The sequence below is a fragment of the Borostomias antarcticus genome (genome assembly GCF_949987555.1).
Source record: "Borostomias antarcticus genome assembly, chromosome: 4".
In the NCBI taxonomy this organism is placed as follows: domain Eukaryota; kingdom Metazoa; phylum Chordata; class Actinopteri; order Stomiiformes; family Stomiidae; genus Borostomias; species Borostomias antarcticus.
This window is the reverse complement of record NC_140237.1, coordinates 20134630-20206718: the sequence shown is the minus strand read 5'-3', so window position 1 is coordinate 20206718 and position 72089 is coordinate 20134630. Positions and strand designations below refer to the sequence as shown.

The following is a 72089-nucleotide window of genomic DNA, read 5'->3' as shown; positions in this document are numbered from 1 at the left end:
TTTCCGAGACCTCGCCAGACCGCGATACACAGACTCAGGTAAGGCATACGTGCTATAGCCTACCTATTTGTCTCCGTCTGTAGGTTATGTAGTTTCCGTGTGTAGGTTAATCGTTATGTGTGACTACATGTGTCGCCGCCTTCTTACAGCACGAGCACGTGAAGCTCAATTGAGCAAGTTAATAGGGGTCCAGCATAGCCTACTGTAACTTGTTGCATTGATACAACGGGGAATTAAAAAAAAATGTTTTGTGCCATTTAGTGACTTGAAGTAATGCTTTGATAAATGATGTCCGAATTTTAATAAAGTGTTGTAGGCCTATATGGGACATAGGCGTATAGCATACATTCAGGGTTTTAGTCTCTAAATATTATAATTGAAAAGCTATTGAGTAGGCTACAGCGTTTTTTGTATTTATCTTTGCAATCCTTAATCGGTGTGCTTCTGCCAAATCTCGATGATCAGTTTATGGGGCTTCTGTCTATCATTTTATATGATATTATTTATATTATGGTCTATCTGAGATACATGTAATGATCGCCTAAATCCTGCATGTCCAGAGAAGATTCGAGCTTGCTTTCACATAGGGACCCCCTCCCTTCTAGATCTCCCTCCAAAGTTACAGTATAACCAGATTCGTTTTTCCCATCATCACTGAAGAATCTAAGCGACTCATTTACCGAGACTGTGCGCACTTGCGTGCTAAACACGAGACAGAGCACGTTTTGGGACTAATTGGGAGACTACAAGTAGCTAGAGCTCGCATCTAGAGACAGCGGGGCGCCATGCATCATCACTGAAGCGCGCACGTTGTTGAGAATGTGATTTTGTGAGCCTATTTGTAACCTACCCTACTGACTAGAAATGTAGCTTTTTGGTAAATTTACCATTTACTAATTGCACGATCCTACTATTTACCACTTACTATTGACAAGAAAGGCATTGCTGTACACCATAAATGTCATTAATTCGGATTCACTGGACACATTAAGCCAACCAGTGGCTTGCCATTATGTAATCAGACTGGGAACATAGCCCCTGAGGTAATATCTCGTTTATCATTAATATAACGATCCATAGATGGCAGGCCTATATAATGCTCTCTCACTTACCTGGCAGTGGTGATGGTCATTGGATCATTCTACCACACATACCTCTGACACCTGGACTCCTTTACCCTCTCTCATGCCCTCTACCCTCCATCTTCTCTGCTGCTCCCCTCAATTCTCCACCTTTGACCCTCGGCACACACATCTCCCCAAACCCATGTGTCCCTCTCACCTCTGTCTCTACGTCGACAGCTAGGTGGAGCGTCTAAAGTGAGGATATTGAACCGAGGTCAGCCGCTGGTTTCCAGGGGGTCACAGGCCCTGGGTTTAATAACAGACAAGCTGGGCCTCTGGGCCTCTGGTGATTGGCATCTCAATAAAATGATAGGGATAAGAAGATGAAACCGGCGTGAAGATCAGGAAGTTCGTGGTGTGACTGCTAGATGTGAGGTACGCTACAAGAAGGGCAGGACACTGAGGAGGTCAAGGCCCTGTTTTCTGATGGTACATTTGATTGGTCAGTCAGTCAACATGACCATTTTTGGACCTTGACAAGGCATATCTTTTTGCAATTGTACAATGTCACATGACTCAGAAACAATCAGTTGAGGAGGGGACATATTACATTTTGAGTGAGCAGGGTCCATCGCTGGCCTGTACACCCTTAAATCCGGGCCTGGATCGAACAAGGGCAGTACATTTTAAGTTTAAAAGATCTACTGTAAGTTTAAATCATTGTTGTGTCTTTGATGGTTTAGCGAATAGCCCTTTAGACTCCACTGGGCTGCTTTATGTATTGAGCTTGTTGCTAGACACAGGCACAGAGTACATGTGTGTACTAGCCATAGAGCGTAACCTGTTTAATACAAAGCCTCGGGGGAAATTAAGACACTCCATGCCCGTGAGTCCAGAATCCACGCCCTGTGAGTGGCTGTTGAAAGATAATTCTTATCTTCACGATTGAGCCTCTATAGTGCTCCCATATCAAGGGAGTGGCTTTGTTCTCATGAAATTCAATCAAATTCAGTCTTATGTATTCGAGGCTCCTACATAGGCCTTTCTCCATAGGAACCTCAGGAGTGGTGTTTTGCCAAGGCCGCTGTTGTCCTTCAATGGAAAAGGTGGCTGCAGTTATCCCCCTACTTCGCAGTGCCATTTTCTACGCTGTGTACACCAATGCCTTTGGCCTGGCATAGATCATTTAACAACCGTACTTCACCACATCCAAACAGGAATTGCAGGGTAAGCTTTGCACAGCTTAACATACAGTAGGCAGACTGTACATGAGACGCTGCTGGAGAGACGTTCCCACAGACTTTACCTTGAGGGACGAGGCAGAGAAAACCACAGGTGGGCCTGGAGCTGCACCCTATTGCTGTATCAGCAGTGGCTTGATGATGGGTTTGCACTCTCTCTTATCTCTCTCTCTCTCTCTCTCTCTCTCTCTCTCTCTCTCTCTCTCTCTCTCTCTCTCTCTCTCTCTCTCTGTATTGAATATTTGTGGACAGATATGTTCAGGGCTTTCTGAGTCCCTCTATGTGTCAATATGATTTCTGCCCTGGAGGCAGCGCCAGGGCAAGCTGCCAGGCGAACTGAGGGCCTGAGGATCAATGGCCTCAGATCTCAGCAATGCTCGCCGGCCTCCCTGCACTAATCTCCATCATCACTAGGATAGAAAACACTCCCGTATCACAGGTAAAAAAAACAACAACAAAAAAAGTTGAGCTAGGCAGACTCTGGTATTGGTTCAATCATTTAAGCATTTATTTCTAACAATGTAAGCCTTTCATCTTTGTGGTATTGGAGGCGGCAGCTATCGATCAATCCTAGTGTTTTTCACCTCTACCTTCAACCTTCACAGGGCATATGTAATGCTCCTAAACTACCACTGTGCCTTTGATGCCAATTAAAAGTAGCTGGCGTGGCCTCTAGCCCTGTGTGTGAGCTGGGCCATATGGCTCAGTTCCTAGACTGGCCTGCTATCCTCACAGACCCCTATCCAGACCACCTAATGACCGGATCCTCCTCACTGGACCTGAACACTCGTTAAATCCATTAAAGCCATTAGAAAAGAGGAAGACGTGCAACCTTAGTTATTTTTTATTGCCCTTCGACGCATTCGCCAATGTACCCGCTGATTGCAGAGTTGCTTTCCTTTGCCCGTTGCCCCTAAAGGTCTATGATGAGATTTAATTAAGATGTGCTCAATGAAAGCCAGTGAGGCAGGATATCGCACATGGTCAGACCTTGTTTTGGTAGCAGATAGGATCCTAAGTGCGGAGGAGATCCCCGTGGTTAGTCACTTTGCATCCATCCTGATCGTCCTGCTCATCTATGAAGCTACAGTATCTCCCTGTGGATTAATTAGAGAAACCCTCATTTCATCACTTTATCTGCCTAAGTGCAGACCCTGGGGCTCCTGTCTATCGTTTTAATGAGGGTGGAACACCATGTTATGGAACAAGATGGTGAAAGACAGTTCCACACTTATTTGTTTTGTTTCTTTGTTTTGTTATTGTATTAACATTTGATACTGTATTAAACCCCCAAGTGGAAATTGGTCTTCTGCTCTTCTGTTTTCTACAATTGGTCAGCCGGTCAGCAAGGGCCAGCAGCCTTCAGACATGGGTTAAGTTCCCCTCTTGTCAAGTGGCCCGGCCTGACTTTGAACCGGCAACATTTTGATAACTGGTCTGACCACAGGGCTACCTACTGTCATATTGTACCCAACCCTCTCTCAGTGCTCCAAGCCAAGTATTAAGGAGTTATTTTCACTTCATTTCCATCATGGAAATCTACTCCAATCATGGTACTGTACATTGTGGTGCAGACAAAACCCCAGATTGTCGTGTCCAGTCGTGTGGATTGATTAGGCCGGTCAAGTCTCCCAGTAGACGAGGTTGTGTTTCTGGCACAATGCTCGACTTCTGAGCTGACAAGGCTGACAAGCTCCTTAGACGTTCCAAGGGTGAGAGCTGGAACCATCCAGGATAATGAATTCCTGAAACGCGGAACTCTCTAATTTCCTGTGACTGCTGTGGAGGCCCTGAGATGATTCATTCATTGTTTGTGACTCAACCGACTCCCTCGACTGGGAGATCCTGTGCGAGTGTGAATGAGCACGCTGTATTATTTATCAGAGCACATTTTAATTTTTAACTTTTATTTGGAAGATCTGGCATGATAGGCTCAGAACACACCTCATGGGAACACAGCTGCCCCTGAGCGGTCTCTGCAGACCTCCTCCTAATTAGTCGTCTCTTCAGCAAGGGACCCAAAGTCTCTTGTGATTTGTAAGCTCATATTTATATTCACGTTTCAGTTTCACACCACCTCGTTAGATGGCGTTGCCGTTGACGAAGCTGTAAGTATCTCAAAGACAACGCTCCTCATTCCTCAGAACATAACGCCATATAGGCCTAATGGCTTTTTTTATAGGGATGTTTATAGGTTTGGAGTAACATTTTACAAGGCATCTCTTCGCACACACCAGCACTACCACAGCGAAGCATCCATCCGTCATGCTGTCATTAACTTCACTAAGGAAACGTTGCAGGTCATAAGCGGCCATTGTGGGAGGCAGGTGGTCTTGTTGTGAAGCAGCCTGGGGCTCTGTGGGTCTGCAGTTTGGCAGCGTTTCTCTTCAGCGCATTGTCTCGGCGCCGGGCTCTTATCAGCCGAGGACAGCGGTTTACAGCAGCAAGTGCAATCGGGACCTGGGGGACCACGACGACACTCCGGTGGAGATAATTAAACAAATTTGGTTAATCCTAATGAAGCTCGTCATGGACTCTTTTTAAGAAACAGCGAAGGGGAGAGCACACTTGTAATTAAAAGCCCCCAGGTTTTTTTCAATTAGCGCACTGTGATTTGATCGGTGGACCATCCCTCTGACAGGTCTTAAAAAAAAACACTGCCCCGCTGCTAAAAGAAGTTACTTAGAATGTGCAGAATGACTTAACATGTGCAGATTTTTTACAAGTATTCATATTAAAATGTCAAATGTGACGGTGATAAAGAGCCACAGAGAGTGAGCGAGAAAAGCCTGGCAGGGCAATGTGTGATACTGTACTGTGCTGTACCTCACCATGTGACTCTACCCTCCCCCTCCCTGTCCTCTTCTCTTCCACCCTCTCCGACCTGTAGAGGTGTCGGTGAGCCTGCTGTCTCTGGTGGTGACGGCCTGCGGCCTGGCCCTGTTCGGCGTCTCGCTCTTCGTCTCGTGGAAGCTGTGCTGGATCCCATGGAGGGAGCGAGGCCTCTCGCCCGGCGCCAAGGAGGTGCACGGCCACCTCAGCTCCCCCATGCGTCCCCTGGTCCCCATGCCCTTCCAGCCCCAGCGGGAGCCGTTGTACACGGCCGTGGACCCACCGCCGCACAACCGCCGTGAGTCGGCGCGCTGCTCCGTCGTCCGGGAGCCCACCCCCGTGGCGTCGGCGGCGTCGGTGGAGGCGCCGCTGTCGCCCGCGTCTCCGCCTCCCACGGTCTTGGCCACCCCCGAGGCTGCCATGAAGATCAGCCACACATCTCCGGACATCCCCCTGGACGCCCAGAGCAAAGGCCGGGAGAACGGGCTGCACACTAACCCTCGCATACAGAGGCAGACTACCGAGCCCCCGCCATCTGTCCGCATGTCTGAGATCGGGTGAGTAGGACACTTACTCACTGAAATATCATATTAGAAACTACAGGGATAGCTAACACATATTGGCCTACCATATAGGCAACTTCTCTGTAACTATTTGTGCACTCTCCTGTTAGTCATGTCTTTCTTGCCCATGTTTATTGCTCTGTATATGTTCTTAGCCAATAGACAAACATTTTCCAGGAGCTTTCTCGATCGTCTTGTTGAGAGAGGTCTGGGAAGAATTTTTACAATTCACTTTTCTGGTCCCCGGGTGAAACTATTTTGTTTTACTTCCTTCTGAAATATGTAGGGGTATGCCCCACCCCCATTGCTCTCTGTAAAGCACATTGGGTTGCATCTGTGTATGAAATGTGCTATACAAATAAAGTTTGTTTTGATTTGATTTGACAGGCCCTGTTAATGTTACATTGCTACATACTATGGTATGGTTGTTAACCCTACTTGGTCATCTCAGTAGCATGACACTCTTAGCTCAATAAAATCTTCAATCCAACAGCCTGTGGTTCAGTCATGTCACCTTGAAATCTCATCACACTGTCACTGGCATCAATGCACCAGGCGCTAGTCTCAACGGCAGACCCATGAGAGTTCTTTCGCTGACACAATACGTAAGCTACACTAACTACTTTACTGCATGCTGCAGATCTCTCTATGGGTCTGGGACACTTGCGACACATGCAAAAATCCGGTGTTCAAATCCTGGCAATTCATTGGTAGCGCTTGAATCCCGGCAACGGCAATGAGTAATGACTTTAGCGTTCAGGCATTCCCACCCGTAGATATGCCCCACCCATCTAAGCTGGGCTAGCATCTCTCATTTGCTGCTACGACCTGTCACTCTTTCAATTTTGACCCGTCGATACGCCCACTGAACACCAGCTTGGGCGGTGAAGTGGCACAGACTCTATTATGTAGTATGCGGAGCTCAGCGATTCAATGTAATATTTGAGTCCGGTGAGAGACTAACCAGATGCAGAGAATCAGCTGTCAGAACTCTGTTGACACATTGAGCCGTTGCTGAGGTGTGGACACCCAGCAGCGGTGATTCATCTATCCCCCAAAGGGTCCCACAGGGTTATGACTTTGTGTCTCAGTTTGAATCCAGCTGGAAGTTGGTTCTTCTTGAAAGAAAATCAATACACTGCTTTTGACATGCTGTAGGAGCTGCCAAATACAGTGTTTTAGCAAACTAGCTGTGCTAAGCTGCAGGGTTACTTTCTATCTCAGTAATCCAGTGCTGTTTTTTTTAAACGCGAGTTGGTGTCCGTTTCATCCTGACAGTCAAAGCTCCATCCGGAGGCAGATGAACCTGTCCAACCCAGACTTCAACGTGGCCCAGTTCCAGAGGCAGGACTCTTTGACGGGGATGGGCCTGGGTCTGGGCCGCCTCAAACCGGAGCTCTACAAGCAACGCTCGCTGGAGGGTGACGATGGCGGCCGGAGGGGCGGGGGCTGCGGCCGCCTCCACTTCATCCTCAAGTTCGACTGCGACCTGGAGCAGCTGATCGTCAAGATCCACAAGGCCCAGGACCTGCCGGCCAAGGACTTCTCCGGAACCTCCGACCCCTATGTCAAGATCTACCTGCTGCCCGACAGGAAGACCAAGCACCAGACCAAGGTGCACCGCAAGACGCTCAACCCCGTGTTCGACGAGGTCTTCCTGTTCCCCGTGGCGTACAGCGAGTTGCCCACGCGCAAGCTCCACTTCAGCGTCTACGACTTTGATCGCTTCTCGCGTCACGACATCATCGGGCAGGTGGTGGTGGACAACTTCTTGGATCTGGTCGACTTCCCCCGCGAGACCAAGCTGTGTCGGGACATCCAGTACGTATCCTCGGTGAGTCAACTCCTACCTCCTCGCTTTCGTGGTCACCTTAAGACATTTTGTTAAGTCTGATCTCACCATGGAGAATAAATGTATCGGCCATCTGTTCATAGAACACAGTGTGGTTGGAAGCTATGACTAACACATATGGTTATATATAAAGTACACTGTACAGATATAGATACTATGAAAATGACAATGAATAAGTAATAATGGAGCAATTAAATATTCTCTGTATAGCCCACGGTAAGATTCCTTCTCACTTACAATGGAGAAATGTGTTTCATTTTCTGTCATGAGCCTACGGGAGATAGCCGACAGACCCTGCCCAATTAAAAAGAGTCTTTACAGGGAGAGAAAAGGGAGCGTGGTGAGCTGACAGCTCTGGATAATGGGAGAGCCATATGCGGGTGTGCGAGGCGAACAGGTCTGAACGTTGAGAAAAGAGGATTCTCTCCTGTGATGACTCTGTTCTATTTGTAGCGAGGTGCTGGGGAGACTTGGGGGGGGGGGGGGGGGTATCAGATCGATGTCATGACATTCACGCTGCCGAGAGATCCTGCTGCATTACAGTAACACAATACCGTGTCTCCCCTTAAGGTTACGCCGTTTTGAAGATGTCAGGTGCATTTCAGAGAAGCGCTATTAGGAACACAGGGTTCAGTAAACACGGAACAATCCGTGCGTGGCGCCGACGAATGATGGGTTAAGCGGGGTTGCGTCATTCCAGCCGGGCGCGGTTATTTCTAACGGAGCGGCAGCAGGAGGCCGTCTCATGGCTAGGTGATGTTGAGGTAGTGAGCTGTGTGCTCGGTGTCTCATCGCTCTGTGGTTAGGTATTTTGGTGAGGTATTTTCAGCTGTGTGTGTGTGTGTTTGTGTGTGTGTGTGTGTCTGTGTGTGTGTGTGTGTGTGTGTGTGTGTGTTTGATGGACAGCTCGGAATATGTGTGACAGCGCTGACAAGAGCCTGTCTAATGAGGGGAAATTACTTCCCTCCAAGGCCATCGTCTTCAGCAAGGCTGTCATCAGGCCTCCCTCCATCTCTCTCTCTCTCTGTCTCTCTCTCCCTCTCTCTCTCTCTCCTCTCTCTCTCTCTCTCTCCCTCTCTCGCTCTCTCTTTCTCTCTCTCTCCTCTCCCTCTCTCTCTCCCTCTCTCTCCTCTCCCTCTCTCTCTCCCTCTCTCTCCCCTCTCTCTCTCTCTCCTCTCTCTCTCTCTCTCTCTCCTCTTTCTCTCTCTCTCCCTCTCTCCCTCCCCCCTCTCTCTCTCTCTCTGAGTGCATGCACCTTAAATGTTCTTTGTAGCTTGATAGCCCCCCCCCCCCCAACACTGTTCTGAATGATTTTTTGATAACTCATCCTTCTAAAGCAGACTGATACCCATCCGACAAATCTATCTTGTCAGGAACAATGGAAACAGATATTTATGAGGTAGCCTCCAGTGATTGCACTGATTGACTTTGTGTACTAGGGAGCTACAGGTCAATCAGTGTTCTCCTCGCTCTGTGTGAGCTACATTAATTGGAATGTGCCATTGGTCCTGCTATATTTTTCATGGCCAAAGTCACTGGCATTCATCAGGCGTCTCTCCTGTTATTGATTACAGCAGAGAATTAATTTTAATGCGGGGAGGTCAGGGATGCTAGATCAATGGAGGATGCTGGGTAGAGTGATCTCTCTCTGCCTCACAGCGTCTCTAACACACACACTCAAGGCACTCATGCACACCAATATGTGTATGTGTGTGTGTGTGTGTGTGTGTGTGTGTGTGTGTGTGTGTGTGCAGGCATGCGTGTGTGCGTGTGCATACGTGTGTGTGTGAAAAAAGTCTATGTAGAGAGATCAAATTAAAAATTACAGTAGTAAGTAGTAAGCATAATAAAGAGGAAGAGCAGGGACTGTATACATCCACATGTACAGCATGTGTACAGTATAGAATAGAAAAGAATAGAATAGAATGAAAATGTGTACATACAGATCCAATCTCTATAAATAGATATGTCTAGTAGTACACATATATATATATACATATATACATACATTACATACATCCAGGCTGTATAGATGTTTAGTTATACACATACATACAGCTGGCACAAAGGAACGTCTGAACCGCTCCGTATTACACCTGGGTGGGAGGAGCCTGTGGCTGAAGGTGCTCCTCATTTGCCTCAGCTCGTCATGGTGGGGGTGGGAGGGGTTGTTTAGAGTAGACTTCAGTTTGTCCCTCGTCCTCCTGTCCACCACAGCCTCCAGGCTGTCCAGTTGTTGCCCCAGGACAGAGCCGGCCCCCCTCACCAGCCTGTTCAGTTTGTTTGATTCCCAGACGTGATGCTGCCTCCCCAGCAGGCCACGGCAAAGAACAGTGTGCTGCTACCACAGACTGGTAGAACATCCTCAGCAGCCTGCTACACACATCGAAGGACCTGAGCCTCCTGAGGAAGAACAGTCTGCTCTGTCCTTTCCTATATATGGCCTCAGTGTTGACAGTCCAGTCCAGTTTGTTGTTCAGGTGCACTCCCAGGAAGTCATGTACGGTATGGTCTGGCTTCCCTTTGAATGCTTCTGCAGGGGCATAACCCCAGAGTGGCTGGGAATGGTTTGAGATTGTACCGCAAGTGAATTTATACTGTAATTCAATGGAAACAGAAGCTATGAATCAGTCATGAGGTCAGTGTTACTCCTCCCCTCTCAAGGCACTCCTCCGCCTCTGTTCTCCACTCGCTGGTGACGACAATTGATGGTGTTTATCTGGAAAGCGGCCATTAGTCTTGCATGAGTGTTGAACCCAAGTGACCCCCCCACTCTCTCACCCGCCCCAGTAATGTGACTCATTGTTCATCCTGGGATGTTTGTGTCGGAGATAGCCTTCTGCTCTGTTGTCAAGTAGCTGTGATGGGCCAATGACTCGTCTTCCCCCTCAGTCCCCCCCTCCACGATAAACCAATGAAGAGGTCACTCCATCCAACCACTCACGCCTCAATAAAAATGTCTTTGGGCGGCCCTGATGTGAGGAGAGCTTTAGAACAGTTCAGAAATTCCTGAGTGTATTCAGGGAATATTATCTCAGCTTAGTCTCCCTGCTGCCTTGTTAACATAGTTTCCCCTCTCCTCTCCTCTCCTCTCCTCTCCTCTCCTCTCCTCTCCTCTCCTCTCCTCTCCTCTCCTCTCCTCTCCTCTCCTCTCCTCTCCTCTCCTCTCCTCTCCTCTCCTCTCCTCTCCTCTCCTCTCCTCTCCTCTCCTCTCCTCTCCTCTCCTCTCCTCTCCTCTCCTCTCCTCTCCTCCTCTCCCTCTCCCTCCCCCTCTCCCTCTCCCATGCTGCCCTGCCTCCTCTCCACCACTTCCTGTAGGCTCACAGAGATAATTGGACGTCTCTTGAATATGTTGACCACACGTAGATTCAGCATTTTTTTGTCTTCTGTGTGTGCGTGTGTATGTGTGTGTGTGTGTGTGTGTGTGTGTGTGTGTGAGAGAGAGCGAGAGAGAGAGAGAGAGAGGTCAATGTTGCAGGGCTTAATTGGTTGCTCTTTGAGGAGCTCATCCTTCCTCCATCTCTCCACTCCCGTAGCAATATCCTCCTTCACCTCTTTCTCACCTGTCTAGCAATCAACCATCTCTCTCCTTCTCTCTCTCTCCCTCTCTCTCTCACTCTCTCTCTCTCTCTCTCCCTCATTCTCTCTCCCCCTCTCTCTCTTTCTCTCTCTCTCTACACTACGCCTACAATACAAACATAAATAAAACACAAACAAATCATGCTGGCAACAACAACAATATGTGGGAGGGAAAGTAAATAAGGACGTTCATACAACAAAAACTGTAAAACATGAACAAAAATGACGAGGTCATCTCTCTCTCTCTTTCTCTCTCTCTCTGTCTCTCTCCTCCCCTCTCTCTATCCATGTACTGAATACATAATATATCACAGTACATACTGGAGAGCCTATGCTCTGCACTGCATTTGAATTGCATTGATGTGTCCTTGTTTTGAGCTCGGCTGTGAAGAGCCCTATAGCGCAGCGCAGGCCCCCAAGGGGATGCCGTGTCTAAGACGTTCTGTCAAAACTACCCCCCCTCCACCCCCTGTCGCCCCCCCCCCCCCCCTCGCCCAGAGGAGTGCTCCCCGCGCCACGCATCCATCAAAACACGGCCGCACTCGCCAAATGGCAACCGGCTCCCTGGCAGACCTCCGCAGGTAGCTGTGAAGCGCGGACCGATGGCGGTCTTAAAGGTCACTGATGAAACTGACAATGGGGATCAGAGACAGCGGCGGTCCAGATCCAGGCCTCCGTAAAAATGAATAAATAAATGAAAATGCATTACCCATAATTCTGTGCTGCCTGCATGTGGCACCAAGCAGCACTTTACTACACAGTCCAAATCATTCAACTCCAAATCGTTCGGCAGAAGCTAAATGTATTTTTCACACACAGAAATTTGACAGCGGGATGGAGAATTTATTTAGAAAAAAACAAAATCAACCAATATAAACTTACCTGAGGTGCTCCCTATTACACGAGTCTCTATCACAGTTGTACAATCCCTTCTCTGAACTGTCACAGAGAAGAGAGAGGAAACATGATGGCAGGAGACAGCAGATGAAAAGGTACAGCAGTGTGGAGGAAGAGAACTTAGAAACAGACTTGCAAAGCTGTCAAGATCATTAATACAGTAACTTCTCTTCCCAGCATGAAAGGCATCTAATACGGTATCTTTTCACTTGCTGGTTGACGGAATCACAATTACACACGGACGCAATGTACATGTAGGTACGAACGCGCGCTCGCACACACACACACACACACACACACACACACACACACACAGTACATACACACAGTACATACACACACACACACACACACACACACACACACACACACACACACACATATGCACACACATATGCACACACAGTACATACACACACACACAGTGTAAACACACACACACACACGTCTCTACACAAACCCACTGGCTATGTTAGTTAGAGCACAGTAGAATTGGTGAGATACACACTCTACACATTAGAACGGACAGTTCTTTTGTCTGGGCATCACAGTTATTGAGAGCTCAAACAACGCCTCCTCCTCCCTCCTCTCTCAGCCCTCATTCTCAGACAAGGCCAAGAACACTGCGCAGTAGCTTCAGGACATCATATACGTGATCCATATTTCTGCTGTCCTGCTAGCTGGATGTGAAGCTGTGTATAGTGAGTGTAGGCAGCAAGCACCATCCCAGGCCTTGACATTCAGCAGAGCCAGTGTAACTAACGCAGTCGACAACTACAGCTCCCAAAATAGGAGAGGGCTGCGGTTATTAAGGTGACATCCCAGACAATCTCAGAGAAGCTGTCGGAGACAGACTGAACTTCAGCCTCTGTCTATTTTGGGTTTGTCAAAGCGCGATTCCTTACAAGCAGGCTGAGAGAAAAAAATATTTTAGGTATACAGTACAGTGGGACGACGGCTTTTGAGATTCATAGAGAAAACAGAATCATTTTTCTGAGAAAGTCATGGTTTACCGCTTGGCGTGACCTGATGCTGCTGTGGTCGTCCACCCTGGTGCGCATGCACACGCACATGCACGCACACGCACACACGCACATGCACGCACGCACACACATACACACGTACACATGCATGCACACACATACACACACACACACACGCACATGCACGCACACGCACACACGCACACACGCACACACACACACACACACACACACACACACACACACACACACACGCACACACGCACACACACCATTTAATTGAAACAGATTTCTGGACCCCAAAGTTGAGATGCATTGCTTTAGCTCAGAGAGATATGTTTGCTTACCCAACACATATTGCCCATTTGTCACAATCACTGCGTTGCAAGGGCTCGCACCGATAGGGCCTGTGAGAAATGAGCAGGGGAGTGCCAGTGGGATCCACTCTGTGCTTTCTCAGGTCTGTTTTCCTCGACGCTGGGAAGATACAGCATGGAGGAGGTAGTGCTGTAATGATGCGCAGCTATTTGGACAGTGGACGAAAAAGACACTAGTCCCCATACACCCTTTATCTCTATCCACTCTACAGGACCAGTCTCTAGTTGCAGAAATGTCCCCTTGCCTTGCATGCAGTGTAGCTTGGGTCTAGCACAGGACAGTGTGTCACGGGCTCTTAACCTTCAACAAGCGCTCAACCTTCAGCAAGCGACGCTGTGACTCATTGAATCCCCCGGCTGTAAGTCACGGACCATCCCTTGATCCAGGGGTTTTGGCGGCGCGCACTCTTAAGCCCCGTCCCCTGCCGCGCCTGTTAACCCGGGGGGGTTAGGAGCGTGAGGCGACATGATAATCTTCCGCTCTCCTAGGAGCTCGGTCGTGACCTGCTCCTGAGCGCACACCTTGCGCCCGTCGTGCTCCCACTCGCTTAAAATGCCACCGCCTGGTGGAGAGGGGCCTTGGGGGGGGGGAGGCCCGATCTAACCCCTCTCATCTGGCTGACACCTCCAAGCACCCCGGGAGGAAGTCAATTAGGGAGAGCTGGGTAAATGTCAGAGGAAGCAGACTGCGCTTAGTGATACCGCCGGGGTTTCTGGGAGGGATGTGGGGGGGGGGGGGGGGTTCGGGGGGTGAAGGCTATCTGTACCTCGCAGCTTGACGAACAGCAGAGCTCTTTAACAAGCAGAGAGGTAACTCTTTTGGGGTCCGCTAATCGTGCTTTGCAAAGAGAAAAATTGTTCTGTGACTTTCATTGGACATAGCAAAGTTAGATAATTGCCAAGACAAAACTTCTCATAAGGAACTCATTTGAAGGAAATAATTTTTGCATGGGGATTTTTCGAAGGAGCTCTCTAGTGGAAATCTTCTAGAGTACGTCTGTGATAAGAAGGTCTCACCTCCTCTATGAAGTTATTTTTGGAGAATGTGATAATTGAGGTGTTGCTTTTTACAGCAGAACTGAAGTCTTCTCCGGCGAGAATCGTTAGCCTCTATTCATGGAAAATTGTGACGGAGTTTTCTAGACCGTCGTGGGTCTGATAAAAGCTAGTACTCGTACCAGACTTTTTGACTGACCACTGGCATGGCTGAAGGAGGTTCTGAAGGTTTTGATCATTTTGTAGTCATCGTTGTTTTCGCATTAAATGTATGTTTTATTCATATGATGTGAAAGATGCTAAGGCGAACATAAACTATTTCACACTGGTTGGTTAAATAGTGCTTGTGTGTGTGTGTGTGTGTGTGTGTGTGTGTGTGTGTGTGTGTGTGTGTGTGTGTGTGTGTGTGTGTGCGTGTGTGCGTCTGTGTTTCCTCCCAGGATAACGTGGACCTAGGTGACCTGATGTTCTCCCTCTGCTACTTGCCTACTGCTGGCAGACTGACCATAACCATGATCAAGGCTCGCAACCTCAAGGCCATGGACATCACTGGAGCATCTGGTAAAACCCATCTCAATCTCACACTATAGGCTACAACGCTACTACACAGGCTTTATACAATACACAATCAACACAATGCATTTATTGATGAGATTAATATTTGAAGACTCTGTGATGGAGGCCTGGTAGCGGCCCACACATGACACTGCTATTTCTTGGTTTATGCACAGTCAACATTAATTTTCCACTATACATTCCTGACCAATAAATAACAGACACATTGCTTTTGTTTCTTATAACACCCAAATACCTTTTTATTAAATAAACCTGAAATGTTTGTGCAGTCCTGTTGAGTGTGGCATATGGCAGACTGTGGAGACAAAGGACTGGGGCGGGGCAAAAGCCGGTGTACTCATGGTTTTGGTTCTACCATCCCTTGGGTGTGTAGGGAGGGGGGTTGTAGTCATATGGTTTATCCCCAGTTTACTTTCCCATCTTATTTGTATAATGTATTTTCCTTAATGTCCCTTGTCTTGTTGTATGCATTTGATTGTAGCTTTTATATTGCTAATGATATATATCACTTGTATGGTTTAATTAATGGGGATGATGGGGAGCTCCCCTATGGAGTTGTGTTGGAGCTGGCCACTCCTTATAAAAGACACTCTATGGCCCAGTCCCAATGTCCACCTTTGCAGACTCACAGACTTAAGGGCGCGCTCCCTCGAAGTCCGCGAGGGCTTAGGGGTGTCCCAATGTCAAATCGGCAAGTGCATGGGGGCTCTCTGGCAGACATTTTGAGCCCTTTATGCCCCCTTACCGTAAGTCTGCACTTCTGCAGACTTTGCCTAAGGGAATTACCCACAGTTCATATCGTTGTGACGTGAAACATGGGGTTACCTGAAGAAGAGCCAATAAACAAGCACGGACAGATCAACCAACCCTAACGTTCACGTTACAAAACAAAATATGTTTTCATGTTTTCAGCTGGACTTGCTTATCTGCACAAGTAGCCTTATAATTATTTTGGTTTCATTATTTTTAAGTAAGGGTTATTAACCCCATGGGTTTGTATAATGTGATTTGTTTAAAAATATGTAGGCTATGGTTATAAATTACATCGATTTCTGTTGCTCTAAATCATATGATTGCCCAGTTAAAAGCAGTATGACATTAATCACTCATTTCGGTGCAATGTTCTTTGAATTGAGATTTCCAACATGAATATGGAAAGAGTTGTGAGGTGCAGAAATGTGTCTTGTCATTCTTGAGTAAATACTTTTGGATTCATCACAAACAAGAATCACAGGCAGTAATGTAGTTCGCATATGACCACAAAATGAAATGATTTCAACAAGTTGAACAGACATGTTTTGAGGGTAACACAGAGAGTTCTGATAATGTAAAGGGGATTTTACTCAGTCCAAAATTAATTTACACGAAGGCCTACAAGAAAAACATGTAAAATTGAAAAATGTATAAAAAGCCCCACACCCACAATAGTAAGAAATATGTTTTCACATCAACGTAATGTGATGTCGCAAGTGCTGTCCCATTCCTTTTTATACCAATTCGAGCCCTTGCAGCCTCTCGCACTCAACCACTTTACCAGGTGACATATGTCTGTGAGGTCTCAGGGCTTGAGGGTTTAGGGGGGACATTGGGACTGGGCCTATGGCTCCATTGAGGGGCTGAATGCTTGTCTCCCATCTTGACCAGCAGACTGCCCAGAGCTAGACCTCTGCAACTGTTAGAGGTGTATGGGATTATATTTTTCCGGTATTTTTTAAGTAGTGGGTTTCACTCCTGGTTTATTTATTCTCTGTTGATGCCTTGCTTTAATTTCAGTTTGAGTTAAATAAACCCTTAATTTTTGCACCCTGCTCAGTTGTCTTATTGCCTCCTTGGTCATCCTTTACAGACTCCTACACATCTCTTTGTCTCACTCTCTCTTTTTCGCTCGCTCTCCCTCTCTCTCTCTCTCCCACTCTCTCTCTCTCTCCCTCCCTCTCTCAGACCCCTACGTCAAGGTGTCCCTCATGTGTGATGGCCGGAGGCTGAAGAAGAGGAAGACGTCCACCAAGAGGAACACTTTGAACCCCGTCTACAACGAAGCCATTGTCTTTGATGTTCCTCCAGAGAACATCGACCAGATCAGCCTGATCATCGCCGTCATGGACTACGACCGGTGAGAGTCCAGACGAGTCGAGTGTTTACTGTCACATTATCTTTGTATGATATGCAGATATGATGTGGGAATAAGGGGGTTTAAACTTTGACTGATCTCAGGGTGTGGGCAAGTGATATGGAGAACATCACAACTGAGCTTCCAATATCATGATGACACTCCAGCAGCTTACTATTATTATTCCCATCATCATCATCATCATCATCATCGTCATCATTAGCAACTTCCAAATAGATTCCTTGCTCCCATTTGGTTCATTGGAATGCGCCAGGGCTGACGCGCATAACAGTAATCAACTTACGAAGTTTACTCTTTTGTTCAGTTTATTTTTCTTTGTCATCTCACATCAAATTATTTTCCTTCAGCACAAAAGTAGGCTTAAGTTCTTACCGGAATCAGAAGGCATATCAGAGATCAGAGGCAGTAAAATAACACATAACTCAAATTATGCTGTCTACAGCGGTCAAAAAACTGTCGCTACCAAACCAAAGAACCACGCATCTCAACCGTGCCATTAAGTAACAAGTGATAGCAATTACTCCCTCGTCAACATAAATTGATAAATTACCATTCAATTAACTCCTCACTTCATGTTTCATGTTCACTCAGACAGTAAACAATAATCCATTACTCATTTCATTGTTTGGCTATGCATATTTCAAAGTAGATTCAAACAATGATATCAATATTTTCTTGTATTTTCATCAAAAATCTAAATCATAAATTTGGCTCTAACCATCATCATCATCATCATCATCATCATCGAGCCATTATCACCAAGTATCCCATTATCACACTGTTTTATTATTCATAGGCAGCTGTGCCTACTGTAAGTGACCACACAAGGGTACTATAGTTGCCTATGACCCTGAAGGTGGAGACAGTATACATGTGTACTGTATCGTCAGACGGAAGATTGACAGAGATCTCTGTGTCTTTCCCTCTCCACAGTGTAGGCCATAATGAGGTCATCGGAGTGTGTCGGGTCGGCACCGATGCAGAAAGCCTGGGACGAGACCACTGGAGCGAGATGCTAACGTACCCCAGAAAACCTGTCGCCCACTGGCACCCTATAATCGAGGTAATGTGTGTGTGTGTGTGTGTGTGTCTCACACAATAATCACAATAATCAATCGAGGACGCCAATAATTACTCTTTACTCTATTGTGAGGAACAGTTCCAGACTTTGTAGGCTGTAAGCCCAGATCTATTTGGGAATTGAGTTGATTAACTCATAATTGAATGTCTTAGATGAGTAAATCATTCATTCACCTTTTCCTTGATATGACAGCAGAGTAAACTGTCAGAATTTTTCATTCCGAGGTAAGACATGCTGAATGATGATTAAGTGATTTCAAAACTGCAACCGGTGTTATGAATGATTACTTAAAGATAGCGAGCGCAGTGCATTGTGGTAGTTGTAGGTTTCTTCCGTTTGAGGAAAAAAATACATTTTCTGTCTTTTCTCTTGCCATAAGGCACAAATTGCACAAACAACTGCACATTTCTACTACATAGGTGACCCAATTTCAATTGACCTTTAGATTCCCAGTGGTGAAGTACTCCTTTAATTTCAGTCATGGACAGATTGAGCCTTGAGTGGATGGAGAAAAGTAGCCTGGCTTTGCCAGACCCAATTCGCAAAAATGCGAAGGGTCTGGAAACTCACAGCTGCTTTCCGATTCCCAAGGGGCGTTACCAACGGGCGTAGATCAAAATGCCTCTGGACACAATTGGATAGACCTACAACCAATCAGCGAGAATGCCTCTACGGCGCTCCTCTGTTCCGTCATCTTATTAAACCTGCCCCATATTAGATTAACGGTTGTGATTGGCACAAACCAATGTCGGTTCGAATGGATTCAGTTAGAACGGTTGGATGTCTAGGCTGATCTGCGGAGGGAAATAGAATGTGAGCTGGCGAGATCAGGCTGGCGACGCCGGGCTAGGAGAAGAGTGGGGAGGTTGAGACCGTCTGCTTCACTGAAGGAAGGAGAGTAAAGAAGAGACTGTGAGACGGGGAGAGAAAGAGGAGTGAAGAGAAGTGCTGAGGAGATAGAGGAGTGTTGAGGAGATAGAAGAGTGTTGAGGAGATAAAGGAGTGCTGAGGAGATAGAGGAGTGTTGAGGAGATAGAGAAGTGCTGGGGAGATAGAGGAGTGTTGAGGAGATAAAGGAGTGCTGAGGAGATAGAGGAGTGCTGAGGAGATAGAGGAGTGCTGAGGAGATAGAGGAGTGTTGAGGAGATAGAGGAGTGTTGAGGAGATAGAGGAGTGTTGAGGAGATAGAAGAGTGTTGAGGAGATAAAGGAGTGCTGAGGAGATAGAGGAGTGTTGAGGAGATAGAGAAGTGCTGAGGAGATAGAGGAGTGTTGAGGAGATAAAGGAGTGCTGAGGAGATAGAGGAGTGCTGAGGAGATAAAGGAGTGCTGAGGAGATAGAGGAGTGTTGAGGAGATAGAGAAGTGCTGAGGAGATAGAGGAGTGTTGAGGAGATAGAAGAGTGTTGAGGAGATAAAGGAGTGCTGAGGAGATAGAGGAGTGTTGAGGAGATAGAGAAGTGCTGAGGAGATAGAGGAGTGTTGAGGAGATAGAGGAGTGTTGAGGAGATAGAGAAGTGTTGTGGAAATAGAGAAGTGTTGAGGAGATAGAGGAGTGTTGAGGAGATAGAGGAGTGTTGAGGAGATAGAGGAGTGCTGAGGAGATAGAGGAGTGTTGAGGAGATAGAGAAGTGCAGAGGAGATAGAGGAGTGTTGAGGAGATAGAGAAGTGCAGATGAGATAGAGGAGTGTTGAGGAGATAGAGAGTGCAGAGGAGATAGAGGAGTGTTGAGGAGACAGAGTGTTGAGGAGATAGAGGAGTGTTGAGGAGACAGAGTGTTGAGGAGATAGAGAGGTGCTAGAGGAGTGTTGAGGAGATAGAGGAGTATTGAGGAGTTGAAGTTGAAGGAGACTGCGTGTGTGTGTGCGTGTGACATGTGCACTCAGTCTAGAGTAATTGCTTTAATGGTGTTTACATCAAAGGACTGAGCTCTCCTGTGGTACAGAGAACAAGAACCAAGGCCCAGTCTACAAAGAAATTCAAGGGAAAAAAGAGGAGAGAGAGAAGAATAGAAAGAGAGAAGGATAGAACGACTGACAAAAGGAGAGAGGGGAGGGGGAAGAGAATAAGAGATTTTGGAAGACTCCTTTTGTTTGCTTCAGGGTTACTTACTTACTGTTCCAGCCACCAGGAAGACATCTATAATTTAGCAGCCATAGCAGTCATCTCTCCAGGGATTTGAGTCAAGGTTGCTCTGTCTTCACAAGTCCTTTTCTTTCTTCATGCAAAATGGCTGTTCAAACATGTTCCTCATGTTCAAAACATGCTTGATAGGCGAGGGGCTTCAAACGCAACTCTGTATTCTCCCTAACTCATCTTCTGTTCCCTGCAACGGCTTGCATCCTTTTTATGCTTTTAGCTGGCAACGAAAACAATTACTGTAGCAAGGAAAGGAAATAACTGACCCTGTGACTGGAAAATAGAACTGACCTTGCTAAGATGAAGAGGAAGGAAGCCATTTTTTCACCCGGCTTGTTTAACTAACCAGTTTCCAAACCGGCGGATGTATCTGCAGGCGACGCAGCGAGTCAGATCTGTTTGGAGCTTTCATGTTCGGGAGAGCTGGGAGTCGGAGACAATATTTGTATTCACTGTGGGTGTTTGGGGGAGGCCTATGTGCCAAAACTCTCTGGAGGATTCATAGGCAATCACAGAAATGTCCAAAACGGAAATGAATGCAGCCCATTTCAACACATTCATGCATATGTAATTTTAATCGAGACACTAATTACTTAAGTGCTGCTCTTAGGCTTATAGGGAACTGTCTGGGCAACTACCCGTTGAAATTATGTGAAAGGATAATCCCTCAGGCTAGTCGCAAACTCACCTCATCTCTATATCTCTATGTTCTAGTTCACACACTATTGACTTAACATTGAGTCTCTCTCTCTCTCTCTCTCTCTCTCTCTCTCTCTCTCTCACACACACACAGTACCAGGCGACCGGGGGTGGGAGCCAGGCGGGGTCCTGCAACTCCTTGAAGACGCCCCCCTCTCCATAACCCGGACCCCGCTGACCCACACCCATAGCACGGCCACACAGACAGGAACCAGGGGTTCTAGCCCAGCCGCAGAAGAACCGGAGGAGAACCGCTGAGGGGAGACAGACGGTCCTCGCGGTCAGCCCGCCAGACAGTTATGTAACGGCGACCGGAGACACACACACACACACACACACACACACACACACACACACACACGCACACACCAACATCAGCTCTGTGTCTCTGACCGAGGACCTTTGCATGGGGAGCTGGATGGTTTCAGTTGCATGTTGAGTGATCATATACAGTTCATGGTTGTTGTCTTTTCTATTCGGTACCTAAAGAAAGTCACTGACAAAACAACCCGGGACGTTTTAACAGTTTGCTCTAAGCCTGAGTTTGAAGTAACCGTTTTTTACATAACGTAGTCTTGCTACCTGTTTTTAATGGGGTGTGTCTTGTTGCACAATGTACTTACAACCAGTCGAACTGCCATGCATTTTTGGAAGGAAGTGGTGCATGAGGTCATGGTTTTTGGTGGGGTCTCTTCTCTCCTGTTTGTTTGTTTCTGTTTCTGTTCCTGGAATAGAATGTGAAGTTCTGTCAGTTGATCACATGACGTGCAGTGGCGATTCATTTCTAGACTTAGTACCCGTAGGTAAAAGTGTCAAATGTTATCATGAATATTTATTAATAAAAATTATTTAAAAAAACACATCTGCTTTATGGTTGACATTATCTGCTCCGTGCTCATGAAACCCACCGAATGCAGTATATCTCACCACGAGAAAAAGGCAACTGCAAAATCAAATTATGAACGCTGTCGTGAATATATGCCTGATCTTGATTGGTTGAATTAAGGTATTATTGCGTGTAATTAGGCAGAGATGATTGCTATTTTATTCAGCAATGAGGTTAAAAATCTACAAAAGCAGATAAAATAATTGTGATAAAATAGAACAAAAACAATGGGATGCTATCATTTGTCTGCAACTTGTTGATCTGCCTGTTGTTAAACATTTGCATATTACAAATCCAATCAATGAAAATCCACCCAAGTGGATCACCCTGACTAGCCGGGGAGTGTGTGAATATTACTAATGACTGTAATGACTGTAGACAATAGACACAGCCCTCACACATGTCCTCCTCAAAATTAACACCTGCTCTGCAGTTACAAACCAGGCACCAATGTGCCTTACACTGATTAGTCTGGAGATGTTCAGTTGTTAGCCACTATTTATATCTATGAGATACACTATCTATCTGATTTCACTCGATAGTGTGCCTGCCAGCTGTGCTATGTTAATCACACACAAAGATGTGCACTTGAGGTTCGGACAGATATTGACTTTGTCTGTGTTTCCCTCTGCTTGTGTGCAGGCTTGTCTGTTTTGAAGCAGGCTGATTGGTTATTGAACCAAAGTGTCGTCTCATTTGGTTTGCTGCATTTTCAGAGGCTAAATTGGTCCGCAGATGCTGTCCATCGATTGGCTGACTGCCAGGGCTGTTCAGTGGTGATTTGTTGTTGTCAGAGTGATTGTTTACACACACACCTGTCAAGTGCCTATGGCTGCCACTCTGCTCCATATTCCCTAACTACTCCCTGTTTTGAACCAACCAATCAGATGTGAATCAGGAGCCAAAATACTCCATGGCTGGATTTTAAATAGTCATTATCTCAACTATCCCAAGCTTTTTCTTTTGCTGAGGAGTCAGCAATAATGCTGGAGCTACAGTACAAACTGTACAATGGCAGACAGAAGAATGTAAGGAAGCGCTTTATAGTAACCATCCGTAATAAGCGTTAATTAATAGGTAATAAGGATCTTAGAAGTTCTTATAAGATCTTATAATACATTATTATGTGTTAATAAGACTATATTAATGTTTAATAATAGCATAATAAACACGCTTATTGATAGATTATAAGCTTTAATTAATAGGTAATAAGGACCTTATAAATCATTATAACATGCTTATAAGACATTTCAGTCGAGATCACTTTTGTCAAATTTGAACATTTATTATACATGCGGCATAAAACATAGCATATGAATTTCGGCGGTGTGCTCTGTCCGGGGGGCCCCCGTCCTTCCACCGACGTGGATAGTGCGTTAGCAGGGGGAGGCAATCTAGGTGTTCCCCCCCTCTGGGCCGCTTGGCCCAGAGAGCCAGAAAAGGGGGAACGGCATCTAGCCCCCTGCCTCAATGACGATCAGAGTGGGCCGCGATCGGGAAGACGCTCGGAGGTAACTCAGCCCACTAAGACCGTCAAAGAGCGCCACAAGGGGACTGCTGTACATTATAGTCCCTGGCCCCCACGGGCCGACGCTTCGTGGGTTCCGAGGGAGATACAGCCTAGTGTCTCTGCCTCCATGGCAACCGGAGGGACCGCTGGATGGCCATTCGGAGACGTAGCGGCCCACGTTCGCCACGGAGAGCCACAGAGACCAGCTAGCGGCTACTCTGGCATCCACTAGCCGACGCTAGTGGAATACATGACAAACTTACCCCGGACAGAGAGCAACGATGACAAGAGATGACATCGACATACGCAGGAGGAGCAGGGGAGGAGGTGGGGCGAGCATGCAATGCACAACCAGCAGTAATGGCAAGCGCGAACAATGACATGTTTTGACAGCTTAAATACATGCGCTCTAGTGAGCTGACCAATGCTATGACAGCTACAGTCAGCTGGTGCTGGCGTCATGCGTGACTGATTAACCTCTGCTGACTACCCCGGCCGTGACGTACGTGCCTCGCCTGAATTTACGTTGGAGACTTCATTATTATGCGTAAATAAGACTATGTGTTTAATAATAGCATAATGAACACATTTATTGTTAGATTATAAGACATTTATAAGCAATTATAAGAAGCTTGTTAACTGTTTATAGACTGCTATTATGCACTTATTATGCATTTATTAGCAGTTAATTATGCACTTATTATGTAATTTTGCAGTAGTGGATCTAAAGCGAAACAATGCATTATTAAGTTTAATAAATCCTTTATTATGCACTTATTAACAGTTAACTATGCAATTTTTCAGTAGTGGATCTAAAGCGAGACAATGCATTATTAAGGTTAATAAATCCTTTATTATGCACTTATTGTGAAACTGTTATAAAAAAAACTGAGGTAAGGTTTTTAAAATATCAATTAAACATTGAGGAAAACATTAACATGCAATCCAAACATGCAAGTGATGCAACATTGGTTAGGCTATACTCAGACTTCACTTAGGCCTACTCAACTCTAATGTGCCCCTTCCTAAGAGGCAACAGTTTCCCTGATTTCTTAAGGGCCTGAACTGCATCGGCAATATCTGTACTGTCATCAATGGCATCTAGACATTTTCTAGCAAAATCGCCAAGCTTGTCCTTTCTTGTATACTGATCTTTGAACTCAGCATACTTTTCAGGAGCAGCAAAGGCGAGTTCTGCAATTGGTGGATTCATGGCTATGGTGTTGCGATCCACTCTTAATTATATTTTATATAACATTTTCAGAAAGTCTTACAGGAGTACAAAATGAAATAAATATCAAAAGAGCTGTCTTTGTGTATTTTTGTGTTTCACCATTAAAATATTGCTTTAGTATGTAATGTTTTATTCACATTGTATCAACCTTGACCACATGTAGTGCTCATTCCAGATGGGGGAGCTGCGTGAAACATACTGTTAATAAGTGCATAATAAAGTATTTATTAACCTCAATAATGCATTGTCTCGCTTTAGATCCACTACTGCAAAATTACATAAGTGCATAATTAACTGCTAATAAATGCATAATAAGTGCATAATAGCAGTCTATAAACAGTCAACAAGCTTCTTAAGTGCTTATAAATGTCTTATAATCTATCAATAAGCGTGTTTATTATGCTATTATTAAACATTAATATATTATAATGTCTTATAAGCATCTTATAAGGACTTATAAGGTCCTTATTACCTATTAATTAACGCTTATTACGGATGGTATGTTGGTTACGGATGGATGCTGTTTTTGACATTACAGTTCATCACAGTGACACTAATAATGGTTTAATGTTTGTTGCAACTCTATATTTCAAATTCACACATTTCCCCCTAAATTAGTGTAACAACTGTTAAACCCCTCAGGCGAAATATATTACAGTGTCGCTTTATAGGCCAGCATTTACACAATACAATATCATTGAGAAGACAAGTTCATTGTGAGTGTGACGGGAGAGGTGATATTAATGTAGGCACGGCGCCATTCTTTGTTCTCGCTACTTCCTGTCATGAGCCTCTACGTTCCCTCTCAGTAGGAAGCGACCTTTAAAGAAGATAGAGTCATGTGACAGTTCTGATGATGATGGTGATGGTGATGGTGATGATGATGATGATGATGATGATGATGATGATGCAACGGTGGCCATTTGCCTGGCAAACAGTGTGTGTGTGTGTGTGTGTGTGTGTGTGTGTGTGTGTGTGTGTGTGTGTGTGACAACCAGACGACAGAGACGCTTAAATTGATTTTTTTTCTCTCCCCCTTTCTACGGAGAACACTTCCCTCCCGCAATCTGTTGATGCATCAGACAGCCGTAGCGGCAGCGGTGCTTCGTTTCACAGTGTGACAGCCCCATCTCTCTCACAGATTACAGAAAGACATCCAAATGTATGGAGCTGTCGGCCTATCAATACACTGTACCTGTGGCCATTCCATCACTCGCTCTCCGCCCCGCCCTCTCCGTATCTCTGCCATCGCCTCAGTTACCTCATCATCTTAAAAACACTTGAAAAAAAAGATTGTCTTCAAACACGGCTGTCGAGCAGAGCTGCACTGCTTATTTAGGCTACAGTGAGTCTATGAAAATGGTTTCAGATCCAATATCCAAGAAAGGCCATGTGTAATGTCCCTCTGCTGCAGGTTGCCCATGAGTCGTGCACATGAGGAGCTGAAGCCAATGCTGGTCTATTTCAGAAAAGGCCTTTTCTTCATTTTCTATTAAACCCTATGAGCCGGCAGCCGCCTTTTCACCGGGATTGAAGTGCCTCTGCCTCTCTCTGTCTGCTCTTCAGAATCTTTCAGGCTATCGGCTCTATGGAGTCCCTATGTGCCTTACTCTAGATAAGGCCTCTCTCTCATCCTTGGCTTCTGTTAAGTGGGCAGTTAGCTGTGGATGGCTAGGCGTGTGGCTGGGCTACACATGAATAATTCAGCTGTCATTAGTATGCGCGGTGTCACAGCTCTCCCCCTGGCGCCTTTATGACAGCTGGCCTGCGGTCGCTAATGTTTGGTTAACAACTGTGACCCAGTCAACCTGCACCACCCCTTACTCTCTGCAAGGGTGTGTGTGTGTGTATGTGTGTATTTGTGCTTAAGCGCATGTGTGCTTGCATGTAAATGTGTCACCGTACAGCTTCGTGAGACGGGGGCGTGTGTAGGAGGGTGAGGAGCTCGTTATTGTCTTGTTAGCGGGCTGAGGTGCCTGCATAGGTATTTGCTCACCGGGGTGTGAGGGGTCCTATCGGTTATCTCGTCGGATTATCATTTGGCTGACACACACCATCCTGCAACAGACGATGAGTCAACATGGTCGGCTATCTTGTGGAATAAGGCAGTGATCTGCTTTTAACAGCGCAGACAGGAGAGGCTCGAGCACTGTGTTGCTATGACTCTCGCCTCCTCACAAACGAAGAACGATTTTCCTTGTTTCATAAGACCTGTGCTTATTCACCAAGGACACTACTCAATCTGTAGTACAACAGAAAGTATATTTTGACCACCAACTGTAGCTAGCCAAACTGTGGCTAGATGAATTATTCATGCTAATGCAGCACTTCATAGTCACTGTGTAATCATACCTATTGTGTAGTGGTTGACCTGTATTGATCCAGTCTCTGGTCTTTCAGGTATGAAAATGGGCCAAAATTGGCCAATATATTTTGGGAAACCATGCCACGTAGATCATAGCCAGACAGACAGTGTATTATTCAGTCAGATGCTTCACAGGGATGCACAACACAGTTTCCACTATGAGGAAAAGCTGATCAGCTTGGTAGAGTTAGGAACCATTTAGAGCAGTTACCAGATGAGAGAATCATGCACAGCACTCCCACAGTGATTGCAATATGAAAGAGGGAGGGATATGAGTGCTGTGTGTGTGTGTGTGTGTGTGTGTGTGTGTGTGTGTGTGTGTGTGTGTGTGTGTGTGTGTGTGTGTGTGTGTGTGTGTGTGTGAGAGAGAGAGAGAGAGAGAGAGAGAAATAGATGGAATGTGAAAATCAATAAGCAATCATAAAATCAAGCAGCTATAGGGGAAAGTTAAGATCCATTCAGTCAGTGATGATCTACATAGGCCTGTCTGTCTGTCTTTCTGTCTGTCTGTCTGTCTGTCTGTCTGTCTGTCTGTCTGTCTGTCTGTCTGTCTGTCTGTCTGTCTGTCTGTCCATCAAATCTAACTATTGTATGTGTTTTGCCAGTACCATTGACGAGTGGTGCCAAAACTAAGGGTTATGAAAGGGTTATAATATGAAAATCGGGTCATGAGAGGATTTCCAAAAGATTTTTATTTTTTATTTTTTTAAACACACAAAATGATTGAAATCTAAAAGATAAAAATCAACCAATGACAGTATTCTTAACGGACCACCATCCTCGGCTAGTTTGTGGCTATCTGAAGTGAACATTATTGTATAATAATTGTTTTCATATGGTTGGGGGTCGCAATTTTTTTCAGATATCAAAATGGGGTCGTTCCCATTTTGCTAAAATAGTTAAACCCCTAGTTAAATAGTAAACCCTGCCATAATCAGACATCTGTATGAAAAGTATATCCGCACACTGGATTATAGCTCCCAACACTTTATTTGAAAGTTTCAACCACACAGGGTCTTCTTCGGGCAAATGTTACTCAAACAAACGTTGCTCAAATAAAGTGTTGGACGCTCTAATCCAGTGTGCAGATATGCTTCTCCACACACTGTATAGTTTTATGTTTTTTTTATCCTGCACCTGGCCTAAAGTACAGGCTGGATGTGCACAGAGCTACTTCCGTAACTCCACCATGTAGAATTTCAGCAAAACTGCATGTTTATTTATTCTCTCTCTCTCTCTCTCTCTCTCTCTCTCTCTCTCTCTCTCTCTCTCTCTCAACTCATGCATGCCATCACCAGAGGTGTAGACTCCCCATGGGCTGCACATTCCAGCGTGGTGCCCTATATGCATATATAATCACCCAGCCTAAGATCCTGCAGCGCTGAAGCCCATCACTCCGGGACGCTGCCAAGAACACTCGCACACCTCCGCACACCCCACAATAGATCGCACAACCCAGCAACACAGTGTGTGTCGGTGCCACGGGGACAACATACAGTAAGATGCTAAGCCCTAGCTGCGAGCCATTATACCAACAGTAAATGATGCGCTTAGTGTGTGTGTGTGTGTGTGTGTGTGTGTGTGTGTGTGCTTGTGTGTGTGTGTGTGTGCGTGCGTGCTTCAGATAGCCAGTCTGTGCGGCCTAGGTGATGCACCGATTCAAAACCCAGGCAGCCAGAGTCACTGGAAGGCATCATTAACAGCAGGCTAGAATGAGAAAATGGGAGCGAGGGAGGATGAATGGATGGAGAGAGAGAGAGAGAGAGAGAGGGGGGGGGGGGGGGGGAGTGGTGGGGAAATAAACCACCCTCTGTGGTAGTGGATGTGTGCTGTGCTCATGCATGAATTCAGTGAAATATTCAGATGACCCAATAAGAGGATGAAAGACATCTCTCATTTGTGGGCACACACATACACACACGCACACACTCACGCACACACACACACACTCACTCACAGATTCAAAAGACCACTATCTTGTGACAGGCACAGTATAGAAAGCAATATGTTTTTGCAGCATAAACCATAAACATTTTAGTGCTCCACTTTACTGCAGTATGTCTTCGTGGAAGGGAGAATAATTTTGGAATGGCTGCGAGACATATCATATATAACTAGTCAACTTATATGACTATACGTATATCAGTCACCTTAATGACAGTTCATGTTCACACTTTGGTGTCCATGCTAAGGGCTGTTCTATACTGGTACCATGGGCTTTAATTGAACCTGGGCTTGGTTGAGCTCTCCTCATTCAAATCCAGGGGCTAACACCTAAGCTAGCTAGTGTAATCATCTCTCCATCAACTGCTCATCTTTGCCCCATGGAATACTGACATTAGGTTCATGCTCTACTGCTGTCAGTTGCTCTCTTTTGCATCCTGGGTAATGCTCTGATGGGAGCTGACAGAAGACAACGATGACTGGCTGAACGTATTTAAAACCCTGAGTCTTTGACGGGTGATTGGTTCTGATTGTGTGTGTGTGTGTGTGTGTGTGTGTGTGTGTGCGCGCGCATGTCTGTGTGTGTGTGTGTGTGTGTGTGTGTGTGTGTGTGTGTGTGGTGTGTGGAGGGGTATATAAGACAGAGAGGCATGAGTTGAGCAGTACTGTAAATTGTCTCTCATTAGATGGTTACATGGTCTTGCTGGGGAAGGAGAAAGGAACAAGACAGTGATATATGAACGTTCCCTGAGCATATGAGATAGCCACACAGTGTAGGAGGATCCAGTTTAGTCCTTGTAAGTGGATATGGAGTAGTCCGGGAGTCAGAGGCTGTTATTTTGATGAACCTGGTTTTGTCAGTTTAAGTTTTTTTTTTCTCTACTGATTGTCGTAGCTTTGGGGTTCCTCTTCAAAATACAGGACAGTGCCCAGTGACATCCCCGGAGCATTTTCAGATACCCCTTTATGCCCAAAATCCCAGAAAAAAAGGGATTTAAGAGATTTCATGCAAAATGCAGTACTCAAATCAAATGCATCAAATGTGCGTTCTCCAATGTTTATTTATTCTGTAAAGGAAGTCATGTACAATGTATTTGATTCTAAATGAATGAATATTAACACAAACTTTTCAGAATTTGTTTTATTGCCATTGGCCGCATTTCCCGAAGAAGAACCAAAGGGTCCAATGAAGAGGTCAGCTAAGACGGAGCCTTAAAGGGGAAGGCTCTTTTTCAACAACCTGGACCTTATTAACGGCATATTAGCTATAAGACGTTTGACTCACCGAGATAACTTTGGTGTAATTCGGAGGTCTGTAGAAGAAATCAGCGGCGGACAGGGCACCGAGAATGCAGCTTCTAAAAAATCTATTTTCATCAATCTGTTTTTATGAATCGCTAGAGCGAGGGCTTGTTGTGGTTTTCACATCCGTGGTCTGTTGCCTCTGTAATATGATCTTTAGAAACGTCTTTCCCCACTTGCTCCAGCACGCATGCGCAGAGCACAGCGCGCAGACCGGCTATTTTCTCCGTGTGTACCCCGTGTGTGTCCGTGTGAAAGTGGGGAAAGACGTTTCTAAAGATCATATTACAGAGGCAACAGACTTCAGCTGCCTCAGGAAGTACATCCTCTGCTGTGCCTTCTTCGCGAAGGAGTTGCCATTTGAGTTCCCATTTGAGGTCGCTGGAGATGACGGTGCCCAGGAGGTGGAAGGAGTCCACAGTGGCGATAGGGGATCCATTCAGGGTGATGGGTGGCACCAGGACAACCTGGAGCTCAACGCTCTTAAGACAGTGGCTTTTGGGGAAAAAAGTGATAAAAGTGCATAACTGAAGAAGAGGGTCAGCTTGCTCCTACACCTGCTCTGTTGGAGTTAAGGGGGCAGAAGTACCAGGGTGAAGGTGTTGGGACCACAGGGACAGCACACTGGCCGAACAGGCTTCTGGAGGGAGCACCAGACAACAGAACACTCCAATCTCTGATCCAATCTCCCAGCTTTTACCATAAAGGTCTGACGAAAGGTCTGACTCACAGTCACTTAATTATGCACTCCACAATAAATCATTTCTTTAGCTGGGTACATTGAATGAATGAATAATTTATTTTGGTCGCACACATTTAAGGCTTAGCTCTTGTGTGAATGTTACAAACAAAAATGTAAACTACATCAATCCAAATCATACCATACATTCAACAAAATTGAGTGAAAAAGGAATGGGCTGAAGCCGAAGGCTTAGAATTGCCTTTCCTATACACTCCATAGATAACCCAAGGATATTAATATTACCTATCCAGTAATATAAGAAAAGACAACAACAATATATGTACGCCCACATGTACACATACCTACATACATGCATACATACGTACTGTACATACATACATACATACATACATACGTACTGTACATACATACATACATACATACATACATACATACATACATACATACATACATTAAGCCCAGTAGGCCCGTTTGTTGCTTCGCTACTTTACTCAGCTCCTCTGACATAAAGTTCAGATACTTTTAAATCTCTTCCATTTCTTCAACTAGTTTCTTAGTAGCCATGTTTTTGTTGATTATGAAAGTACTTGAATGAAAGACCTACAGAGATGTTCTTGCAGAGACCATGGGTTATCCAAGATGCACAAGGAACAGGCAGGCTCCAGGGCACTATGTATATACCCCATTGTGATAGAGAGAGAGAGTGCCGGCTGCTTACAGGTGAACAGCCAAATTACTTAATTGTGCAGTGAAGGCCAGGCCAGCTGAATGTGGACGAAATACATTTATTAGGCCAGCTGCTGGGATGCTGCTGCCTCTTAATCAGAATAAGAATCAGTTTTTAAAGCCATTGCGGTTTTTCAGCGTAATAGGAATTTGTTTCGGGCATGGTGCATAACATGGAGACAGCATTGGACAGGGTACAGGGACAAGACAGGACAGTGCAGAGACAGGATAGTGTAAAGAGTGATTACAAAATGCTATTGCAAAGTCAATGTGCCCCCTTGGCCTCTCTCCCCTGCCACCCCTCAGTCCACCCAGCACCTCACCTGGCTTTTCACAATGTTAGTCAGGCCAGTATCTTAAAATTACACACAATTACTGGTGAATACACGGAATAACTACTCTGCTGCCTGGATGAATGCCCCTACTGTATCCAGTTAGAGAGAGGGGTGAATTTCATCAATTTTTTCTCACTTTTCTATATCTCCTTCCTTTGTTCACTAACACTACCTTAAGTCTCTCTCATTGCCCCCCACCCAATGAAATTGAGGTGGGGGGTGGAGGTATTACTTTAACCCCTGTATGTTAGTGTGTCCATCCATCCATCCATCCATCCATCCATCCATCCATCCATCCATCCATCCCTCCATCCAGCCATCATCACCCGCTTATCCAGGGCTGGGTCTCAGAGTCAGCAGTTCCAGCAGGGGGCCCCAGAGATCCCTTTCAGGCCAGTGCAGAGATGTAATCGCGCCACCTGGCCCTGGGTCTACCCCGCGGCCTCCTCCCAGCTGGACATGCCTGGAGCATCTCCCTAGGGAGGCGCCCAGGAGGTATCCTCACTAGATGCCCGAACCACCTCAACTGGCTCCTTTCGACGCAAAGTAGCACCGAGTCTCTCACGGATGACTGAACTTCTCACTTGATCTGTAAGGGAGACCCCAGCCACCCTCCTGAGAAAAATCATCTCAGACGCTTGTATCCTTGATCTCGTTCTTTCAGTCATGGCCCATCCTTCATGGCCATAGGTGAGAGTAGGAACAAAGATAGACCGGTAGATCAAGAGCTTTGCCTTTTGGCACAGCTCTCTTTTCGTCACAACAGTTAGTTCTCATTGGTTAGTATCAGGGTTAGGTGCATTGTGGGTACAATTATCATTAGTTTTAGCTGTTACTGTACAGTATAGTCACAACATAGATCAAATGACTCTCATTTAGGTATTTAGATCATGTTGTATAGATCAGAAATAGAGTATACCTATGAGTAGATAGAAAACAGATATTGCTTGAAAAAATGTAATTAGATCAACTATTTCAGACTCAGGTCCATATTAAAAATGTAATGTTGTGTCGCGTGTAATGTCAAATTGATGAACAGAAATTAAGTCTTGAATTCAAATGCAAGATGAAAACTGAATTAGGACACTCCATGTACTGATCATGCGTGTAGAGCCCAATATGAAAAACATGCAGGAGAGCGGATCGCTAACGCTGTCCATCCGTGACGTCTTCGGACAGGAGCACTTGGTTGTTCCCCAGACGAGGCCCATGCATGCTTCCTGCAGTCTGCTCCCGGCTGTCCTTGGGGGAAGGATGATGAGACAGGTGAAGAGCAAGAGGAGCATTTCATCGCCGACCCTAATGCATGTGTGTATGTGTGTGTTTCCTGTGTCGCCCACAAATAAAGAATTCTTCAACAAAAAAAAGAGGAAATGAATCACTTTTAAGAAGCAAGAAGTAGCCTTCATCAGGACAGTTATTAGCATCAATCAATGCAACATTGTGCACCCACCGAGTACACTGATTCTGAAACTGACCACGGTTTGTTTGATGCTCTTTACAGTGTGTATCATGTACTCAGAATTTCCACTTCCTTTGTGAATATACATTAGAAAACACAAATGGGATGTATTTGAGTATTTTGCTTGAAATCTCATAAATCCCTATTTTTCTGGGATTACTACCTGAAGATGCTCAGGGGTTATCACTGGGGTGCTGAGAAAAAAAAAAAACTTTAACCAACAGAACCAAGCTCATCAAAATAACAGCCTCTGACTCCCGGACTACTACTCGACCAAACCAGGCTCAGCGCTCACCTCCTCTTTCTGGTTCTCCTACACTTTCTGCCTCTGTCCTTGTACTTTTGCAGACCAGACCCCCAAAAGGGGGTCTGTTTCATCCAGATCCCCAAACTCTCGTTATTGAAAATTCCTCAGACATGTTCTGCCTGAGGTAGCCTGTGGAGCACCAAAGAACCCCTGAGGAACAGCTTTGAAGTTCTCCAAAGGGCAGTCGTTTAGTAGTCACGTTCTGATGAAAGGGAGAGAGAAAGAGAGAGTGAGAATGAGATAGAAAAAGAGAAAGACCGAGAGGAGAGAGGTAGAGAGACAGAGAAAGACAGACAAAGAGAGAGAGAGAACAAGAAAGAGAAAGAGAAACAGGAGAGAGAGAGAGATAGAGAGAGAGAGAGAGAGAGAGAGAGAGAGAGAGAGAGAGAGAGAGAGAGAGAGAGAGAGAGAGACATGATTACATTAAAGGTGCAGAGTGGGTGGATGAAAGATTTAGATAGAGAAAGGAGATTTACCAGCCGCCACCGTTGCCCCCCATCTCTTTTCCTGATTGTGGTCAGACAACAAAATGCCCATCAGAGAGGATCAGTCATTCGACTGCCTATGGTGTGCTGGCTCATCTCCTGACTAGATGATCGATTTCTCTAGTGTGTGGAAACTACATTAGCCAGGACATATTGTGGGGGAGAAGGTCAGTGCCATCACAATGACTGAGTATCAGGTTAAAAAAACACAGGCCACACGCATGCACATGCACACAAGCACAGACAGCACACACACAGGTACGCACACACGCATACACACACACACACACACACACACACACACACACACACACACACACACACACACACACACACACACACACACACACTCACACACAGATACTGGTGGAAGCATGCCTGTCTTTATTGTTTTGACTAATGAACCTCACAAAAGGACACAGCACTGCAAGCCACCATAATACAACCTGTGGGCCTGATAGAAAAACTGAATACAGAACATGGACACACACACACACACACACACACACACACACACACACACACACACACACACACACACACACACACACTTTAAGATATGGGTGCACACACACACACACACACACACACACACACACACACACACACACTTACAGATGCGGACACACACAAAAAACACCCACCCACCAAATCTCAGACACACAATCCTTCTGTCTTTGTCTCTGTCTTAGTATCTCTCTCTCTCTCTCTCTCTCTCTCTCTCTCTCTCTCACTCTCTCTCTCTCTCACACACACACACACACACACACACGCGTGTGGAGTGCACGTTGGGGATGCTAATGGTCTTGCCCAGTGGAGGAGAGCATTTATTTTGTCTTCAGGAAGGGCTGAGAGCTCTTCATCATTACCGCGCAGGGGGCCTCTCTCTGGGCTCCCGGCACCGGGGCCATCCTTCTACACCGTCCTCAAAGGAGCCACACGGACGCACCGCTGCATGAAAGAGACTAATCTGCAGTCCACCACACAATACCTTCACAGGGAGCTCGGCCAAAACGGGCCTGCAGGCCTGGGCTCAACACACTGAGCTTGGAAGCTTTCAACGTCTTCATTTGTGTGGTGAGATAAATGGCAGAGTGTATAATAAACAAATAAATAGATAGATAGATAGATAGATAGATAGATAGATAAACTAGAAAGTACATTTCCTGGAGAAAATGTGAGGTGGGCTAGCTGCCGCAGCTGTATGTAACAGCTACTGCTAGTACTACTATGGACTGGGCAATCTCCATGCCCCTACTGGTGAAGACCGTGTGTCTCTAGTCCACTCAGGGGCTGAGTTGTGGGGCCCTTGGCATGGACAGTGGCGTTGTGGCGAGACTCCGCCCCCTCAGATCACTTCGGGTCAGGGGCAGGGCATTGACCTCCGGGCAATCTCTGTGTACCCAACGGCGAAGACCATTTGTCGCTAGCCCACTCAGGGGCTGACTTGTGGGTTCCGTGGTGTGGATAGTGGCGTGGTGGCGAAAATCCACCCCCTCAGTCAGAGCTGGTCAGGGACAGTGTACCCCTCTCTAGGCAACCTACCTGCCCCCACTGGTGAAGACTGTGTGTCTCTAGTCCACTCAGGGGCTGAGTTGTGGGGCCCGTGGCATGGACAGTGGAGTTGTGGCGAGACTCCGCCCACTCAGATCACATCGGGCCGGGGGCAGGGCATTGACCTCCGGGCACTCTCCATGTACCCAACGGCGAAGACCGTTTGTCTCTAGCCCACTCAGGGGCTGAGTTGTGGGTTCCGTGGCGTGGATAGTGGTGTGGTGGCGAAACTCCACCCCCTCAGGTCAGAGCTGGTCAGGGACAACCCAGGGTCCCCCAACGAGGCCCTCAACTCCCCCAACGAGGCCCTCAACCTTGTAACATCTAACCGCCCCACCACGTGCTCCCTAGACCCTGTTCCCTCGACTCTCCTTCAGTCTGTTGCACCCGAACTCCTTCACTTCCTAACCCACCTCATCAATGCATCTCTTGTATCAGGATGTTTTCCCTCTGCTTTCAAGACTGCCAGAGTCACCCCCCTCCTAAAGAAACCATCTCTCGACCCCTCTGATGTCAAAAACTACAGACCGGTTTCCCTTCTATCCTTTCTATCCAAAAAACGTGAACGTGCTATCTTTAACCAACTGTCTTCGTACCTCCACCAGAACGACCTCCTAGATCCCCACCAATCCGGGTTCAAGGCTGGCCACTCGACAGAGACCGCCCTCCTTGCAGTAACAGAGTCACTCCATGCCGCAAGAGCAAACTCTCTCTCCTCTGTCCTGATACTCCTAGACCTGTCAGCAGCATTTGATACGGTAGACCACCAGATCCTCCTCTACACCCTCGAGGAGAAAGGCATCGATGGCTCTGCACACTCCCTGTTTGCATCCTACCTGACGGGCCGCTCCTACCAGGTGACATGGAGAGGGTCGACGTCGGAACCGCGTAGTCTGACTACGGGGGTTCCACAAGGGTCTGTCCTGGGTCCTCTCCGGTTTTCCCTCTACACTACATCTCTGGGCTCTGTCATTCGCTTGCATGGCTTCTCCTATCACTGCTATGCCGATGACACCCAACTGGTTCTGTCATTTCCCCCTTCTGATACAAAAGTGGAGACACGCATAGCTGGGTGCTTGGCTGACATTTCGGAGTGGATGACGACAAATCACCTCAAGCTCAATCTGGACAAGACTGAGCTGCTGTTCCTCCCGGGGAAGGGCTGTCCGCACCGGGACCTGGCCATCACCATTGAAGACACAGTGGTGACCCCGACTCGGACTGCGAGGAATCTGGGTGTGACCCTGGATGACCAACTGTCATTTTCCTCACATGTCACATCCGTCACACGTTCCTGCAGATTCATGCTCTACAACATCAGGAGGATTCGCCCTTTCCTCACTAATGAAACGGCGCAGGTACTCATCCAGGCCCTGGTCATCTCCTGCCTGGACTACTGCAACTCCCTCCTCGCGGGGGCACCAGCGTCAGCCATTAAACATCTGGAACTTGTCCAGAAAGCTGCTGCTCGCCTGGTGTTCAACCACCCCAAATTCTCCCACACAACTTCCCTCCTCCGTTCCCTACACTGGCTCCCTGTAGCGGCTCGCATCCAGTTTAAAACTCTGCCGCTAACCTACAGGGCAATGAAAGGAACAGCCCCCTCCTACCTCCAGGCCATGGTCAAACCCTACACCCCCTCACGACCGCTACGCTCTGCTACCTCAGGGCGACTGGTTGCCCCGTCACTCCGAGGCTCCTGCGGTCGATCGACACGGTCACGGCTCTTCTCTGTCCTGGCCCCGCAGTGGTGGAATGAGCTGCCCACTGATGTCAGGACAGCAGAGTCGCTGCCCATCTTTCGTCGCAGGCTCAAAACTCATCTCTTCAAGAAATACTACAACAATTCTCCCACCTAAGCACTTATTGTATTATATTATATTGCACTGTACTTTAGATTGTGATTCTTGCACTTTGCCTTCAGCACTAGATTATGCTCTTAGTCACTTGTTTTAGAAAGAAAATGCACTTGTGAGTTCTGGCAAGTAGTAGTACATTGGCTCTTCCTACGTTAGATGCAATTATTGTTAGTCGCTTTGGATAAAAGCATCTGCTAAATGACTGTAATGTTATGTAATGTAATGGACAGTGTACCCCTCTCTGAGCAACCTACCTGCCCCCACTGGTAAAGGCTTTGTGTCTCTAGTCCACTCAGGGGCTGAGTTGTGGGTTCTGTGGCGTGGATAGTGGTGTGGTGGCGAAACTCCGCCCCCTCAGGTCAGAGCCGGTCAGGGACAGTGTACCCCTCTCTGAGCAACCCACCGGCCCCCACTGGTAAAGACTGTGTGTCTCTAGTCCACTCAGGGGCTGAGTTGTGGGGCCCGTGGCGTGGACAGTGGCGTTGTAGCGAGACTCCGCCCCCTCAGATCACATCGGGTCGGGGGCAGGGCATTGACCTCTGGGCACTCTCCATGTACCCAATGGCGAAGACTGTTTGTCTCTAGCCCACTCAGGGGCTGAGTTGTGGGTTCCGGGGCATGGATAGTGGCGTGGTGGCGAAACTCCGCCCCCTCAGGTCAGAGCCAGTCACGGAGAGTGTACCCCTCTCTGGGCCACCCACCTTCCCCGACCGGTGAAGACCATGTGTCTCTAGCTCATAGGGGCTGACTTGAGAGGTCCGTCGCGTGGTTAGTGGCGTGATGGCGAGGCCCCGCCCCCTCATGTCATAGCAGGTCAGGGACAGTGTAGCCCTCTCTGGGCCACCCACAAGAGAGCCAGCTTGTGTCCCAAAATTCAAATCCCAACTGATACTCTGAACATCTGTCATTCACTTCAATGGGAATGCATGCTGGCTTCAGACAGCTCTCTCTCAAAAAGTATAAATGCTACAGCTTAGATATTGACACCGTAGGAATCATGGGAACATGCTGAACATGTTAATGTAGAATATGTCTGTGTAGCTTAAAAACTGTAGCCATGGTGACAAGTTAGAACATGGGTATGAATTCAGAATTAGTAGCACAAAAGCTAGAGTGCCGCACCATACGTTTCAATGGGGAGCGCAGTTGCCGAACAAATCGTCATACAGCAAAAACTATAAGTCACAGAGCTTAGATACTTACATTGTACGAATCAGCACAGTTGTGTGAACATTTCGATATATAATATGTGTGTGAGCTGTCAAAACTGTAGGAGTGCAGGCAGTTTACAAAATCTAAAAACATAATGATACTGAACATTTCACTAGCAGTTTCAATGGCACAAAAATTACTATTAAAAGTTAAATTACTAAAAAAATATAAAAAATATAAAAAAATCTGAATACATCCGCGCAAGAGCTTAACATCATGAACATGTTAAAGTTTGAATGAAGTTTCTAGCACAAAGTATGAAGACGTTATAACGCGGCAAAAAACTGAGGAGAATAATAATAAGAAAGAAAGAAAGATAAAGAGAAAATAGTGGGAATATCACAAGTTGGGCTAGCTTCTACAAGCTAGCCCACCTAATAAATAAATGCATTGCACTTACTACAAGAGTTGGGCGATGGAAAATACACCTGTCTAATTTCTGATATGTATGATTGTTCCCAAAGAAGGATTCCCTGGAGCTTTTGAGAAAATGACACAGCCTACTGTGATAGCCTATCATTTCTGATGTGTAGCGATGGGGACCTAGATCAGCTAGCAGCTTTAAACTGATTGCTTGTCTGGCCAATATCATAACTTTATTGCATGATAATAGTACAATATGCTGTAGACCAGATTAAAGAGGGTTAAATGCACTGGAATAATCCTAACCTGTTCTGTCTCCACCTATAGCTCTGTTGTAAGATTGTAAGTGGGCACTAGTGTTGGAGTAGGACTGAGCTTCTCAATGTATAAACCTTATGCATTACACACTGTATGACATACTGTATGATTCCAGTAATTGATGCAATGTATTTGTTAGACCAGTGTTGCCCTCTGCTGGCAACAAGAGGATAAGTGTTAGGAGCAGCAGACTACTTTTTAAATGCTCAATTGTAAATGGACAGCACTTATATAGCGCTTTACAATGGCCTCTCATTCACCCATCACACACACCATTGGCGGAAGCTGTCATGCAAAGTGCTAGCCTGCTCATCGGGAGCAATTCGGGTTTCAGTGTCTTTGACCAAGGACACTTCAGTCCATAGTGCAGTACATGTGAACAGGTGGAGCGTGGATTCGAACCACCGACCCTGCGTTCATTGGATGACCCGCTCTACCTCCTGAGCCACAGCCGCCCCACCCCTTAAAAGTAACATTTAGTTGATACCTTGTGTCATAAACAAAATCATTTATCGCAAAATAATTTCCAAAAACAGTGTTTTGTTATAGCAGCAGGCAAACATTAAATTGCCATGGGCTGCAACTGTATCAAACTGGCACAAGAGAATATTATTCACAGAGGCCTAAGCTGTCAAGCGTTCCAAATTACATTCCCCATCTTTTCATACTGTCATTCTTTCAATATAGGCCAGGGAATATCAATAAAAGAGTGTTTTCAGGCTGTGAAGAACAACTTTTTATTGCAACACTTACACAGGTAGGCTAAGCTTTGTGTGTTTTGTTGAGACACAGTCAACCCAGCAGTGGGAAGTTATATAATATGAAGCTCCAGGGTGTATGGTGAGGTTGGAGAGGACAGAGCACACACATGCACACACACACACATACATATACACACACACACACACACACACACACACACACACACACACACACACACACACACACACACACACATACACACACACACACACACACACACACACACACACACACACACACACACACACACACACACACCATGTCATTTTCATGCCTTTGGGATTTTTCTGGCAGGAGTCAAAACGTATTTTGTATTCCAAGCGCACTCCAGTAGTAATTTCCCTACCTCCCAACCCCGCCAGAGGCTACCATTCAGTTTGTTTACACCTTTCAGCAAATACACAAGTTCCATCAGTTTAACAGTATATGATGTCAACATTGCCAGGAGGTTGTTGATTTGGATTTGTTATAATCACACTGAGGCAGCAGGGGTTTTCATTGAGAAAGTGTTCCTCTTTCCTCCCTCGAACATCAGTCTGTGATTGAGGCCTAATTTGATATCTGTTCTTTGCAGTCTGGTTGGCTACCACTGGAGCATGTATTATTATAGGATATACAGTATGTTGGTTCTGAGACAGGTAAATAACAACAAAGCAATGTGCTCATCACAAACAAACACAGCTCCACATTTGCTCTGCAGCCACCACTCTGCCCATTAAATCAGAGGAGGGCTTAAACCCCAAAGCCACATCCAGAGAGGTTATTTACGTGTGAAGTCAGTGCAGCCTGTTGTTGTGTTGCTGTAAATGGAACTAAGAGACAGACAGTGAGAGGGAGAGAGAGAGAGAGAGAGAGAGAGGGAGAGAGAGAGTCTATACTACAGTTCACCCTGATTACTGCTCTGTCTCATGACATGCTAGACGTCTATTCTTTACTGAGAACTCTCTCTCTCACACAGACACACACATACACAACACACACACACACACACACACACTTTGCCCTCTCTCTCTCTCTCTCTCTCTCTCTCAGCCCATGAGGACCTGGCGAGTCATTGGAACTGTATTAAGTATACTGTTGCCATGGCGTCTGATGCCAGCCACATGCTAGAGGCAGCTTTGGAGCAAATGGATGACATCATCGCTGGTAAGAGCCTGCTTGGGCTACTACTACTAACTCCTCCAAGACTTAGGACCGGTTCGGTATGGATTATTTGTGGCTTTGATCTGACCTTGTCAGTACATAGATCAAAGTTGCACTGAGGAAAAAGTCAGGTAAGCAGATTGTTTCTGCTTGAGGGTCAATCAAATGATGATGTCATGGTCTTTGTGATTGGAGTAAGAAAGCCTTGGCTCGATGATGCTGCTTCCCTGAAACAATCTGAGCAGGTTTTGATTAAATGGTAGCTGACTTTCTGGATGTCTCCACGTTGTCCTGTCACAGCGTCACTTTCCCATAGCTCAGTCTTTTACTTCTCCGTTGTGTCTTCATTTCTGTCCGTCCCCCTCGCCCTGTTCCAGTTCGCAGGGGGCTGACACATTTTAGGCACCGCTGTTTATCACAACCGAGACAGTTTTTCAGGTGACACGTCGGGTCGGGCGCTCTGTAAGGGTGAAAGACAACACACTCTGTAAGGGTGAAAGACAACACTATAAATAGAGTTAGTTGGTGTTGTGCTAATGACCCTCAGCTCATTGCTCTGTAGCTGAGTAAACGCTGTGATTTCGACCGCCTTCACATGGATCAGTGTATCAACATGCTGCCTTTAAGTATAGAGGCTGATGTGAGACAGGTAGACAAAACAGTGTTTAAGTAGTGAGTAAGTAAATACCTCTCTAAGTACTGACACTGTGTACTAGCAGAAGAGTGGTAGCAGTAGAAGAGTGCCCTCCAGTGGCCATATAAGATATTGCTCATCATGGCATTTGGTATGACAATTGACAATCGATATTGATAAGATTTAAACTACACATTAAACCCTCAGTAAAAGTCTCTTCTTTAAAACAGGGTCCAAGGCGGCTGCTGAAGGAAGGGCCCTTCTGGATTTTGGCCCCCAGTGTCACCCAGCCCCAGCACCAGTCCCTGGCCAGGCCCAGGACCTCTCCACCACCCTGTCCCCAGACTTCAGGGTCCTCCAGCTTATGGAGGAGCTCCGGGCAGCCCTGGAGGGCCAGGTGTGTCTGCAGGACCAGGACACTCTCAGGGGGAAGGTCCCCATCGACACAGCCCACAGTCTGCTAGACTGACTGGAGACAGGAGAGGTGAGGAGGATGCTATAGCTACCCTCAACTCAGGAGGGGCACGTACACATCCAAGCTTGCATGCATTCACACTTAAAGGACAATGCTCGTTTTTGACAACCTGGACCTTATTTACGACATATTATAAGACGTTTGACTCACCGAGATCACTTTGGTGTAGTTCGGAGGCCTGTAGAAGAAATGTAAAATCCAGCGCGAGCCAGTATATCCATGTAATGGCGGTGATCGGGGCAACGAGAATGCAGCTTCTAAAAATCTATTTTCTGCCGCGAAACGGTTGTTTTCATCAATCTGTCTGGATGAATCGCTAGTTGTGCTTACATAGAGCATAACTGTTGTGGTTTTCACATGCCATGATCTTTAGAAACGTCTTTCGAAACGAAATAGCTTCCTCACTTTCTCCAGCACTAATGCGCACAGCGCGCAATCGTTGCTCCAGCACGCTGTGCGCATGCGTGCTGGAGCAAGTGAGGAAGCTATTTCGTGTCTAACGACGTTTCTAAATATCATATTACAGAGGCATGGGAAATACCACAACAGGCCTATGCTCTCTATGTAAGCACAACTAGCGATACATCCAGACAGATTGATGAAAACAACCGTTTCGCGGCAGAAAATAGATTTTTAGAAGCTGCATTCTCGTTGCCCCGATCACCGCCATTACATGGATATACTGGCTCGCGCTGGATTTTATATTTCTTCTACAGGCCTCCGAACTACACCAAAGTGATCTCGGTGAGTCAAACGTCTTATAATATGTCGTAAATAAGGTCCAGGTTGTCAAAAACGAGCATTGTCCTTTAAGAGCCTCACGAACAAATAGAAATACAAAAAGGATATAATAACTTAACTTTGTCAGACTTCAGTATGTTGCGCTGGTCGGATGACTCTTATTTAGGTAGCTCTGTCATGTTGCACAGAGCAGAGATGGAGTATGGTTAGGTCGTATGTTTGTGACCGTGACAGTTTTAGTCATGCCGTTAGATGGGGAGTCTGTGAGGTCGCGTCGGACTTCAGAGCAGCACTGCTTCTGCGATTGACATTGAGGCACGCAGAGAGAGGCTTGCGTTTGTAAGATGTAAGATTCATTGCTTGAGATTGCACTAATACAACAACAATACAACAACAATAACGTCACTCCAAGCAAGAACTAAAGCGAATGCAACACAATGGTCAGAAGTTATCATACTACAGACAGACATTATCATACTACACCGAATCCTTTCATTTAGCTGCAAATGGTCGGACATGTAAGAAAGCTTGTGAGTCGACAGTATGATATGCGTGAGGCGTAGGCGATGGCCAACGGGCGGTTATTCTCCATGCTAATGACGACAGTAATCGACTCCAAACTGCTCAAAACAAGGCTAGCTAGATTCTGTAGGCCAGGAGGAATCCAATGATGTCCATCTCTTTGTGATGTCCACCGACCTTTTTGGTCGACTTACTGGCCGCTACATCAACGACCAATTTCATTCAACAGCTGGACATGATGACGACATGCACCACGTGTGGGGGACGACAGGTTCACTGTGCACTTTGACTTTAGGCTCTTGGATTTGATTGGTTATGATGGAATCTCTCTCTCTCTCACACACACACACACACACACACACACACACACACACTCACACACACACACACACACACACACACACACACACACACACACACACACAATCACACACACAGAATCACACACATATATATATATAGAAGGTTATTGGGTGTTGTAGCCACCCTGCAGATATTCTGATGCTACTAAACTGTATGTACAGTAGGCATATAGCTTCTGAGGTGAGATTGTGTGGGCGGACTGCTCCGAGGCATTTAGGGTTGTGTGTGTGTGTGTGTGTGTGTGCGTGTGTTGTGTGTGTGTGTTAAGAGAGAGAGAGAGAGATTATAGGGGTACAGAGTGGGTGTTGTGTGCAGAGTCTAGGTCTGGATTGGGGGCCCCTCTTCTCCTGTGCTCACGGGCTCTGATCTGCCACAAGGCAGCACAGCTAATGAGATCCAGACGATCACCTAACCCCTCCTCCACTCCCCCTGTCCCACCCTCCTCCACCTCTTTCTCTACCCTTATTCACTTCTTCTTCCTGCAGTCTCTCCCTCTCTCCCCTCTTCATCTCTGTTCGTTTTTCTCCTCAAGTCATCCCGATTATGCTGCTCAGTCGCCCCCCCCTTCCTTTCCTGCTTTTAGCACATCTGTGACAAGCATGTGCTGCACAATGTTTTCTCTTTACTGTGCCCCTTCTGAAAGCCCCCGAAAGAGAAGGCTCAGAGGCACTTAAGACAGAGAAAGAGAGAGAGAGAGAGCCAAGTGTTCAAACGTGTGTCTATTTCTGTGTGTAGTTGGAGAGGGAGGGAACGATAGATTGAAAAGGAGGAAGAGAGAGAAAGAGAGAGAGCGAGAATGAAAGAGGGGAGGAGAAGAAAGACAAGGAGAGCAGCCAGCTGGAATGGTTAGCGTTGTTCGTCTGCAGTCCGATATAAGATACTTTTTTTTTTCTCAGCCTGCCCCGGCGCCTGACCACACAGAAGCACACGCTCAGGGAGAGAGCAAGAGAGTGAGAGAGAGAGAGAGAGAGAGAGTGAGAGAGAGAGAGAGAGAGAGGGTGGGAGGGGTGGAAGAAGGTGGGAAGGTAAGAGAAGAAGAGCATGATTCAGACAGATCGAGAGCAGCAATACCGACTTCTCTCAGAGGTACTGCTTGGTTCCAGGGCTCTGTCTCTCACTTCATCTCGCTCTCTCGCTCTCTCCCCACTGTGTGGTGGCTCATTGCACTACCAGGGTAAGATACTCTCTGATTTGAGAGAGAGAGGGAGCAGTAAGAGCTACAATGGGCCAACAGAATGGAGTATGATATAGATTTTTATAAACACTTTCCGTGGCTGAGGAAGGTAAGTAGCATGATTGCCCTCTCGTGGCTTCTTAAGACGCCTTCGTACAATTTGACTGTACTTTAGCGCTTAAAGAGCTCGTCATAGTTGCTCTGTACAGACAGAGGCAGAGACAGATCGTTTTTGTGGATGAGTGTGGAGATGTTTTGGGCTGCAAGAGGAGACTCACCTGTGATGTGGAGAGGTGTGTGGCGGCCCCTTCTCCTGACTTGTCATTTAGTTACCTTCACAGAACAATGCTTGTAATAACAACTGTTCATCTGGAACACACATCTGTGCTATTCAGTCAAAGAGGGTCATTTTCTCTGTTTTCTATCTGTTGAGGGTGCATGTTTGGAGTGTGTATGTTTGGACTGTAAGCTCAACAGAACTATGGTCACAGTGTGAATCATGCAGACTCACCAGACAGGAATTTTGACTTAAAAAACAGTTTATATTGAATAAGCTTGAAGATTGATGAGGCTCATTTGCTCTCAGTTCTAATCCAGTGATCACTGGTCTGCTTTTTTCCCTATGAATATCAATGATCTGAATCAATGATTAATGATTCAGTATATTTATCCTACAATGGGAAACAGACACCCCGATTTGGAGTGGAGTGTGTGCTCCGGGCTTAAAGTGTTTCAACGCTCCCGGTGGCCTGTCAGCGATTAGAGGCGCGGAACATGTGTCCGGGGTGAGGTGGCTGATGGGATGCGTGACAGGAGCGCTCTGCGTGAGCGGGAGAGGACAGGTCGTGCTCAGGTCGTGCTCAGGTCAGCGTTAAGAACACCAGAGAAAGTAGATAAATGGATCAGCATGTGTTCGTTCGACCACCGTTCCTCCCACTGGAACAGAGAGAAAGAGAGAGATAGACAGAGAGAGAGATAGAGAGGAAGGGGGGTGAGAGAGAGAGAGAGAGATAGAGAGAGATAGAGAGGAAGGGGGGTGAGAGAGAGAGAGAGAGAGAGAGAGAAAGGGGATGAGAGAGAGAGAGAGAGAGAGAGAGAGAGAGAGAGAGAGAGAGAGAGAGAGAGAGAGAGAGAAATAAAGTGATTGGACCAGATTGGTATTGTTGCCAGGCATGGTGAAGATCTTATTCCCCCATCTTGTTGCCATTATGGGATGCTTTTAGCTGGGTCCTGCCTGGCCCTTATCTGGCCCTCATCTGGACCTCATCATTCCGCTCGGAGCTGGACAGACGCTGAGACGGGTCTGTTTGTGAAAGCTTCCCTCTCCATACAGAGGCAGAACAGCACCGACTGGATCATCAGAGCTTTGTTCACAGTTTATTAGACCACATTATTTAATCAAACTAATAAATATCTATGGAAAAATAATGCACAGTCCAGTCTCGCCATCTTTCACAGTTTGGGTTTGAAACCGCGTACTGTGAGTTGTTGAACTTGGAGTGGTTGGATCAGTACAATGCCCTTTGAGGTTCTGTTAAAGACTTAATGGTATGTCACAATTACGGCGAACCACTTGAGCAGGCTGGCGAAGTCCCTTGGAGGCAGCACCACAGAAAGTTTCCGTGATTGTGGTCTAAAGCCAGGATCTCTCAGAAATGTGGTCGCATTTGGTTCTTTTTTTCCTCCTGAAAATGAACTGTGATCTATGAGAAAAAAAGAAGAAGAAAAGTAAAATGCTCTTTATTATACAAACTAGCCCCAAGCTACTGTCTTACAGCCCAGGTTGTGTAAGGCTGTAGGCTAGCTAATATCTGATATTCAGAACTCTGATATGTTGTGAAAAATATGTCAGTTGGATTAGGGGCATGTAAACCTCTTAGAGAATTACTCCAATGTCATTTCAGCTGCACTAACACAATAGGTTATGTGAAACCAGAGCTTTGCTTTGGTGTGTGTGCGTGTGTGTGTGTGTGTCTTCTGCGCCCTCACTGGACATATATCAGGCTTCAGCTGAGGATCAGTTGACCAACTGGGCAGTTCGTCTGTGTTCACAGTTGCTCTGACCATAGCCCCATAACCTGAGCAGTGACTGTCCACTCCTCTCCAGGTTAACCTGCGGTCGCCCGCCAACGAGACCTACCAGGAGCGGCTGTCTCGCTTGGAGGAGGATAAAGAGTCACTCGTCCTACAGGTATAGATAAGCTTGTGTTATGGATTTACTGTATATATCCTCATGGGTTTGGCTTATTTATAAGTATATTTTTAGATAACAGAGCATACTATTATCGGTGTGTCTGTTGGGATGTCATACACATAAATGAACAGAATGAGAACTGAGCCTGGAGTAATGGTTATACCTATGCTATATCTGACCAGCCATTCAAGCTGAGTCACCTGTGTAGAATATGAGCCTCCGCTAATAAAGGGAGAGACACATGACACTTCAATGGCCCCCTGATGCCCTTTTCCGATCCTAAACAGCGGCTGTATCACATAGCAGTGCTAAAGGCAGGGCGGGGAGCAGGGGCGCAGTAGAGGGCGGCTTGTTCGCTCGGGGTTTGGCTGTTGTTTTGTTTGGCCGGACAAGTGAAGAAACGCCGATACTGGCTTGGTTTCGGATAATGTTGCTCGGGTCCGCTTCGGTTCCCTGTGCGTGCTGTGAGTGCGTGCGTCCCGTGAGTGTGTGTGTGTGTGTGTTTGTGCGCGCCTGTGTGTGTGTGCTACTGTATATGTTCAGGGTTGCTGACTAAGGGCCTTTCCCCCTGTGTCATGTCAAGTTCTGGCCTGTTGGCTGTACCACCTCTAAGCATGTGCGTGTGAGATGATTGTGTCCTGTTTGTTTGTAGTACAGGTGTCACGCCACCCCTAACACATTCCTTTACTCAACCTCACCAGGTTGAGACTGGTCGAGCTGTGCCTCTCTGCTGTGATTGGCTGTTACCGGTAACTAATCAGTCTTCCACGGCTTTCCATTTCACCCGTGTCGAGCACACTTGGTCTGGCCAGCGGGACTGGCCAGCCTCTGAAGGACAAAGGATCATTCATTCAACCACAGGAGAGGGAAATATTTGGACTGTATAATCTGGCACTGTAAATGGTATATCAACAGAGGGGCAGGTATTTCGTCTAAAGCGTGGAAGAGAAACGGAATTGTATGGTGGTGGTGGTCGTGGTGTGTGTGTGCGCGTGTGTGTGTGTGTGTGTGTACGTGTGTGTGCGAGTGTGTGTGTGTGTGTGTGTGTGTGTGTGTTGGTGGAGGGGGGTTAGTGATTAGAACATTTTTCGGGCCCTGGGGGGTAAGGAATGGAGGGGAGGTGGGAGAGAGAGAGAGAGAGAGAGAGAGAGAGAGAGAGAGAGAGAGAGAGAGAGAGAGAGAGAGTGTGGGGGAGCATGTGTGGGAGTATGAGAGGGGGTGGTGGTGGAGGGGGGTGGTTGGGGGGTGAAGGGATGTCAAGGCTACAGCTAGACTAATGAAGAGAACCGTCTCTCACGAGATAGACAATATCGCTTTTAAAGTTTTAATGGGCAAACCAAACGGATGTGTTTCGGCCTTAAACCATGATCAGCATCAGGATGCTGCTGATGGCTTAAGGCTGAAATGCTTTTGTTTGCCCATTAAACTTTAAAAAAGACTATACTGTCTATCTCGTGAGTACCAGTTCTTTTCTTTATGCTCTGTACCTCCCTACCGGGCACCCGTGACTGCTCATAGAAAACAGGAGTTGTGTGCCCTCTCACACTTTACTACAGCTATAGACTGCCTGTAGAGCTGTATCTCTAACTGTCTCTCTTTTGCCTTTCTCCCTCCATCTCTCTCTCTCGTTTCTTTCTCTCTCTCTCTCTCTGTCTCTCTCTCTCTCTCTCTCTCTCCTCTCACACACACACACACACACACACACACACACACACACACAGGTGAGTGTGCTGGCGGACCAGGTGGAAGCTCAGGGCGTGAAGATCAATGATCTGGAGAGCTCTCTGGAGGAACACCAACACAAACTCAACTCTACTGAGGAGATGCTGCAGCAGGTAGACCTACACAACATCTCAACTGACATCACGTCCACTGAGCAACAGGACAAAGACGCTGTCTCAGACCCTCATGAGAAAACGCATATATGTTTATGTATGACCTGAATGGGGCTTTTAGTGTCTTTATTTCAAGACCATATGTTTTTTAGAGATAATACAGTGCAAAGTCTAGAGTCTGGTGTTTTGACTGTAAAGAACTTCCAAGGGGAAGTTCTCATCAAAGACTCCCGCTCAGGAAATTCACAGGAGGAATTTCCCCCAGAATTCCAGCATGCCTTGCCATAGATCACCGTGACAACCCAAATATTTGGAGGGTTCGGTTGCCTTCCAGGAGTGTGGTTTTGAGCGCCCGTCTTGTCCGGTCACGGTTCTGCTCTGATCTGGGCCAGCCTGCACACTCTGTCTGTCTGTCTGGGCAGGTGAGCACGGGACCATGCCATTAAACTGCCCAGACAGACAGACAGACGGACACACCCACGGTCTCTCAGAGAGCAAGGGAGGGAGGGGAAAATGAGAGAGAGAGAGAGAGAAGGAAGGGGGTAGCGTTAGGGGGAGGAGGGAGGGAGCCAGAGTGAAAGAGGGAGTGTGTGCTGGCCCATTAGTAGGGGAGGTGTGTGTGTGTGTCCACGTCTCTCAGTCCTATGAGTTAAGAGTTCAGAAGGGGAGGACGCTCTGTGAAGGACATTGACTAGACGGCAGCTATGAGAGCTGCAGGACATCCAGGGCCTCCAGACTTTGCGCGTGACAGCATGTGAGGCTGACACGGACCTCTTCACCCAGACTGGACACTGAGGTAGGAACAATCAGAAAAAAATGGCAGAAAAAAAAAGACTTAACTTCATATAGTGATTATGAGGAAGAAAGTCCAACTACTTCAGACGACGTTTATGTATACATACAGAATGCATCCAACAGTTTGAAGGCTTGTAGTTTGTGACTATTGAAGAGACTTTATAACTAACTCCCCGTACAGAGTTGTCCGTGCCAAAGGGCAGGCCTGCTTTCATGGAGACGTGGTCATTATGAGGCCTGAGCCGCAAATCTCTTCCTAGTGACACAGCTCTAATATTTTCCATGTGCGCTTTCCCAGAAAACCAGAAGCTTTTCTTTTAAGAGAGTTCCATTTTTAAATACCCAATGTAGCTGGACTGTCTCGATGCCTCAGCTTGATGACTTGCTAGTCCAAGCTAAGTGGTTTTACACCTGCCTGAATTCAACCCAATTAGTAAATGGACACTTGCGTTTGTGTTGCTTGGCTGACTCGGAGCTTGCAACCGGCTTCTGATGAAGAGGGCACATGGGTAGTGGGACCGGGAGCGCCCTTCAGCACCCTGTTTGACTGATGGCAACTCAGCTTCAAATGAAAAATGTCTCCGTTGATCCTCTTGGTCTTGCGTAGGTCTCTTTCTCCTCTCTCTCTCTCTCTCTCTCTCTCTCTCTGTCTCCCCTTCCATCCCTCCTTTGCCATGTGTGTCAGGCTGTGGGAGAGGCAGTATAAATAGTGTTCATACAGTCGCCTGTGTATATTTAGCTGCCTGAGCAGCATCTGAAACCAGAGGGTTTGTCTGAACGGACTCGGAGGGGAACTGCTCCAACGGTAGCGAGAAGGTAGCCAGTTTTAACTTTTACCTGAGTGAGTGAGTGTGTGTGTGTGTGTGTGTGTGAGAGAGAGAGAGAGAGAGAAAGAGAGAGAGAGAGAGAGAGAGAGAGAAAGAGAGAGAGAGAGAGAGAGAGAGAGAGAGAGAGAGAGAGAGAGAGAGTGTATCTGTGTATCTCATGTTGCCTCTGTGTGTATTGTTCCTCTGTCTGTCCGGTGTGAACAGGAGCTCCTGAACAGGAAGTCCCTGGAGACCCAGAAGCTGGACCTGATGGGGGAGGTGTCCTACCTGAAGCTGAAGCTGGTGGACATGGAGGAGAAGCAGACGAACGGAGCAGAGAGACAGCACAAAGCCGAGGTATGGACACTGACACCAGAATTGGACTTCACGTGTATATATATACAGTAGCATTCCATTTCTGGGGCTACTGTATATAGCGAGTAATGCTAGTCATAATAAAATAATGATTATTTTGATTTGAAGTAACAGAGAACAGAGCCGCGGTACAGAAGAGTTCTCTGCGAGAATTCGGCGGTGTGTTAGTTGAGATTTGGCGAGGGAGGGTAACCAGTGTGTGAACAGGGTGATACAGGTTGCGCCGGCTGGCTGGTTAACGAGAGCGACAGTGATGACGCCTCTCTGTCAATAGTGTGCCGTGGTGTGACACGAGACGTTTGTCCATCTCGCTCACCCTGAGGTCCTTCGACAGCAACGGCTCTGATGTCTGTTTAGGAGCGGGCCGACGCTACGCAGACAGGGGTGTGTTTTCGTCCCCGGGCTGACTGGTCAAGGGTAGATTTATTTAGCGCTGGGTCCCGTGTGATATTTTGGTGTTGTTGCTCAGATGACGGATTGTGATATCAGTGTTTAAGTAAAGCGAGCCGTGTCGGGAGGGGGGTGGTGGGGGGGGCGAAGGGGGGGATGGTTGCATGCCGGACGCTCGTGTTCGACCCACGGAGTCAGCTTCCTCCTTTACGAGAAACCATAAACGCGCGCCGGGGAGGACGGGCGAGAGGCGGGAACGTCCTCTCTGGCCTCTCTGCCCCCCCTCCTCCGCCTTCAAAATGGCCGCCGCTGCGTGTGCCAACCGGGAGTTCTAGCTTTCGTCGTGTCTCCCCTTCAGCCTCAACCTGTGTCTGGTACTTGCTCAAGGCCAGTGATGTCACACTTCCCGCCACCCGTGTGAACAGGATACATGACCAGCGTGAAGGGACGGCCCCTGGCTGAACTACTACGAACAGCGCTGGTGTAGCGTATGTTGTTACTGTCAAAACACCTCTTGTCAAAAGAGCGCTTGTGCCCTTGAGCACATAATGTGCCGTACCTCGTAGGGCGGGCGGGCGCCGCCGGCGAGATGGATGACTGGGTAAACGGGAGGGTGTGAAGGAAGTGGTCCGCAGTTTCGGTCTGAAGCCTTGTCGTTGTTTCATGACTGGGTCCTTTGTGAGAGCCTGATGGGGAGAGAAGGGTCGAGGTGTGGGATGAGAAACCCCCCCCCCCCGATGATCACCTGCCGGCAGCTCGCTAGCTCTCTTTGTAGACAGGAAATGATGTCGTCCTATGTTTCGTGTGCAGCGCATGCCTGAGGGAGGAGTAACATCGAGTAACGTCAGTGTCAGGAGCAGGGATTGGTAGGTGTGTTGGTAGGTGTGTTGTGTTGTCAGAGCAGAGTGTGTCAACAGCACAGCCTCTTTCCGCTTACACAGACAGGCACACACACACAGACCGACAGCTGCCTGGACTCCACTCAATAGGAGAGAGCGACAGAAATCTGCTCTGAACATTCCTCCGGCATGCCACGTGTTGCGTCTCAACACAAACACACAAATACACGCACACACACGCACACGAACGCACGCATACACACACGCACACACACATAAAACACATGCACGCACACATACACACAAACGCACGCGCGCGAGCACACACACACACAACACATTTGAATTCTTTATTTAGGTCCGCATTTTCAAAATACACAGTGCATGGGCCCAAATATAATTCCATTGCTGTCATGTTGTTTGGTCGTTGAAATGTGTAACATTTCATAGTTACAAGCAAGCTTCTAGGATATACACCATATACTTACATGCACACACAGTACATACACGCACATACATATATCTTGGTGGTATGATATACATGATAATGGTGTACAGTAAGCAAACAGAAAATATGGAATACATACAATTGCGTTTGACTAACACTAGGGGAGTTATAGGTACGGACACATACACACACACACACACACACACACACATACATACACACACACACACAGATACACATACAGACACTCACTCACTCACTCACTCACTCACTCACTCACTCACTCACTCACACACACACACACATGCACACACACACACACACACACGCACGCACGCACGCACACGCACACACACACACACACACACACACACACACACACACACACACACAGGAACACACACACAGGAACACACACACACAGAGGAACACACACACACAAAGACAATTTGACACTCTCACTGTGGAAGCCTCCATGCTGTGCTCACACTAAGCTCATAGTTAAATATAGAGGCGAAGGCATTCTGTCTCATCTATCATCTGTACTGGACATCATGTGAGACTTCCTCTCTGAGCACAGTCCAGGCATACTATGGCTCCACTCCTGTTTATGTGTTTACCTCTCTCTCTCTCTCTCTCTCTCTCTCTCTCTCCACTAGAACACAGCCACATGGCTCTAATGGAAAGCAAACCTATATAATTCCACTGTAACAGTATTATGGTCATAACCTCTTAGTATGCATCTAAACTGCCAGAGTACAGAGAATATGTGGTTGAGTTTAACTTGAGTATAATTAAATAAAAATAATAATAAAAACTTTCACCCACACCTGATGCTCTCAAAGTAGGTCAGAACCCTTCTGAGAGTGCAGTGTGTTTAGACCTGGCCAGATGAGTCATGTGTTTAGGCCAGGCAGAGCTGGTCTTCTCCTTCAGGCCCACTCTCCGACACACAGAGCCAAACCACTGTCATTTATTTAACAACAACGGCAAAGTGACAGAGTTTACAACACTTCTCACTCTAGTTTGCAGCACTTGCTGTAAGGATAAAGTATACAGTAAGGAGAGGTCCACAGGCCCACTCACACACGCATGCACGCACGCACGCACACACGCACGCATGCACACACACACACACACACACACACACACACACACACACACACACACACACACACACACACAAATAAACACAACCTCTTCACTTATTCACTTATTTATTCTTTCTCATCCTATCACTATTCATCTTTTTTCTTTCCTGTCTTTCTTTCTTTCTGTCTGTCTGTCTGTCTGTTCTGTCTGTCTGTCTATCTGTCTGTCTGTCTGTCTGTCTGTTCTGTTCTGTTCTGTTCTGTTCTGTTCTGTTCTGTTCTGTCTGTCTGTCTGTCTGTCTGTCTGTCTGTCTGTCTGTCTGTCTGTCTGTCAGAGTGTAGTGAACCTCATTAGTGAGCTGCAGGAACAGATGTGTAAGTTCCAGCAAGAGATCAATGACAGGATCCAGGAGAAAAAGGCCCTGGAGAGCCGAGCCGACAGCAGCCCACCCAAGCCCTGCCGCACCGGGCCTGAGGCGACCCGGCCCCCGGTCCGGGGGCTCGCCTGTGACGGCAGCCTGGGCGAGGTCCACGTCAACGGGCTGCAGGAGGCTCCGGGAGGGCCGGTTGTGTACTCTGGCCTGGGCCAGGGTGGCTCTGTCGTTGGGGAGCGGTGCCACTGTGGAGACGAGAGCGTAGGCAGAGCGCCCGTCCGCACGACCCCTTGTCCCTATGCACGGTGTGTCCCACATCGGCCGGTCTGAGTCTGCGCTTGGGGTTCCCAGAGGGACACGCCTCTCCACGCCACTAAACTCCCCCCAAAGCCTACGACTGCCTGTCTGTGTGTGCAAACGATCTGCCCGGAACTGCACCGTGCATGTGCTGTGCTGTTGTGTAACCGGATACCGGGTTTGCGGTGTTTTGGTGTGGCGAGAGCAAGAGCAATGCGTTGATGGTTCCGAACGTTGTATACCAGCTAGCGTATCATAGTGTTTTTGAAATGTTTGAAACGGTCGCAGCGTGGGTACTAACCGCCCCTCACAAACGTTCCCAGGTCTTACTTCAGGAGCTGAGGCTGCTCAAAGACAAAGTGGAGATCCTGGAGGACCAGAAGTCTCAGTATGAAAGGAGACTGAAAACGACCAAGGTGAGGGAGCGCTTCTCTCTCTTGGCCAGTCTAGACTGTAGGACATGCACCGGCAGTGTAATTCCATCCATAATGATGCATTACTCCTCCAGCTTTCCTAAAGGCAGTCCAATCCAATCTTGTGCACTGGCCAGTTTAGATGAGTCAGTCCCTCTCACACACGCTCTCATTCGCCAAGTCTATATTTTCTTCACAAGGACGGTTTCCTAATGTAGAAATAGATCTAATGACAGCATAGTCCCCTTTCTCTCTTTTCTTGTTGACCTTGGGCAGATAGCCCAAGGTATTCCTTAACCCCCCGCCCCCACCCCCTCTCTCTCTCTCCCTCTCTCTCTCTTCCCCCCTCGCACACCTCTGTCCACTTCATCTTAGCACCCCTGTGTCCTATCAAAACCGTCACCTCCCACCCCCTCCAATAACCCTGCCCTGGCGCCCTCTCTGAAGTTACGTTTGGCAGGCTCTCATTGGCCGGCCTACTCGCGGTGGGGAGAAAATCAAACCATCAGAAGGCTGTCTTTACTCTACTGACATCTGTTTTCAGCTGGTAGAGCGTCTCTGAACTAATAAAGACTAATAAAGTCTTCAGAAGTATTTCAGGGGCTCGGGCGCTTTGTTGTGGTCGTGTCACTGGGAGTTTCAATGTGTTTTATTAAAATAAAAAATAAAAAAACAGTCTGCTATGGAATCTAATAACATGTTGGTCATGCAAACATCAGCTTTCATGTTCAGATTTCAGCTTTCATGTGTGTCTATTGCAATATGGGTATGTTTATATTGTTTTGTGTATATTTCAAGTGTGTGTGTGTGTATGTGCGTGCATGTGTGTGTGTGTGTGTTTGACTGTGTCCCGTCTGTGTGTGTGACCCAGGCAGAGATCTGTGACCTCCAGCAGCTGCTGCTCTGTAAGAACGCGGAGATCGAGGGTCTGCACACCCAGCTCCTGTCCAGACCCTCCCTGGTCACTGAGAGCTCAGAGAGAGGTAAGACCCCCTGGCCCTGGCCTGTTGTTAACATGATATAACATGTGTGTGTGTGTGTGTGTGTGTGTGTGTGTGTGTGTGTTACGTGTGTGTGTGTGTTTGTGTGTGTATGTGTGTGCACGTGCATGGATGTGTGTGTGTGTGTGTGTGTGTGTGTGCATGTAAGTGTGGTGTCTAATGAGTCTGCGTGTGTTTGTGTGTGTGTGTGTTTTGTTCGTGTGTCTACTGTATGTGTGTGAAAGTATGTGTGAGTGTTTCATTTCCTTTCAAACCTTTATTTATACGTAAAGCGCTGAGGTTTCCCTCATTTACAGTGTTGACGAGTGTGTGTGTGTGTGCGCGCGTGCCAGCATGTGAGTGTAGTGTTTAATGGTCTCTCTGTCTCTCCACCTTGCATTGCTCTCACTCTTAGAGGAGATGTACAGGAGGAGGCTGAACAACAAACGTAAGCCTCAACACTAACTTGACCACATCTAAAAACAAACCTCCTTCATCCTCCTCCTCTTCATCCCCTCTCCTCACTGCTCTTTATCCGCCCCCTTCTGGCTCCCTGGATGTGGCTCCCCTCTGCTCCAAGGGGCAGCTGGGAAAATCACATCTAGGAATTATTTGCAGGTCCTTGTATTCTCTTATTCTCCTTCCCTTCCTCCTCTCCTCCTCCTCTCCTCTGCTCCTCCCCTCCTCATCCTCCTCCTCTCCCTGTCCTCATTGGTCTTTTGAAGCCTAGAGCTGAATTGAGCATGATTCCCCGCCTATACTAATGTGGTGATAAAGAATAAATAGAATCTATCTTTAACCTACAGACCAGGAACTGCAGAGGTTAAGAACAGGGATGGAGTCGCTGCTGGTTGCCAACGATGAAAAAGTAAGTTACTACGGCTGCATAACAGCTGTTCTTTGCCCTTTCTCAGCTGAACACAGCTGTGATGAGTTAGGTGGATAAAACATTCACCAGTCCTCTGTCTTTGGTTTAGTGGGGGGAGGGGGGGGGGTAACGTTGCATGTGTAAAGCTGTGTGTTGGCATGTGCACGGTCTGACCATCATCATTGCGATAATAGCTGGCTGGTCAGGAGCGGAATGGCCAACGGTGTCGTTCATCGTTCATCCGTGGCTCCGCCCCCGGCCATTTATAGCACAGAGGGGCTTTTGTATTCTTGCAGTCTCACATAAGGAGTCTTGGATCTTTGAAGACACGCAGACATGAGCATGGGTGTGCATGCCACGCACGCACACACACATGCTACGCACACACACACACACACACACATGCTATGCACACACACACACACACACACACACACACATTGAGGTCAATCATTTTCAGGCGAAAGCACACTTAAGTGTTCCTGGATCTGCCAAACCTAATTTCGGAGTTCGCTCCATTAGGAAATACGTAGCAGAGTCAGAATAGGCACCACTTCAAAATACATGTACACACACACGCGCGCGCACACACACACACACACACACACACACACACACACACACACACACACACACACACTTCTCTGAGCTCGTTACCGCCATAGCTCATATTTCCAGCTGTGCCCACAGCAATCCCCACCCTACTGAACTCTTTCATGTAAAGTACATACGGACAAAATATGTTTATGTAGCACATTAGTCAGTAATGTAGGAAGGCAGGTTTGCATTACCAACAGCAACTAACCTATAGCCTTTATTACAATGAAACACAGAAACATTTACGTAAAGCGAAACATTAGTGAAATGCTCACTAATGTAGCCATGCAATTCAAAGGAACACCAGAACTAACAAGGTTCCTTCTTTAGCACTGTAACTGTTGATGTGCTGTACTTCACACTGTTCTCATGCTGACCTGTGTGTTACAGGACCGTCGCATCGAGGAGCTGTCACTTCTCTTGAGCCAGTGCAAGCAGTTCAGGGAGGTCTCCACACCCAGGCACGGTAATCACACTCTAATCATACTCTACTGATCATACTCAGATCATATCGTACTCAAATCATCATCTCCCCAAAATGCTTTAGATGATATTTTGCCAAAAGGTCTACTTCCTTACTTGCTTTTGAAGACAGGATACAGTGAAATTGTTGTTCTCCACGATTCCCTAGCCCCACCCATTGTCATCCCGGTGTCCAATCAGAGGACTCCGTCCAGCAGCAGTGAGGAAGAGGAGCAAGGTGTGGTGATGAAGACCCTCTCTGCCAGCAGCTCCCAGTCTGAGAGCATAAAGTCTGAGGTGGGTGAGAGGGTTGGGGCTAGGGCTCTGAAAATCATATTCACACAAAGTAATAATGCTTTCATTTAGACTAGCATGTGCTGTCTCTCTGTCACAACAGCATCTCAAGTCTACTTATATCTGAAGGTCACGTTGTGTTCACTGAATGATGAATGTATGACGCCATGTTTGTCTATGTCTCTCCCCTGTCACAGCTGTCATCCAGTAGCTCCTCCCCACAGCTTCTGTCCTCTCTGTCTGTCCACAAGGACCCAGAGTGCAGGTAAGGAGCAGGGCAGATTGGCCTAATGGGACATCCAAAAGCAAAACGGTAGCATAGCTGCATCCTATAGCATTGCTGTGTGTGCCTTGCTGCTATTGCTTTCGTGGCCAGGGTCCACTTGAAAAGGAGTTGTGACTTTCCCAAGCGGCCGTGGCTCAGGAGGTAGAGCGGGCCGTCCAATGATTGTAGGGTCGGTGGTTCGAATCCCGCCCCCTCCCGCCCAAGTTCAAGTTCACTTTATTTGTTGTCCCCATAGGCCGATTTTGTTTACAGCACACGTAAATCATACATCATCACAGTTAAAAACAGCACAACAGGAAAAGATTGACAATTAGAGTGAATATAATTTACATGACAGGTAACAAACTCAACCATTAACTCCTAAATAAAAGGAATAGAGGCTGGCTAGCAAGAATAAATAAGTGCTGGATGTAGATAGATAGACAGATAGAGAGCTATTCCCTCTTCCTCTCAGCAGCATTCAAAGCCCTGATGGAGACAGGCCCGAAGGCATGTCAAAGTGTCCTTGGGCGAGACAATGAACCCCAAATTGCTCCCAATGAGCAGGCCATCGGTGTGTGAGTGTGTGTGTGAATGGATGAATGAGAGGCCATTGCAAAGTGCTTTGGATAAAAGCGCTATATAAGTGCAGTCCATGTTTACCATTACCATTTAGCCCTCTTTATTGAATTCAATATTCAATATTGAGAGGCAATAGTTGACTCATGCTGGGGAATTTTTTTGTCAGGATGCAACTCCGGCTTTTATCAAGCAGTATGGATGACCTGCAGAAAGGACCATCACAAAAGGTAAACACCTTCTTCAGGTTTCGTATACTGTATGTCCTCGTTGTCTGTCTTTCTATTCTTCTGGAATGCTGTCATTTTATTCAGGACTAATGGACACATTAGTACACATTCCTACACATTTCCTACACATTTCCTTTGACTCCTCGTCAATCTCCCGATCTCTAGCATGTACAGACTCCTGCCGACACCCCTGTAGAGGCAGTGGGTTCACCTGAGGTACTCCTCTCACTAATACTCTTGTTTTCAAATTTAAATGTAAAATAAATTGAATTTCAAACAACTCATTTCATTTATTATGTTATGTTTCTATATGCCAATGTCTTTGAAGTAACTTCTTACTTCTTACAAACAAACCAAAAAAACATGAATATATCCTATGCTAACAGTCATATTGGTGAACACCAGACTGGTGGTTTGGCCCTCAGACATCTCTCATGTTTGTTCACTAGGCCCAGGCTGATGACCGGTGCCAGACATTACCTGTGACGGTGGCCGTCTCCGAGCAGAATGGAGAGAGAGACCCCGGAGAAGCCGCCGAGACCAAAGACGCCAGAGAGACCAGAGAGGGCAGTGACACCCAGAGCCAGAGATCTCCAGAGGGGAGTGAGGATGGAGACTCCAACCAGAGTAAGTCTAGTTAAAACACACTGAACACCGCCTAAAACACACTGAACACCGCCTAAAACACACTGAACACCGCCTAAAACACACTGAACACTGCCTAAAACACACTGAACACCGCCTAAAACACACTGAACACCGCCTAAAACACACTGAACACCGCCTAAAACACACTGAACACTGCCTAAAACACACTGAACGTGGACTTTCATCTGGCCCCTCTTTAATCTCAGACAGCTGAGCCGGTTGATCCCAGAGCAGACCAGACCGAGCGGACCCAAACTGCTTCTCTCTGATCAGGGGCTGGTCTCCACGCCGGTCTCTTTTTGATCAAAGCCAATGAAGGAGGCCTCAGCCAGAGCGCAGGGATATTCCTGTCCCTCACATCGACCACGCCCGCAGACCCACCCCTCTCTGTGATTGACCACAGTCCCACCAGCCCCACCCTGACAGACCACGCTCACCTCAATCCCACCCTAGGTTGTGGAGTAGATCCCTGAGTGTGGCCTCCCGTGACTTACTAGTGCCACACGGTGGTCGTAATGAGGAATCACACACACATATAGATACATCTACTTATGGCCCATTCAGAATAAACAGGGGTTGCCTATTTTTTCATTCTGACAGTCACTGAAATTTTGTCTTCCATCCATCCATCCATCTTCATCCGCTTATCCGGGGTTGGGTCGCGGAGGCAGCAGCTCCAGCAGGGGGCCCCAGACATCCCTTTCCCTAGCAGCATCAACCAGCTCTGCCTGGGGAATCTTTAGCCACTCACAGGCCAGTGCGGAGATGTAGTCCCACCACCTAGTCCTGGGTCTACCCCGCGGCCTCCTTCCAGCCGGACACGCCCTGGACACCTCCCTAGGGAGGCGCCCAGGAGGCATCCTCACTAGATGCCCGAACCACCTCAACTGGCTCCTTTCGACGCAAAGGAGCAGCGGCTCTACTCCGAGTCTCTCCTGGATGACTGAACTTCTCACCCGATCTCTCAGGGAGACCCCAGCCACCCTCCAGAGAAAACACATTTCGGCCGCTTGTATCCGTGATCTCGTTCTTTCGGTCATGACCCATCCTTCATGACCATAGGTTAGGGTGGGGACGAAGACAGACCGGTAGAGCGAGAGCTTTGCCTTTTGGCTCAGCTCTCTTTTCGTCACAACAGTGCGGTAAAGCGACTGCAGAACCGCACCAGCTGCTCCGATTCTCCGGCCAAACTCCCTCTCCATGGTTCCCTCACTCGTGAACAAGACCCCGCAGATACTTGAACCCCTTCACTTGGGGTAGGGAGATTTTATCTTTTGAAAGTTTAATTTGTAGTATAAAAATGTCAATTTGGGGGAAATCTATTTCTCCTAAGATCACCATCAGTAATTAGCACCCAGTTAGCTGCCATCACTTTTGATGTTCCTTCAAAGAAAAATACAAAATAAATAAAAAGATAATGGATGATTAAAGATAACGGAAATTTCCATGAGACATTTATGTCACACGTGCTTTTTCTTTCCACTTGACTTGAAGGGAAGACAGAGACGAACGCGAAGACTGAAGAGACCACGCCCACCCACCCCCCACCGCAGTCGTCAAGGGCGGAGTCTGGCCAGCGCGCCGTGGGCTCCCCAGAGCACCTGAAGACCAATAGGAGCATCAGGAAACTCTGGGGGAAGTGAGTGAGCCGGCGTCTACCTACAGGAGTATACTTACCCTACAGGAGTATACTTACCATACAGGAGTATACTTACCCTACAGGAGTATACTTACCCTACAGGAGTATACTTACCCTACAGGAGTATACTTACAATACAGGAGTATACTTACCCTACAGGAGTATATTTACAGGAGTAGCCACGCTATACTATCTCTATGCTTACAGTATACAGGTACGGTATATGTTGTTGTTTATTCGCTGAATGACTTTTAGAAACCAGGGGCCGGTTGCACAAAACACCTTAAGTTAATATTTCCCTTAAGTTCTGACTTAAGGTTTCCTTAAAATAAAATCTGTTGCACAAACACCCTTAAGTATTCCCCTTATGGTTTCCTTAAGTTGTCCCTCAAGTATTAAAGGTTTTCTACTCATCTCGGTCTAATACTTAAGGAGTCCCTTAAAGTCTGTTAAGGTGTTGCACAAAAGACCTTAGCAAGCAAAATAAGGGAAAAAACGTAAGGGACCTCTAACCCAACCTTAGCTAAGTCACATGGCTGCGTTTATGAACATAAATGATGGAAATCGCATCCCAAGAAGAGTGTTCCAAGACACTCTTAATGAGGAGCGACTTATATTTCATTACAGATTTGATCGACAGTCCATATTTTTCATCACAGCGTCGCAGGACGTTCCAGTGTAGTGTTGTGACAGATAGCCGGTCACGTGCAAGCAAACCAATGGACACCATGGAAACTACAATTTTACTGCTGTAAAATCTCTTTCCTTGTATGAAAATCCTTAACGTTTCTCCTTAGCTAAGGAAACCTTGTAAGGGATTCTGTGCTACACCCTTAAGTAATTCCCTTAACTAAGGGGAAATTAACCCTAAAGGGTCATACTTAAGTGAAAAACTTAAGATGTTTTGTACAACCGGCCCCAGGCCCATAAGTACCGATCTCGCTGTTGAATGGATTCACTCAATTAATTAATGAACAAACCCAATGCTAAGCAGACAGACCCTTCCAGCAGATTGAAACAAGCAAGAGTATCCCCTGACCGCCACCCCTCCCCCTCTCATCCCCTCCCTCATCATCCCCTCCTTCCCTCCCTCCCGCCAGGCTCCGGAGGACACAGTCTGGGGGTCTACAGGGAGAGGACCCGGAGCAAAGCCAGTTTAGGAGAGGGGGGTTTCGTGCCACGGCGGGACCCCGACTCACCCGGACCCCTGAGTCTGCCAGCGCAGCACGGTAAACCTGGGCCAGGGTCTGCAGGGGGAAGGCATGGAGCGCTCCTTCCTGGACCTCTGGGCTTCAGGAGAAGCTGTAGGATGAACCTAAGCCACTGTGATCAGCTATGCCCAGGAGGAGGATGTGGAAAACTCCTTCAGCGCCACAAACTGGAACACATTAGTGTGTCTGGGTGTGATCTGAGACACACAGATCACACACAGGCACACACACACACACACACACACACACACACACACACACACACACACAGGCACACACAAACAAACATACACACATGTGATCAGAGCAGTGTGTGATCTCTATCTTTCTTTCTGTCTCTCTCTCTCTCACTCTGTCTCTTGCTCTCCCTCTCTCTGTCTCTCTCTCTCTCTCAGAGATCTGAACACGCCGTTCAGCCAGTGGAGCAGGGAGCAGGTGTGTGGATGGCTGGAGGACTACGGCCTGGGCCAGTACGTCAACCTGACCAGGCAGTGGGTGGACAACGGACAGACGCTGCTGTCCGCCACGCCACAGGACTTTGAAAAGGTCAGGGAAGGAGACGGGAGGACCGACGCCACGATGTCAGAACAGCCGCAGCGGCAGTGTCCACCTGATTTATAAACGCCATTGTTTACTGGCTTTGCATTAGATTGTCCAAAACTGTTTGTACAAAAACAGTCTGTTTTTGTACAAAGTCAACAGTATTGTTTGACAGACAGTTGTGTGTGTGTGTTTGACCACAGGAGATGGGAATGAAGCACCCGCTGCACAGGAAGAAGCTCCAACTGGCCCTGAAGGCCTTCGGCACCAAGGCGGTGGAGAAGTCCTCTGAGCTGGGCCACATCTGGGTCACCCGTACGTCCCGCTCTCTGAATCACACTGCGCCATTTAGTTTGACCACATTTATCTATTTATTTATCTTTTTATTTATCCAGCCTCGTCAAATAGCCACATATTATTATTTACAATAATGTCCTGTCCCACGTTCAGGGAGCCCTAGCAAAGAGATTGTAAATGCTGACTTCATTTCCAGGCTGGCTGGATGACATTGGTCTCCCGCAGTACAAAGACCAGTTCCACGAGGGCCGAGTGGATGGCAGGATGATCCAGTACCTCACTGTGGTAAGGCCTGAGTAACAGATCCCAGAGCGCCGATAAAAAAAACAACAACAACAAATAAAAACAGTCAGTTCATCTGTCAAGGCTTTGTTCTTGTGACCCCTTGTTTCCTCGACAGAATGACCTTCTGTCCCTCAAGGTGACCAGCCAGCTCCACCACCTCAGCATCAAATGCGCCATCCACGTCCTCCACGCCAACAAGTTCAACCCCCACTGTCTCCGCCGGCGCCCAGGGGAGGAGGTGAGGAGGCGGGGAGGAGGAGGGTGGGGTCGAGGGGAAGAAAGAGCGGGAATGGAAGGCGAGGCGGGAGGTTTATTTAGCGTAGCACCGCTGCCCCGTCATCTCCGGCTCGTCTGTGTGGTTCCTCCCCCCAGAAGCAGCCCTCTCCCTCGGAGGTGGTGCAGTGGTCCAACCACAGGGTGATGGAGTGGCTGCGGGCGGTGGACCTGGCGGAGTACGCCCCCAACCTGCGGGGCAGCGGCGTCCACGGGGGACTCATTGTGAGTGGGGCGCCAGATCGACCTCCTGGTCACCTTCAGACAGGGTTCGCGACCGACGTCTCCGTTCTAGAGCAGAGACAGAAACTGCTCAACTGCTTTGTGCCAGCCTTTTTTTTGTTGTTGAACTTGACTTTCCCTTTTCATTTTTTGTCATTCATTATCCTTGACACTCAGAAAGATGCTTGTCTGTATTGTCACCATTATCATTCTTATTGTTCCCTGGTCACCTGTAGCTGGCTCCTGTTCCTCCAGATAGTGTTAGTACAGTATGTTCTCCTACAGTACCTAAGCTGAACCTAGCTTAGGTACTGTGTTCCCCTTGTATGTTTCCAATGTCTCTCTCTCACACACACACTCTTTGCTCTCTACCCCACTAGATTCTGGAGCCCCGGTTCAGCTCGGAGACCCTGGCCTTGCTGCTGAACATCCCCCCTCAGAAGACCCTCCTCCGCCGCCACCTGGCCACGGCCTTCAGCGCCCTGGTGGGTCACCAGGCCACGCAAGAGAAACGGGAGTACGCCAACGCCACGGGCCACTTCCCCCTCACCACCACCGCCAAAGTCCGGGTACGATCTCCGCCCTGCGACCGCGGGGGGGGGGGGGGGGGGGGTTGGGGGGGGATGCAGTAGCTTCATACTGAGTGGTGTGTTTGTCTGCAATCTGTTTATGTAAATCATATCGGACGTGATCTACAGTGTTTATTTTCCAATGTAAGAAAGGAAAGTGGAATCGAAATCAAGCGTTCTGTCTCTTTGTCGTTCTGTCTTCACAGCCTAAGAAGCTTGGCTTCACCCACTTCAGTCACCTGAGGAAGAGAAGGCCGGACGACTCTGCTGACTACATCTGCCCCATAGACTCTGGAGCGCTGCCCACCGTGAACGGGGTCTCCCCCCGGCCCTACGCAGGCCTCAGGGCTCTCAGCCCCATCCTGGACCGAGAGACAGAGAGGCTGGAGCAGGTGGGGACTAAAAGCTGAAGCTGACCCCCCAGCCAATGACTGCCGAGCTTATGGCTTTTAACTCCGCCCCATACGCCTGTATAACCCCTCACCCTCCTGATCTCTCTCTGAATCGAGGTGCTGCATTGGTGATTCAGAGGAAATCCTAATATGGTGATTTTTTTTTCTTTACCTGGGATGCTCCCAGACAGTGATTCGCTGCACATGCTCATTGGTTGTTAGCCTGATATGCTTACTCCTTGATTCACATGAATATGTTGGCATCACCATTGACCTGACAGTCTAAAGAGACACACTTTAAAGGTTTCTTCTGGAAGACCCTCTCTGCATTCCTCCTGAAATGGGATGATGAACTCCCAGGGTTCCACTATTGCTATTGTACCCTTAGCCAGCTGGATGTAGTTTGGCTTATTGATATCTTTAATTGCTTATGATGTATTCCTAAATGATTTATGATACCAATTTCAAACCAATACAGTTATTATAAGCTTTGTAGGGATTTTGATTTATTTTTGTTGTAGATGTGATGGACAGTCAATCTCTTTATTTATACCATATTTATATGGAGATATTTTAGATTTTACTCTGCTTTCCTTTGCAATGTAATATCAAATATACTCCTAAAAAATAGTTTGGAAATGTTATTTCAGTCGATTATTTCTCCCCTTTAATAATACCAATTGGTATTGTATTTTATATTGTTGTAATGCAAAGGTGACTAATCAAGCTTTCCAATTATATAACATACAATACCAATTGGTATTATTAAAGGGGAGAAATAATCGACCGAAATAAAGTTTCCAAACTATTTTTGAGGAGTTTATATACCATTTGATATGTGATTTATTTATTGCTAACTCATTTGAATGCTATATTTATAGCAGTCAAAGGCAGTTTCTGGACTAACCAGTCATTATGTTACCCATTCTTAAGATACTGCAAATGCTTTTGCTTACGACATGTATGCCTATAAGCATAACACAGGGTAGAGAAATCGTGAGAGGAGCTACAATATCATTATAGGTGATCTCACAATCCCTACAACCAATTAATTGCAGTGTCTTAAAATAAAAGTAATGCAAATGCCGTGAATAAGGCCTACACACAAATAATCATATAGGTCACATTTACATTTACAGATGGTACTGATTTGTAATCTCAGTGTCTTCTGACTTTTACATCAGAAGAGGGTTAAATGCATATCATTACCTATGTAGAAGACATTGTGTACTTGCAAGCGATGCATTCACACAAACTATTATTAGGATGGTCTGTACATCTGTTACTGATAAAGCTGTCCCCAAAAAATCCAAACACATGGTAATTTGTCTATAGGCCATTGAATTTGCAACTTTATAATGGCTATAAAATGGAAAAGGTGATGGTTTTCAACTGCTGCTGATTTTCCATCAGGCATCTACAAAGGACAGTTCTGTGTCTGTCCTCGACACAGTGGACCCCCTGGTGAGTGTCAGAGGGCCAGAGACCCCAGGATGTAACGTTAGTTACATGTTCAGTGTATTGTAGGCCTAGTGTCAGGTTTGGAACGCCTTAGTATGTGTTAACATGTGTGTAGTGTGCATATGTGTCATCATTTCAATGTAGGGAGACAACACTGTGACCAGACCAGCAGCAGAACAGCACCACAAGGCCTACTATGACATCACCTTCACGCCCCTCTTCAATATCATCATCGCCTGGAAGATCTTTGCCTACTCTTTAAATCCAGATGACAGAGGTGTAAATGATGACACTCATGTGTTTAGCTTGATCTAAGAGTGACCTCAACTGGTGTTGAATAAAACTACAGAGAAACAGAATAGATTTACTGTACTCTTTATATGAATATATGGAACAGTGTCAAACTTTAGTGGCATTGGATGACCTATAATGCACCATACTGAATTTGAGTTTGTGAATGTTATGACAATACAATTTCCAGAGGTGAAAGCTAACCCAAATTTGAGACCATGGCCACTGTTGTCAATGCTTTCACTCAAAGACCTCCTACAGTATACAAAGCTTGGTCTAGACTAGATGGCATGAAATGGGCAAATTAGTGCAAAACGTTTGAAGGCTATATTCCTAGTACGCCTAGTCAAAAGCAGCAAAATACTAACCAGACCAAGGCGGTCACCATATCAATGTTGTGATCAACTGCAACACCATCAGCACATCGGATGTCCGATCGCAAGTCGGATGTGTTAACAACCAGGCCAAGAGAGATATCCGCTCGGCCGGGTCGATAGCACATCCTTTATACGAGAGTTTCACTACTCGACAACTAGCCTACTCTACTTCAGCCTCCTCATTACATTCACCCCCCTAAACTCACTCCACACCACTGGACATCCGGGTCACAGCACCATTGTGACGGACTTAGGGGTTACATTTTTTACAACTTTTTCATGGGGTGATGTGGATAAACTGAGATGAGACACATCTTAGGGTCAAATTGACGCATTCACTTAAAATCAACCCAATGTCATACAGGGGCGATTTTAGACCCTAGTTGATCAAGCACTCCTAAATTTATTTTTATTATTATTTCTGAAATCATTTTTAGCCCAGACATAGTACAAACAAATGCAGGTGGATGGGCTTTGTTTAAACAGGTTCAAACAAAGCCGGTTTATCCAGTAGCTTATTCTTTTCTGTTTTGCCGAGGCCAATGTGCATGCATGCGTGTTGGTAAAAAAATCAAATTTTGTCAAGAGGCTTTTTGATCTACGCCTGTTGCTAATGGCCCTTGGGAATCGAAAAGCAACTGTGAGTTTCCAGACCTTTCACATTTTTGCGAATTGGGTCTGGCGAAGCAGGGCTAATACATCATACCCTCACTAATTCATTGCTCTGTTCCATAGAAGGACACAATTTTTTTTTCAGGTGAGAGGTCAGAAGGATGTTACAGTAACTGACTGCATTGGCCATAGCAACCCATTATTCAATTAGAATAGTTATAAATTGATATGATTAGATCAATTTATACCTCTTATGAGATTATACATACGCTGGTTGTTATGTCTGTCTTTTGATTGACAGCAAGATAATGATAAGTTGTGCTTTCTGTTGTATTTTCCGTCTGTAACTCTGTGTTTGGATTGCACTGCTGCCCGTCTTGGCCAGGTCTCTCTTGAAAAAGAGATTTTTAATCTCAATGGGACTTTTCCTGGTTAAATAAAGGCTAAAGAAAAAAAAAGAAAAAAAAAAAGAATAGAGAGATAGACTCATAGAACTAGGGTTACAATACGTAACCATCGTTCTATTTCGTGGAGCTCCGCCCCACAGGGCTAGCTCCTATTGGCATAAGCATAGCTACACGACCGCACCATACACATTTGCTGGCACCTTTAATAACAAAGGACTGGCCAGCCAGGACACAAGCCAGCACTCCAAGGTGAGCTCATGCCAAAAGTTGGCCCACCCAAGCACTAACCCCACCCCGCCACACTCAGTCTATCACAAACTGAGGGCAAGGAGAGGTACGTGATGGCAGAGCCGGACCAGAAGAGGTTACATTGTAACATAGCCTGTCCCAGCCTCACCCACAGACGATAGCGGGCCGTCACTCATAAGACGGTCCTGCCCTAGTACATCATGTCTAATGAGATGACCAAGTCGCCGCCGCACAAATGTTCTCCACAGACACACCATTAAACAGGGCAACCGATGTGACCACGGCCCTCGTAGAATGTGCCCGAAAAGCCCCAGGCAGAGGGGGACCCACAGTCTCATAAGACTTGGAGATGCCCTCACAAATCCACTGGGAGAGACGCCGTTTAGACAGTGGTGAACCCACCTTCCCCAGGCCTTGGCAAACCAGCAGCTGGGGGATAGTACGGACCACAGCCGTACGCTGAACATAACCAGTCAGTGCACGCACAGGACACAAAATGTAAGTGGACCTCTTCCTCGCTCGCATGAGGCGGAGGATAGAAGGCTCTCAGCTCCAAATCCTGTGCACTGAATGCGCCCCGGACCACTTTCGTAATTAAAGATGGATCTGTGCGCAAAACAGCTTTGCTCCCATCACCCGTGATGAGATAAGCCATCAGAGCCGCTTGCCCGATGTCAAAGCAAGGAGCAGAGCGGTCTTAATAGAAAGCCACTTGAGAGAAACTTGCTCCAGTGGTTCAAACGGCGCATCACACGGTGCGTTCAGAACCAAGAGCAATTCCCAAGGTGGCGCCGTAGTGAAGACGGCACACACCAGTCAGGAAGCGCTTAACCAGGGGATGCCCAAAAACCATTGTTTTGGCATGCATAAAATGTAATAGTGGATGCCGCTAAATCGTCACCATGATCCATCAGGTGTTGCAGAAATTCCAAAAGCGCCTCAACCGAGCAGGACTCGGGAGTGATATCCCTTTCTCCACACCAGCACGTAAAAGCAGACCCTTTGCCAGAGTAAACCAAGGCAGTGGAAGCTGCGCTCGCAATCGTACAGATCACAGCCGGAGAGAGTCATCTATCAGACAATCTCTGCCGTACAAGAGCTAGACCACCAGCGGCCGCCCCAGAACTGGGGGAACGCAAATCAAGCCCTCCGCCTGGGACAGCGCGTTCGGCCAAGGAGGCATGGTTAGGGTTAGGGTTAGATGTCATGGCCATCACCTCCGCATACCATCTTGCCCAGTGGCAATCCGGCGCTATCAGTATCAAGCCAGTAAAATCAGCCCCATTGGCGGGAAGGCATAAAGCAGAGCCTTCGGCCAGGGGGCATGCGCGAACGCATCCACCCCCAGTGAGGCTGGTCCTGCTGCTTCAGCGAAAACCTGAGGGGACACTTTGCGTTCTCTCAAAGCGAAGAGATCCACCTCTGCCCTGCCGAACCGACCCCAGATCTGAGACACAATCCGAGGATGTAGGCTCCACTCGTCCCTCCACAGGCCCACCTCTGGACATCAAGTCCGCCCTGACGTTCAAACGTCCGGCAATATGCCGCACCATCAGAGACCGGAGGTTGACATGAGCCCATCGCCACAGCATCACCGCTAGTCGGTGAAGCGTCGACAACCGAACTCCCCCTTGATGGTTGATGTACGCTACTGTGGTCTGGTTGACCACACTAGTACATCGCACCCCTGTATCAGGTGGACGAAGGGATGCAACACCAGAAACACCATCTGTAATTCTAGGAGGCATTGGAGAATTTCTCCAGCGAATTACTCCAGCGCTTGTGTGCTTGTTTGTGTGCTTGCGCTGATGATAACGCCTGCTCTTGGTCAAGACAGCAGCGGTTGAGACACGTGGATTTGCTGACATACCGTGCTTCCTCGGAGAGGAGAGGTGACGAGCGAGGAGGAGCCGGTCTTGCTCCTGGGTGCGACATTGCTCCAGGATCTTCGACACAGCCAAACCAAACAACCCCTGCTTGCTCACTGGCGAGTTGAGGAGGACGCCCTTGTTCTCCTCGCACAGACCGGTCAGAGACAGCCACATATGATGCTGTTGCATGACAGAAGTGGCCATCACCCCTCCCAGGCAGGAGGCGGAGAGAGAGAGAGAGAGAGAGAGAGAGAGAGAGAGAGGGAGAGAGAGAGATGACCTAGCGAATAGGCTACATGAGCTACAGTAACTAGCTACCGACACAATATGGCAAACATTAAAACTCATGAGGGATAGAGAAAGAGAAACTGATTCTCGCGTCAGGGCTAGTAGCAAAAGGTAAAGCACATCATCAATATATCACGAAACTAAAATGACTATGAATCGCTAGTTGTGCTTACATAGAGCGTAGGCCTGTTGTGGTTTTTCACATGCCTCTGTAATATGATCTTTAGAAACGTCTTTAGAAACGAAATAGCTTCCTCACTTGGAGCAACGCTTGCGTGCTGTGCGCATGCGTGCTGGAGCAAGTGGGGAAGCTATTTCGTTTCTAAAGACTTCTAAAGATCAATATTACAGAGGCATGTGAAAAACCACAACAGGCCTATGCCCTATGTGAGCACAACTAGCGATTCATAAAGACAGATTGATGAAAACAACCGTTTCGCGGCAGAAAATAGATTTTTTAGAAGCTGCATTCTCAGTGCCCCGTCCGCCGCCATTACATGGATATACTTGGCTCGCGCTGGATTTTTAATTTCTTCTACAGGTCTCCGAATTACACCAAAGTTATCTCGGTGAGTGAAACGTCTTATAAATAAAGCCGTAAATAAAGTCCAGGTTGTCAAAAACGAGCATTGTCTTTTAAGCTAGGTGAACACAGTGACTATATTGTAGCCTTCTATATAGCTGACGTTAGCCTGTTCTGTGTATCCAAAGGCTGAGCCTTAAAGGGCAATGCTCGTTTTTGACAACCTGGACCTTATTTACGACATATTATAAGAAGTTTGACTCACCGAGATACCTTTGGTGTAGTTCGGAGGCCTGTAGAAGAAATTTAAAATCCATCGCGAGCCAGTATATCCATGTAATGACGGTGATCGGGGCACCGAGAATGCAGTTTCTCAAAATCTATTTTCGGCCGCTAAACGGTTGTTTTCATCAA

General features: G+C 47.0%; 2 protein-coding genes across 2 annotated transcripts in view; both read left to right on the top strand.

Annotated features, from left to right (window-relative positions):
- Positions 1–21172, top strand: part of syt9a (synaptotagmin IXa) — a gene marked incomplete at its 3' end in the record, with an annotated part of 21324 nt that extends 152 nt beyond the window's left edge. Inside the window, exons 1-7 of the mRNA XM_084436630.1 lie at positions 1–38; positions 5196–5694; positions 6979–7534; positions 14825–14945; positions 16902–17073; positions 18025–18154; positions 21104–21172. The exon at positions 1–38 is cut by the window's left edge and continues 152 nt beyond it. Coding sequence (XP_084292756.1) covers positions 1–38; positions 5196–5694; positions 6979–7534; positions 14825–14945; positions 16902–17073; positions 18025–18154; positions 21104–21172 — 1585 coding nt within the window. The remainder of the gene's footprint in view (positions 39–5195; positions 5695–6978; positions 7535–14824; positions 14946–16901; positions 17074–18024; positions 18155–21103) is intronic.
- A 20246-nt stretch (positions 21173–41418) lies between these two features.
- Positions 41419–65614, top strand: ppfibp2a (PPFIA binding protein 2a; the record flags this gene model as incomplete). Its single annotated transcript, XM_084437370.1, has 23 exons — positions 41419–41482; positions 42344–42572; positions 45449–45497; positions 47496–47579; positions 49304–49417; positions 51244–51375; positions 54497–54796; positions 55156–55248; positions 56117–56228; positions 57032–57093; positions 58081–58156; positions 58322–58449; positions 59686–59736; positions 59970–60147; positions 61663–61807; positions 62908–63036; positions 63414–63564; positions 63762–63873; positions 64052–64140; positions 64256–64378; positions 64513–64638; positions 65016–65204; positions 65411–65614. The coding sequence occupies 23 exons, from the start codon at positions 41419–41421 to the stop codon at positions 65612–65614; spliced, it is 2940 nt and encodes a 979-aa protein (XP_084293496.1).
- Positions 65615–72089: the final 6475 nt, after the last annotated feature.